This window comes from Furipterus horrens, unplaced genomic scaffold (genome assembly GCF_987537825.1).
Source record: "Furipterus horrens unplaced genomic scaffold, mFurHor1.1.pri manual_scaffold_1, whole genome shotgun sequence".
NCBI lineage: Eukaryota > Metazoa > Chordata > Mammalia > Chiroptera > Furipteridae > Furipterus > Furipterus horrens.
The window spans coordinates 178,014,144-178,086,232 of NW_028327171.1; positions in this window are offsets into that span (position 1 = coordinate 178,014,144).

Consider the following 72,089-nt stretch of genomic DNA (forward strand, 5'->3'; position numbering starts at 1 on the left):
CCCCAGAGTTTGCGGCTGGGGGATGGAGAAAAGGAAGCTGCTTTTAAGAGACCTTTGCATGCCTGGAGCTAGTTGCTAGTGTCTTTGTTATGCAATATGGCTTTAATACTCCCAAGGCCCACAAGATGGGAGGAGTCTTGAACTGTGGGATGGTACGGAAAGAGTCTGCAGAGCCTGCTTAGGGTTCTATGAATAGTTAGAACTGGTTGCAACACCCACTGTATCAGAGGACACAGTCAGGGATAGAGAAGCAGCTGCGGACATTTTAGCTGGGTCTCGGGTCTCAGGCTCTCTCTGGTTCTCTGGGTCTCCTGCTCTCTCTGGCTCTCAGTCTCATGCTCTCCCTCGCTTCCTCGCGCTCCCTCCATGGGGCTTGGTGAAGGGGCCTCCTCATGCGGATTAAAGAAGCTGAGTTCTCCATGCAGTTTTGAGAGGCCTCTCCAGGCCACTTTAAGAGGCTCTCGCCACGCAGTTTTGAAAAGGAGAGGAGGTCCACGCGGTTTACAGGAAAAAGGCAGTTTACAAGGAGGCTGAGAATCCAGGGGGTCCTGCATTGAGAGCTGGAGGGCACCACAGCACAGAAAGGACCTCCCCAATCAGATTGAATAATTGGCAGCTACTGGTAAAGCTGAACTGTGTTTAGGAAGTAGGGAAATGGTGATTCTGGCTTTTCTAAGGCTGGCCTGGTTTGGTAGGGAGAGGCAGAATTATGTGATTGTGGGTATTTTAAAGAACATAAGACTCAACAGCAGAAATCCGTAAATAATCTAAATCTATTTAACTGTTAAATAAACAATTCTTTTTCTTTTCACTAAACTCTAGTACTGAGAGTTGTAATTCTGGTGGCGGGCAATCAAGTCCCTAACTAAATAGCCTGTGAGTTCTGTTTCACTCAGAGCAGCCCAGAGGTTCTGTTACAGTCTCGTATCCGGTTCTTTCTATGGTACATTAGTGTCCACCATTTTTGTCAGCTCCCCAGTGTCTTTGGCCCTGTTTCAACTGCCATATTTCTTCAGGGCAACAGTTCCCACCGACACAAGGGCATTCGGGGTGGGCATCTGCCCCCTGCCTCTCACACAGACACTGTATGAGCTTCATCCCTATGTCACCAGTCACTGCATGTTCTCAGTCACTTACACAATTCTACAGCTTCCTGAGATCTTTTTAGAAAGGCATGGCTGTTAATCTCGCCTTTGTTATGTAATGTGTCTTAAATGCTGTACTTCCCACTCTGCAGGCACCTCTCATCTGCCGTGTGGTACCTGAAGGCAGTGTTGTGGGAGTGTCCTTTATTATCAGGGGACCCATGATCTGTACCACATTAAAATGGCACACATAAACTACTAAACTTCTGCGATACACCAAAAATATATGTTTTGCCAACCAAATCAAAAATAGATGTTAGTTTGATTCATTCACACCAGATGGCTATTGTCATTTTTGTTTTTATTTGACAATCTAAAAGAAAAGAGGTCAGTGCCCCTGACTAAATAAGTCAGGTATTGCATATGTAAGAAATTTGTGCAGCACACCAGTGTGCTTGCCATGGCACACAGGTTGAAATTTTTTTCTCTAGTTTATCACTTTTAGCGTTATACATTTTTCACATTTATTTTAGTCAAAATATAATAGCAAGGACCTTACAAGAGATGGTATCTTAAAATTACTCTCAATCTGGTAACATATATAAAAACTTTTTTATTGTCAAAAACAGTGATGTTAAACCTATCAAAATTTTAATATGTATGTGGAATTCAACGTTAAATATTCAGTAATACAATAAATAATAATGTGGATAAAATTAGAGGTTATCAGTGTTTATGAGACAAGTAAGTTCTAATGTTAATTGCACAAAATATATTTATTAAACTGAAATTATTTTAAGAAATTATTAACAGCTACAACTTATTTCAAATACTATATAGTTTCTGAACTGTATGTTTGAGTTTATTAAGTTGATTCATGAATTCTAGAAGATAATTTCATTATTGTTTTCTTATTAGACTGATCTTGGCCTTCAATTATGTGTTTAAAATGTTTTAATATTTAAATGCTCATTATAAATTAGAGTACTGAAGTATAACATAATGTCCTATTCCTGAGCAATTATTTTTTCCAGGGTTCCTACTGGAAAATTATCATGAGGACATTGTATTTTCCAAATTGTTTATACTTCACATTTATTGGGTTTGAGTACATTCTCTATGAGGAGGTTTAAGCATTTCATTCATCTTGCAATCTAAGGAGAAGCTACTTTATAGCAAAGCATTTAACTATATCTGTTTGAGGAGAGATGATGGATAGCTCAATTCTTTTGGATGTGTGCTTTGAATCAATCTCAGAGATGATTGTCTCTGGTATCTGCATGACATGTCTTTTGCAGATAAACAAATACCGGTAAAAAAATTCTAGGCACCCATTAGTTCATGCTTCATGAAATGAATACATTATTTCTTAGATTGAACCCTCATGCTCAAGTATCAAAATGAGTTTTCACCACCTCCCATCAGATGAAGGCTCCTTTTTCTTTTTATTAATATGAGCAGTTGATCTCTGACTATCTTTTGTCTATTTTCAAGCTGTGTACATATTATAAATTTTTAATATTGTTGTTTATATGTGGTATGTGTTCTCAAAACTAAATATTGGTATAGTTTGCTTAATTTAAAAAATTGAACAGACATTTAAAATAAATTAAAAAAAAAAAACTGAATCAAGGTAAGCTTTAACTTGTATAAGTTCCATTCTGATTCTCTTCAGATTATGACTGTAAAAAAATAAAATACAATCAATGCTGGGTTTATGAAGTATATAACTTTTATAAAAATTTTGTAAAAGATATAACAATGATTCTGAAACCAGAAATATAAAACTGCTGGACAAAGAGAATTATACTAATGATACAGGAACTGGCAATTATCACAAAAATGTTAGAATAAGTGATATTTAAATTTTATGGCATTGTATCTCAACTATTCCTTTAAATTTTTGATGGATGATTACTAGAGTTCCTATTAGGTTTGGAAGAGTGAGAGGAGAAATGACAGGAGAACAATCCATTAATTTAAGAGATTTATTTGCCCAGCTACAAACAGGCAGGTTGAGACCATGGAGGCATCAGCCTCAAACAGCAATAGGCAGGGATTTTCAAGGGGAGTGAGTGTTAAGAGGGGCAGGAGTTGGCTGGACCCACCGCTGATGGTTACAGTGAGGGAGTGGGAGTTGATTCTGAGAACAGAGAAGTTGCTAAATTCCTGTCTTCAGATAAGGATATCTTTGAAGGACATAGGCAGTCACTAGTGAGAGCAGTTACTGTGGGGAGCAGCAGATTTATTGGGGGGCTAGCTAAAATTTGAGCTGAATTCCCAGATCCCAGGTCTTATGCCCAAGTATCCAAATGCCTTTTCCCACTACAAACCGTTTGATATAGTATCGTCTAAAATAATGCTAATTACTCCATAGGGTTTTTCAGATGCTTAGTGGTTCTCTAATGACTGAAAACCAAAATTTAAAATACCAGTTAGGAAAAAAATGTATATCAATAACCTATATTTTTTAGCATATAGTTCTTTAATTTCCTTGAACTCAATGATTTTTTTTCCCCCTGCATTATTCAATGTCCACCAACATACTGTTCAATTTCCAGTATTGTTGCTTTTTTTCCAGCACACAATAATTTAATAAAATCCTTCACTGGCACACAGAAACCCATTTTGCCTTCACTTGCCATCTTACATGGCTTCTTCTATGCATACAAGCATTCATTCATCACATATGAGCACCAACTATGTATCATGCATCATTCTAAATATTTGGGATTTAGGTGTAATAGAGAGCAAAATTGCCAAAGATACTTGCATTTGAAGACCTCATGTTCAGGCTAAAGTAGTCAGAGAATGAACAATAAGCATAAAGTAGTCAGAGAATGAACAATAAGCATGATAAATAAGTAAATCATAGTTGTTAAACAGGTGGAAAATTCTTGAATTTTTTTAAAGGGAAAAGTGTAAGTAAGCAAAAGAGTTCTGGGAGATGGGGAATGCAAATTAAAATGTTAAATCTAGATGTTCAAAGTAGACCTCATTGAAAATAAAACATTTGAATAAAATACAGAAGCAAATGAGGGTGTTAGTCACAGGGAGAGCTAAGCAAGGGGCATGAAGAAGAAGAATTCCTGCCATGGGCAGAAATTACATGGAGATCAGTAAATCTGGAGTTGAGTAAGCCATTAGGATAATAAAGCAGGAAGCCAAAGAAGTGTGCCTGAAAGTCCTACAGGTCAATGAACAAAATGGGAGTAAATACACAGATCTGTACAAAGGAGTGAAGATACATGAATTATACATTTAAAGGATCATGCAGTTTTTAGTGTGATTCTTGGAGGAAAGGGAAGCAGGTTTGAGAAGTTAGAAAGTTATTGACATAATCAAGTTGTTTCCCTCACCCTGGAAAAAAAAGATCTCAGATAAGATGGGAACATTAACCTTGGTGGTGCTATATATATTTTGACAATAAAGCCAAGGATATTTCTTCTATGAAATTTTCAGAAATTCTTATAAAGTTACTATACTTGTCTCATATTGTTATAAAATATAACCTATATCTTATTTTTCTATATATTTTTGTTACAGTGTTTGTGTCTTATAAGGCCAAGAGAATAGCTAATGACATTGAATATCTCTGAATTAGCTGTTGATTTTTGAAGAAAATATTACTGTAAAATATCTTTCAAACAACTGAAATTAAATTTAAAAATCTTAAAAAAAAAACAAATGTTTCTTAAGACTAATGCAAAATCTTTTGATGACAAACCCTGACATGTATTTAACATGGGTATATTTATAGTTTTTCTGTCACTTGTGGATAATTGTATTTTTGCTGCACAAATTAATGTGTTTCAGCTGGCTTTGCAATTTGTCAACATGGCTTGACAGACCATTCCCCAGAGTTCCCTTCCTTCCATGCTTCTGGATGAACCACAGCAGGTATTTTTTCAGAGGATCTAAAGTCAGAAGTAAAGCAGCAGCCCTTCTGTTTTTATACTCAGGACATCAGGACAAATACTTTGTTGTTCACAAATCTCCATGATTATTTGTTGATTTTCCTCAAGCAGCTGCTTGACCTGCAATCAAATCCACTTTTCCCTTCATATTCCTTTAGCTTCTCTACTTCTGGCCCATGCATGTATTTAGCTACATGACAAAAGGTGTTGGTTAAAATACACTCTTTATCATTGATGAAGTCAGAGAGAATTTCCATTCTTTTCTCACGAGTTCTTCTCTGGTTTGTAGGTTCCAGTTCATTCTTGTTCTCACCAACATTATAACCATTTCAATTCCTGACTCCTTGCACTGTGTACTTTAAGGACATAAAATATGAAAGTATCAGACTGTTTAAATAGCTCTCCAAAATGTGTGAGATCAATTCCTAAAACAAGTTCCTGTAAACATGAATATATCTAAGTAGTAACATTAGTGGTTCTATTTCTCTGATAAAACCTTGATTGGAAAAGAATTTAGTATAAAAAGTGGTTCCAAAGAAACATAACCTCAAGGATCACTTCTTTGAATTAACACTATCTGTAATTGGGTCTCTGATCTTATTAAATCTAAAAGTATTAATATCCATGATTTTAGTTTTAATTTTAAAAGGAGCATTACTAGTTCACAGCTTGCAGAGACAACACAGTTATGTAAATTATCATATGTACATAACTATAATTAAATTTTCACAGAGGGCAAGGCTCTGGGTAATCAACCACTTGCTACCATACAAAAATTTTTGTGTGAAATAAAGAATATACAGGGGTGAGTTAGTAAATTCTACAGGCTCTGAGAACTTGGGGAATAAAAATGAGATCAAGGGTTTAAATTCCCATCTAAAGGTATGTATAAAAACATAAAAGCATAAATGACATCCCTAAAAGAAACTCATCTCCTTTAGCCACAGTGTCTGGATTTCTGGAAACTAAACCTAAAGTTTAAATATATTGGTTGCCAAATTACAACCCAGAATGAATTCTCAACATCACAATGTCTCTTTTATCACAATGAAGATATTGATTGAGGGGAAATGAAATTCTAAAAATTGGATTTGAGCATAAAATAGTTTCTGGTGACACTGAGGACAATTAAGGCCTAAATTTATTCTTTGCCATTAGAAACAGCTCTTTCACCCCTGTCTGAGTACTTGGTGCTCCTTTTCAAGAAAGACTTTAATGGCCTCTCTTGAGGTAGCTGGTTTACAGAGGATTGCTGGTCTTCCTCATGACCCATCTCTGCCTCCTTAATTTGTCCTTTTTTTTTTTTTTTTGCCTCTTTATTTTTAAATTTAACATAATGATTTGACATTGATTCATAGGGTCACATAGGTTTGACATGTACATTTCTCTGATACATGATCTGTATATTGCATTGTGTGCCTATCACCCAAAATCAAGTCATCTTCTGTCACCATATTTTGGCTCTCTTGACCCTTCTTTACCTATAACTAGACTCAAGACCCAACAAGTCTCAGAGAATAAAATATGAAGTATAAGCCATGAGGAAAGGTAATATATATCAAAGAAATACATGATTTTGTCAATGTAAACCAAGAGAAGCCTGGAGGATGTACAAGGAAACTAGATCATAAAGGTGTGAGTTAAAGGTGAAAGAAATTAAAATTGATCAAGCCAAATGTATCAATATAGCTCTCGAAAAGAGATTTCAAATTTATAGTGTTAACTCAAGGGACTGGGAATGGTTCTAATGCTTTGTATCTATATTTGACTGAAATACAGAATCAGTGCTGGTCCAGACAAAAGGCAACAGAAAAAATAAAATAAACAGAGTGTTCTTGATACATTATAGAGGGAGATATTCACAGTACTGGAAAAACTGGAAAGCTAGAGTGGATTTATCATGTAATACCTCAATGCTTATCCTCTGGGACAGTATAGAGGACATTCTGTCTCCAGAGCTATGAGAAATAAAGTACCTACGTAGTCTTATGGCACAAGAAGTTCTACAGAAAATTACATTCTTCTCCATAATCTATGAAGAAAAGCTAACTGTATTAGACATTCCCACTAACTTGCAGAGTATCTATTTTCATATAGAGTGTGCCTCCCCGGGACTCCACCATTATCTAGTATAACACAGCACATGTACTCCTGGACTACCACATGCAGCCTGAGGACAGTGTACCCCAGATCCTGAAGGAGAGAGCTGCTGCGAGAGGGTGGCGACTCTGAAACCCATAAGTGCACCTTCCAGAGAGGATGGAGATCTGTTTGTGTGACCAGCTTAAAGACAGATAAGGATAGAGGGAACTTCTGGTTGTAGTGGTTTTGGCTTTTAGCCTGGGAAGGAGCAACGGAAGTACTGGGTTTCATGGGAAAACAGAGCTCTAAGCAGGAGTGTTTCCAGGCACTCTCCCCTTAGGTTGGAATTCTGTAAATAAAAACTTGTGTCCCTCAACACTAATTGTTGAGTCATGCACCAAGGCACCACATGCATGGGCCCCAGTTTGCTCGGTTACAAAACGTTTCCCAGGTAAAGCATATTCCTATTCTGAATGTTCTGTACATGCAGTTTCCACTGTACATCTTAAGTTCTTGAGTGGGTGAACTGGCAATGTCAATAATATGACCAACTCCTCATTTACAACCTCAGAAAAGAATTCCAATAGAATTCCATGATTGACAATGAGGTCGCATAAACCCACAATAGTCCTAACTTAATTATTTTCTAATGTAACGGTCACTTAATTTTGAATATCATGTTTGAGACATCAGAAGTTCTTCCCATTCCACTTTCTTTTGATAGATGGCTCTGAATGAAAGGTCGTGTATTAACCTCTTTCCTGTAGTTTTTATGGTCTCAGTTTTAAATTTCCTGTGATCACGGGCTTGAAAAATAATATACATAGCCACACAATCCACACTTTGACATAACATGAACTAACACACAGAAAGTTTGGCTTCTGAAACAGAGGGTCCCTATGACTTTGATTACGTTTAGTTTTAAACCTTAGCTCTAGAAATCATATTTCTCTTTCTACATAACTGCATCTCAGAGACCTGGATAAAATGCACCCCTGAGGCAGCAGAAAACAGTAGCCAGGAACTAAGAGTCACAAGTTTCAGATATCTGGCAGTCTAAAGATAACATCTTGACTTAAATTATGTTTCAGCTCCTGAGCCCAAAATGGAAAGACAACTCCTCCTCCACTCCCCATTCCCTCTCTGGCTACTTTCCCATGAGACCAGATATAGAGGAGCTGGAAGGGACCTCAGAACTCTCCTCAAGACCTGAAGAAATGATTTATTACCCTTATCTCACCTTTGCCCAGTCAGCTCTCAGCATGAACCCTACCCCCTATTCCACACTGTCTTTTGATTTTGCCCTGTATAATCTGTAACATACATGCAATCTGGGAGTTGGAATTTAGCATAAGCTCCCTTTCTCGAAATTGGTCAATTGAGTGTTAAACTATTTTTTCTTTAAATACTACCAATACATGCTTGTGCATTTCTTCGGGTCAGTGTATGCAGGCAGGTGGACACAAGGAAAAAGTTGAGGTTCTGTTACTGAGCAAAGCGGGGCTCATTCTTGTGCCACCTTGGTATAAGACCCAATAATTAGTGTTGAGAAAAACAGGTCTTTATCTATAATATTCCAACCTTTGAGGGGCTGGTAGCACTTCAGCTCAGAGCACTTCCTTTGCTCCCCAAAAGGCTATAAACCAAAGCCAAGCCCAATAGTTACCCATCCCTTATCTGTCATCTGTCTCCTTCAGGATCTGGGGTATGATGTCATCAGCCTCCATATAACAGTCCAGGAGAACATGTGCTTTGCCCTTCCAAAGCCACATGGTATTGTCCCTTTCAAACTAGCATGGAGTTCTCTCTTTCCTTTCCAAGCCGCATGGAGTTCTCCTCTGCCCTCCTTGCAAACCGCATTGATCTCTCTTCCTCCCTCAAAGCCACATGGAGATTTTCTTTTTCTTTCAAACCATGTGGATCTCCTCTCCTCTCTCTCTTCTCTCAAAATTGCATGGAAATCTCCTCCTTCCTGCAAACCATGTGGATCTCCTCTCCTCTTCTCAAAAACGCATGGAGATCTTAGCTAAAATGTCTGCTGCCTATTTTTAAATCACTGACTGCATCCTGTGATGCAGTGGGTGTAGTAACCAGTTCTGACGATTCACAGAACCTTGGGCTGGCTATGTGTGTTCTTTATGCACCATTCCATGGTCAAAACCCCTCCCATCTTCTTGGGGCCTTGGAAGAATCAAAGCCATTTGCATAACTGAGAAACTAAGCTACTAGCCATAGTCATGCAAAGGCATCTTAAAAACTGTTCCCTTTTCCCCATCCCCCAACCCACAGGCTCTGGGGATTTTTGGAGACCCCCACTCTGTAACATTCTTAAGCATTTAGTCTTGATGCAAAATGTTAATTCCAAAAATACCTGCTTTCCTCTCAAAGATATCACAATATTCTATTTTTTATATTAAATAATAAAGTCTGATTAATTTATTTCATGGTTAAAAGAAGTGTTTTATAACTTTGAAACTTCCTTTTCAATGCAAGAAAAGTGTTCCTTTAAACTCCAATGAACTCAATGACTCTACAGGCAGGACAGGGAGATCTAAGCCAGAGAGGACTAAGGTAACTAAAACATTACAAATATTTTAGAATGTACTTTGAGCAAGAAGAATTTAATGTTTCTTTCAGTTTGACTAAATTTTAGACAGGCTTCTTCTGGACTCTAGTCCTTTGACCTAGAGCATATACTTAAGACCATTTACTTTAGAAAATGTATAATTGCAAATTCTTCCTCTGTTCTTTTGAGTTGTAAATCTTTTTAAAAGCTTCTTAACATTTTTACAATCCAGTAATGCCTTTCTCAATGACCTGAGAACTATCCCTTTGAAATGTAATCATCAAGGAATATAGCACCCTATTTTCTAGTTTCCTGTGGGAGGGTAGAGGCTTAATTTCCAGCAGCACCTTGCTCCCAGCCAAAAAACTACCTGCTGCCTTAAAGATGTGAGAAAGTTGACTCTTCCTTTGAGTAAAGGCAATTGCAAATACAGATGTTCTTCTATCCCCTCAGTCACCCCTGCGCAGAGTTGAGCTCATATTAAGTTCTGGTCTGTCTTTATTGGAATAGCTTTGGAGAAAGCCCCTTTTGCCTGTTTAGTTTTACTCAATGTAATTTTTGTTATGACAAATTCAAAATATTTTCCTGAAACCAAATGAGATAAATTACCCAAGGGAGGAGCAATAATACTCCAGGGAAAGCTGACCCCGACAGTACATATTATAGTATAATTTTGGATTTTTAAGACAAAGAAATCATACTTTGGGGCAACAAAATATAAGATCATATTTTTCAATTAGAAAAATAAAATCGGGCAATAGTGGAACTTATTTACTACATTAATGTAAATTTCAGTATTTTTCAAATTCTTCATCCATTCCTCTGTCCAGCTGGGGGTGAAATATATTACTAATATTTTTCCTCTCACTTTCTAAATTATTCTGGCTGGGCTAATAACAAAATAGACAGATTCAGATTAACAAGCAAAAAAATCAAAGTTTGATACATGTGCATGGGGAATTCACAGAGACATAATAAATCCACAAAAATTCCAAAGACACTGAGGCAAACTAGATATATAAGACATTTTGGACAAAGGAGAAAAGGTCGAGTGGGTGGTATCAGGGTATTAGATTTCAGCAGTGAGATGGGTGACTGCAGGTAGTAGAGGAAGAGCTGAACACATGGTAGGAAAAGCCTTGCCTGGAGATTCAGAACCAATGGGGCACCGAGAGTATCTAGCCAGCAGACACCTGTCTGAAGCCCTCTTGTTTACCATACCTAATTCAAATTAGCCTAAGGGGAATATTTTAAGATCTCCTTCCTGAAGCATGTTTCTCTGACTGAATCTCTTGGGCAGGAAAGGGAAGGAGGGCCCAAGTTCTCTCTGAGTGTTTTGTTTTCTAATAGACAACTTAAAATCAATGTCTTAATAAGAAGTTTCAGGGTGGCAGAATTTCAGTCGCTTTCCCAGATTTTTTTTTTTTTTTTGGTCATATGACTTAGCAATTTCTAAAAATAAAAGCCAGGCATATATTTCCCAACACTTGAACTTGGGGATAAGCTGTATGTCTTACTTTTACCAAAGGAATGTGCCTGCTGTGATGTGACTAAAAGCTTGTGAATGGGACCAACGGGTTGCCATCCCTAAAACTGTGCCTTTTGTGATATTGATTTTAAGCTGATTGTTAAGAAACAAGACTCAGAAAAGGACCTTTGAGTCTCCCTGTCCCGCCTCAGGGATTAAGATGGAAAGACCTGCTCCAGAAGGAGAATCTTAATAGTGTTAGGTTTGTGCCCAGAGGAAGGGAGGAGTCAGGTGGACCAGTTCAAAGCCTTTATTGAAGGATATTCAAGCAGGCAGCTGAGTCCGTGCAGACTGCAGCACCAAGGGAAGGGCTAGAGGGATTTTTAAGGGCTTGGAGCAAAACCTCAGGGGGATTTGTCACCCTGCTGGTCAGCTCCAGAGTCCAGGGTATTAATGTTTGTGAAAGGACAATGTCCCCTGATCAGGGATAGCTGTGAGGAGACTTATGGTCCTTATTTCTGGGAAATAATTAAAGGAGAGGGGAAGGGGAAATGGGAGTATAATTCTCATCAAGATGTGGCAGCTATGCCTTCGTCACCTCTGTTAATAGGGAACCTTGCGATCACGTGCATGGCCGGTGACGCAGACCCTCTTTGTATCAGCACAGGTGGTGGCTCAGGTCCTTCCTGCATGACTGCGGGCCACAGTTCCTGAGAACACAGTGACTGCTGGCCATAGCCTATTTCGCAAAGCCTGACTCAGGTGGCAAGTCACAGGGCAGGCAACATAGAGTCTCTGGCTATGACAAATATATTCACCTTAGCTTTAGATAGGAAGGCTTCACTCTAGGCAGAGGTAGAACCCCCTCCCAAATTGTGTGCCAATTTTTTTCGAGATGCGTAGCAAAAAAGAATTTGCCTGCAACATGTGTTCAGTTTTTTCTCAGCGACCTGTAAATTGCCAATTTTCTTTGAACTTTCAGACCTCTACCACCTTTTTCCTTTGTCCATATGGCATATAAATCTCAGCTCTCCAATGTAGTTACGGTATTATATCTTATGATACCCCTAGCATGTACATTCATACTAAACTTTGTAACACTTTCTCCTGTTAATCTGTTTCTGTTAATTTGATTACTAGCCCCACAAGGACTTGAAAAAGACAAGTGTTTACAGGCAAGGCTGAATGGCAGGTATGTGGCTCAGTTTCTGTGTCCTGAAGGGCAGACTGAAAGTCACCCTAAATGTTCCTTGCGTAAGTTCCAGCAAAGCAGACTTAAAGATCATATGTGATCATTTGCTACTTTTGTTGTGTTTATGCAAATGAACAGAATAAATAAAAAAGAGGAAGAAGAATTTAGAAAGTAGGAGGAAAAATAATGTTTTAGCCCCTACACTTAAAAAGTGTTCTGTTTCTATAATTATGTAACCAGATGGAGAAGGTTCTTTAAGGTGTCACAGGAAAGAATTCAAGGACACACAGGAGGAGCTAAAGCAGCAGTGGCAAGATTTATTAACATGAAAGTACACTCTTGGAAAGAGATCAGGCAGGCTCCATGCACTGATCTTTCAGAGTTATGCTGCTTCTATTTTCTTGGGCTGGGAAAAAAGAGCGGGTTTATTTTGAGCCATCCAATCTTATCCTCTGATTTCCTTTGGGTGGTTCCCTGACACTTTGGCTCCCACCCACAATTATCTAGGTTTTTCCACAACAAGGTCCAAATTACAATGCTAATTTATTATAATCAGGGGATAATTGAGGGTAGGTCACTTTGAAGTGACTTGTGTATGAGTCTGCACATGTGCTAATAATAATAGAAATTTCCCTCTACCCCTTTCAACCCCCTTCTCAGAATGTTTGTGGTTTTTCCCAGGTCTGATGAGCTGGTGGAACTATGTTAAGTTGCTTCCAAGGGTGATAGCAAAGATATTTACCTGCTTAGTCAGATGTTTTATTCTGTTTGCTCCCTCTTTCATTGTTAATGTCTAAGTTGCTGCCTACTGTAATAATTACACTCACTGGCTCTTGAACTTACACCCTCACCATGAAAAAAACATGCTTCGGTTAGTAGACTGGTCTCTCCTTGGACAAATGGATTCTCATTGGAGGATAGAGAAATGTGAAATGGAGCTACCATCCTCAAGGTCCAACTTAGATTAGGACCTGAGCCAGCCCGCAGGTACGCAAATAATCTCAACCAAAATCAGAGCTGCCCAACTGAGCTCAGACTAGATCACTGTGTTCTTGGCTGATCAGCACAGTTATGAAAAATGACTATTTAACGTTATATGCCTTTGAGATTTTGAGGCTATTTGTTATGAAGCAAAATCTAATGGCTCCAACAACATTTGATGAGCAAAATTAGTGCAATGACATTTACACATTCTCATGGGAATATATTTATATCCAAGCAAGTTGTCTTTTATGTGCAATCCTACAGACAAATCACTTACACATGCAGTAACATAGAGAATAATGTTAACGTGAACCCTTCTAAGAAAAGACAAGAGAAGTATCTCCAACCATTTGACTGAAACTGTGAAAATTTGAGAAAAAAAAATGCCAATGAATATCTCTTTATTATAAACATTAAATATTTTTTATTAAAGATCTTGTTTCTAAAACCATGATGGGGCAAGGATAAAAGAATGGATTGTACACACTACATACACTGACAATGTAGAAATGATAAATCTAAATGAAAGGGGGAGATAGAAATTATTTAGGAAAAAAAATGGTTAAGACATGTCTTTTCTATAGTAACAGTGAATCAAAGCTGATAAAACAAGTAGTAGAAATCTAAGCTTATTCAAGAAAACTCTAAGAAAGTTATTAGTAACAAAAATTAGAAGGTGAAGCTAATTGTATTGTTTCTATAGCAAGGATCTGATAACTACAGAAAATAAAAAAGAAAGAAGTAACATCTTGGCCATGTGGCTCAGTTGTTCAGAGTGTCATCCTCTACACCAAAACGTGGCTGGTTTGACTTTCAATTAGGGCACATATCTAGATTGCAGGTTTGATCCCCAGTTGGGGCACATATGGGAGGCAACCAATCAATGTTTCTCTCTCACATCAATGTTTTTCTCTCTCTCTCTCCCTTCCTTTCTTTCTAAAAGTAATGAAAAAAATATGTTCCTGGCTGCAAGAAGAATTTTAATAAGAAAGTAGATATATAAAATCCTGTCTAAAGTTAAGTCCTCTCTCTTGCCGTTTCATGACTACTGAGCCTACATTTTACTCTAGCCATTGCTATGGCAACTACTTTCATGCAGTTCTAATCAGATAGAGTCTTTCCTCATCTTTACAACTATTTCGTCCTATTCTAGCATTTTCTCTGAGAGCTATGGTTGTGTTGAGATTTTGGATAAGCTAACATTTGTTAAGTAGAGTGCAGGGATGTTGGATGATGAGCCAAAGGTCAACAAAAACCACAAGAGAAAGTGCAATAGAGAAGTATACTACTCACGGGACCCTGAGAAGGTACATGACAAGCCTCAGGGTCACGTAGAGAGGTCAAAGCAGGGTGCAGACAGAGAGCTAGCAGCAGGACTTGGGGCACATGCCTGTATGAGTGTCCCTGAATGGAGCGCTTTGGGAATTCTGGGGTAAGGGTGGATTGGACAGTTCAAACCAAAAAGACTGGAGTTTTGGTAAGTTCACTGGAGCTCTTGCCTAAAGGACACACAAAGGGAAAGAAAGGAGCTGGGGGCAGAGAGACTGTTTGTCACCAGGTACACTGGGGGATTCACATCAGAAACTTACATTTACTTGTGATCAACCAGCTGTTATCTAGGGCATGCTCTCTAGAGCACATGTGAGGTAGTGGTGTCAGTTCAAGGTCCCTACAGGCTTCGTGGCCACACAAAATAAACACTGAGGCAACAAATTATGGAGTATTTTAGTTAAAATCTCAACAGATCTGGGACCCCTGAGGAAATCTCAAGATCCTTACTCATGGAAAACCTTAAAGTGTTCAGTGGTTATTGGCTCACACACCATGAAGCAGCTGCTTAAACTACAGGGATGAGTGCTGCTAGATATAACTTCAGAACATCCCGGTGGAATTGAGTATGTTGCCCACAGCTGTGTGGTCTTCCCTTCATTCCTTGTTTCACTCTCCCATGCCCCCACTCTTGTTTCCTGGGATCATTTCCCAAAACAAACTTGCACAACAAGCCTTGGTCCTATATGTGTGTGTGTTTATATATATGTATATATGTATGTGTGTGTTTCAAAATTTCAAAAGAAGTACAGGAAAATATATGAAAATACCAGTGATTATATAGAAAAAAGTCATAGTTACTGTTTATTACCACTGTGGATTCTTGCCTACTTTTCATAATTGAAGTAAATGCTAAATTTAGGTTCAAGGTTAAGAAAAGCTAAAAATATTTTCATCCAATTTTATGGGTCATCTGAATTCTATCAGTGGACCACTAAGTTAAAAACTCTTAGTATAACAACTGTTTGATTTTCATCATAAAACTCACTCATGGGTTCACATAACCTTTAATCCTCTTGAGGAGCTAATACTATTTATCCCAAGGCATTTTTTAAAATGTAGGTAATCTTTTAAAGGAGTCTGATTGACCTTTTGAATGCCATTGATCATATATGCAAAGTATTTAGATATTTTCTTAAGTATATACAACTTTAAAATTTTTACATTATGGTTTTGTTGTCCGTTATTTGCAGAGGTAGAAAATAAATTTAATAGTTTCCTAAAGTGATTTGACTAAGTGCTGGAAGCTGGCATAAACCCACATTGTCAGAACGATTCCTTGCTATGGTGGGTTACGGTAAGCTATGCAGTTTTTGTATCTGGTATGATATCCTGATAACCCACTAATCCACTTAACTGTATACACTCTTTGAACCTTATTTGTACATTGAGAGTGCTATAACCCACTTACAAAATGCTGTGAAGTATAAGTGAAAAAAATAATTTATTAGAGTGTTTCTATTTATGGGAGATATTCTGTGCAAGAAGCAGAAGGAAAAGCATAGTCATTGTTTTAATTAAATTATTTTATTGCTCAGATGAAAAATCTTCTGTACATGAGGCAAATGGAGGACTTGGATATGTACAGAAACCAAATGTGAAAGATGCGACTACCTCATCAAATAGCCAATCTCAGTCAAGTCTAGACAAAGAAAACAATTCTTACCTTCCCTGAAAAGAATTGAAGTATCCTAGAGAATGCTCTTGCTGGAGATAGGTATAAACGCCTTCCCTCCCAACAGAGAAAAGGGTAAAAGGGGTTGACCAATGGAGGCTGAGTTCTCCCACATTCACCAGTCAGAAAAGTTGTTCCTTCTCCTTTAAGAAAGATGTCATAAATGGAGCACCTTCCACATGGAAGGAAAATAAAGTGGGGAATAAGTGCACCATTTATTAAAGCATGGGTCTTTTCATCTTACTTCACATCTATAATCAGTTTAGCATTCCAAAAAAATAGTAAAACATACTGATCATTTTTAAACAGCTGAGTAAGCCTTAAGGGAAATGATTAGTAGAATATTAGTGTCATAACCAAGATGACCAGAGCAAAGCCCAAGTTCATTACGTCAATCAAATCACAGGCAGAAGAGGGAGATGGGGAGGAATTAAATGATAGAAAAAGGTAAATTAGACATACAGCAGGCATGTGAACTGTTAGTGATGGTGAGTTCCTAAATAAAGGCAAAATAAATATCCTGATAGAATAGTAAATTTATTGTAGTCTGAGTGGATAGGCGATTTTAGCATGCAAGAGGAATTAGAAAACACAGAATCTGGGCAATACAGTGAGTGGACTAGGAGTTCAGACTGCAAATGTCACAAACCCAGGCTTGAGAGTTTCAATCACAAGAACCAGATGAGATGAACAGCAAAACCCAGTTGATTGAGAGTCAGGGAAGTATAAAGGAAAACTCCTTTCAAAGAGCTAGGATTTGAATAAGATTTTTGTTGTGTTGGGACTTTGTGTAAGTGTTAAATTGGTATCCTTTGTAAGATAAGCAAGTAGAAAAAAAATAACGCAGCCCTAACACTGAATAACACTACATTTATATTTTAAAATCAAAGAACTTCAAGTTTAGAAGTGGTTTTAAAGAGCATATTCAATTCCTGCATTATGCAGGACTGATTCCAAGTTAAAAGAGGACCATCATGAATGAAATCCAGGGGAAGTCTAGAAAAGATTTCTAAAAAATAAAAACCTTCGGCTACCTTAAAATAGCTTTTGAGTTATTTTTATATCCTGCCTTAGCCAAAGAATTCCCAACATCAATAAATATAAAAATGTCGGGTTACCATCTAACCTTTTTATCAATTGAATATGCTCTGAAAAATTGCCTATTGATAAAAAGTTAAGACATTTTCTTAGATACGTCTCATTAGTCAAGTATAACTTAGTAATCACCTAATTACCACAACATTTTCATTAATCCATTCCATTTGCAAAAATGAATTACATTAGCTGCTCTCCATAAAAATGACATTTTACTCAAATTTGTATTTTTATATTAAGGCAAATAACATGAACAAGCTTCAAATATACCTATGTAGTCCATTTTCTTCAAAAGGGAGGATTATGAAGGAGATATATGACTAGTCAGAAAATAGTTTTGTGGTCTATATACAGTACAGTAGATCAAAGACTTAATAGCATGATAGTGGTTGATTGACATTTCTGACATTTTTATACAAGTATTAGTCAAAAGAAGAGTAAAAAGGAAACCTAGAATTTCTTAGGTTATCATATTATTCATTGTGATATAGTAAAGAATATATGTGCTTTTTGTCCTTGGTTCCTGGCATAGAGCTTCAAAATCTTTTCGGAAGTTCTAAGTGATAAATAAGAGTTTTCTCTTACTTTTTATGAGCCCCTTTAGATAATGACAGTGAACTAGTACAAGGTGACACATGGTTGGCCCTTAGAGTATCAGGAGGGGCTGGCAATGCTAGAAAGACTAAGCACTTGATTAGAAGATTGGAATATTTAGCCTTATCAATCACACTCTGAAAAGGGATATAGGCTTGGAGATTAAGATCAAGTCACATGGCTGATTAGTTCATCAATCATTTCTACTTAATAAACCCAGATAAAATCTCTGTACACTGAAGCTCAGTGGAGGTTCTGGGTTGCTGAACAGATTGATGTACTGGGCAGATGACATGCCTGGAATCTGCAAGGAGAGAGTATGGAAGTTCTTTGCCACCCTTCTCCCCTGAGATTTGGCCTCTGAATGTCTTCCATCTGGCTGTTCCTGAGTTGTATCCCTTATAATAAAACTATAATCAGAGGTTTAGGACTTTCAGTGAGTTCTGGGAGTTTTCCTAGCAAATCATAACCTGAAAAGGGGGAAGGGGTAATGAAAAACCAAGAATTTTTAGCCAACTTGGAGAAAAGTGGAAGCAGCCTGGAAACCTGATGCTAACATAGGGTGTTTAGCGACAGAACACCCAGTTGATATATTAAAAAAATATGGTGTCAGAATGCATTCACAAGAGTTAAAGAATAAATTGATATTTTATTTTTGACAAATAGTATATCTTTGTAGGCATGCTGGCCCTTAACAATTAATTTTGTTATAAAAATAAAGTTGCAGGTAAAGAAATGAACACTGCTTGGCATATCATAAGACCACTAAATGTTGCTAAGGGGTTATGACTAGGGAGGGTTAAAGTTCTCAGTTATCTGTCCAAGTGACATGAATTCTACTTTTAAAATTAATAATGAAAGCCAAATCATGTCCATGTTTTCATTTACTGTAGCATTCATAACCATGTGAAAAAATATATAAATATGATAACCATCTTTCAAAGTGATCCCAAGGAGCCTCACCTTTTGGCATTTACCCTCTCATACAGGATCATTTCTGTGACCAATAGAATGTGGCAGAAATGATGAGTGACTTCTAAAGTATTGTAGCTTCTGCCTTGGTCTCATGGATTGCTCGTTCTAGAGAATAGTAACTTCCACAGCATGAACCTGTTTAAGCATTCCTGTGGAGAGGCCCCTGTGTGAGGAACTGAGTTCCCTCTAACAACATATCAGCCCACCAGCCATGTGAGTGATTGATGCCAGTCACCTGGAAGGCAGATGCTCCAGTCCCAGTCGATCTTAAGAAGATTGAAACTCGGCCAATAATTTGACAAATGTCCTGAGAGATCACAGGCCAGAACCATTCATTTAAGCCAATTAGTGAAGAACTCTGAGGAGAGGGCTCATCAGATTTAAGGAGTTTTGAGACTAATGCTGGTAGCACCCTTATGAAATGGGAAGTGCTCACAGAGAGGATCTAAAGAATCTGAGGGCAACTGTGGAAAACAGTTTAAAGTCAAGGGGAATTTTGTGATGTAGATATAGCAAGATTGTTGCTGAAGTGATACTAAAAGTGAATAATACAACTGTCAGGGCAGCCTTGCTCTGAAAAATCACCCAGAGACCACTGTAGGATCAGGCAATGAGTTTATTGGGGGGAAATGGAGCAGGGGGTGGAGGGGAGAGGCAACTCCTGGACCAACTCAAGGGCCCATAGGAGCAAGGAGGATGAGGAGCAAGGGAACAGGGAATGGGTAACGGAGAACAGGGAATGGGGGATGGGGTCTCCCAGTCTTCCTCGTGGGCTCATAGGAGTACCAACCACACCTTTGCAGGCAACTTTTCTATACTTGTCAACCACACATTTCACTGAGGGTGAGTTTGCTTATAAACATATTCAGCAGGTCATTTGCATCTCATTGCCCCCCCACCTCCTACCCCCTGTCCCCTGACACACACACACACACACACACACACACACACACACTCAGTTAACATATTGAGCTAGGTCTATTACCATTTCCCATTTCCCCCGGGAATGGGTTCAGTCTACCAACATATCTTTTGGGAACAGTTAAATCCAGGTCCAGGTTGATTAGCATATACCAAAAGTCCAGGTGTGCATTCTAGCTGCCTTCATGTTCTGACAATAACTAATAAACTGTGTGGTCAAGTTAAGTAGATTATCATACAGTAGAGATTAGCTAAAAATGGGGTGGGGGTGGGAATCAAACATAAAAAAAAAAACAAAACCCAGAATGTGTTTAGTTTGAGAATTTCAGTTACCCGTGCAGCAAGTAAGTCTAACATTAAGGAAAAGCCCTCAGGCAAAGATCAAGAGGAAACCGAGTGTGACAGTATCTACGGGAGCTTTAGCCTAAAAGAAGAAAAGGAATAAACGAAAGCATAGTGATATTTGCAGAAATAGAGGCACTTCGATAGGTCTGAGGAAAGTCCAAAGACCTCCCATGAAAGAGCACAAAATGAGATTATTAGGCTACATAAGCAAACAAGAACACAACCCGTGTATGAAGCAGAAACAACATTAATGGTTCCTATGCATTGTTTTACATGTATGGCTTTATATCAGAAACACCTAGGAAATTTTAGAAATACTGTTTCAATGGATACACTGAAAGTTATATGCATTAGATTCTCTGAGGTGGGGCCTAAATATATTAAAAATGCTTCTAGTGATCATTCTAAAAATTCAAGCTAAAAGTTAACTGTTCTAGAGGCCAAATACATATTTTACAAAAATCAAGAATTCTATTCCATCAACCATCTCTCTAAAATACTGGATGAAAAGAGATAATTATTCAATACACCAAATGTTGAAGAAAAAATAACAATTCCCCTAAGAGATACAAACTATGTACAATTATCTTGGACACATAGATTATTAACATTGCCGTTAAAAGTAAAAACATTGTATAAGAAACAAAGAAAGTCTTCATAAATCCCAGAGAATTGTTATATTCAATGATTATAAGAAATTAAACCCATAAACTAAAAGATAATAGCTTCTCCTATATATTAATGTATAAATATGCTAAATTCATATTATTAAATAATTCAAGTTTTATACAGAAAAATGAGAAAGTACAAAATATTTAAAGCAAAATATATTAAAAGTAATACAGTTCAAATTTACAAACTGAATCCAAAGTACCCATTGAGGGGATATTGAAACAGGGAGAGATTGATTTCAATTCTTTTATCAGAAAAAAATATATAAATAAAGGCAGTAAAAATTTTTGTAAAATCTAGAAAATAATTAAATGTTAAATCTAAATGAATATGGAGAAATAAAATAATAAAAACAAAATCTATTTGAAAAATTAAAAATAGAATTGCTTAATAAAAGTCTTTAAAATGTAATAAATCTTTGGCAAGACTGAATGAAATGAAGAGAAAGTATAGTAATCATGTATCAATTATAGCTGGCTTTTTTGAGACAGGATCAGAAATAAACAATGGCTGAATTAAATCTAAAATGTATATTGAAAAATGATAGGAAACTTCACAGAATTTACTTGAAGAGCAAAGAAAAAAGCTTGAAAATGGTTGGGATAAAGAAAGCTTGGTAGCAGGCAGGTTCACAAATATATTAAGGATTCTGCGGCTATCAACACAAAATTGACAGCTAGTGCTTGTGCCATTCTTGCCAACCCAGGATACTGGGCACAGTTGCTGAAGCCCTAATACCTTTGTACCCAAAACCTGGGAATTAATCCTTCGCTGTCTCTACTTCTTTGCCTTTCTGGCTCCTACAGTTAGTACTTTTGTTTGGATGAGGCTTCACTTGGTCATGTTCTCACACATGAAAGCCAAGCTAGACAGAAAAAGAAGTATCAGTACACGAAATTTTCATTTTCAATTGTAAATGTAGTTTCTGCCTCTCACTTCATCAAAGTTTTTTATTTTTTTCCTAAACCTCACATCTAACCTTCATTGTTTCCCACCAAAAATCAATTCAAAATCTCCTCAGTTACTGTCTCGAAACAAATTTTGGATGTCTATGTAAAGTAAAATCCTTTTCTCATTCTACCATGATTTCATCTGCATTCCTTGGTCCTTGTCCCCTTTATTGGCACAAAGCCCTCTAAAGCCTTACGACTTCCTAAGAGTTGACAGTGACAAAGGTGTCTTTTGTTATATTAATGGGTTTAGTTTTGCCTATGGTTGGGAGTTGGTTGGCAATTGAAACAACCATGTTATTAGAATAGGGGAACTTTCAGTACCAACACCCCTAACCTCTGAGGAGGGAAGAGCGGCTAGAGTTTGAATCAATCCCTAATGTCCAGTGATTTAATCAACCATGCCTCCCTAATGAAGCCTCCATAAAAGCCCAGAGGATTCAGGGAGCTTCTGGGTTGGCGAACAAGTGGGGATGTGGGGAGAGTAGCGCACATCTTTTCCAATTGGCTAAGCCTGTGTTACATCTTTGTAAGTAAAATGGTAATCTATTAACTAAAATGTTTCTCTGAGTTCTGTGAGTCACTCAAACAAATTAAGCAAACTCCAGGAGGGGATCCTTAAGCCTTCCATTTATAGCTAGTGGGTCAGAAGACCAGGTAACAATCTGGCCTTGTGCTTGTGGTCTAAATTGTGTGTTGGGGGTGCGGGCGTAGTTTTGTGGGATGAGCCTTTGGACTGTGAAACCTGATATATTTACAAGTAATTAATATCAGAAGTAAGTGGAATCGTAGGACACCCAACTAATGTTGGAGAATTGCTTAGTGGTGTCTGGTGTCAGGGAAGAAAACTGCACATTGGAATTGGAATCAAATAGGATTCCATAGATACTTATAGAAGCCTTAACATGAAATTTGTAACTCGCATTAGTTATAATTTCTTATATCTATGTTATCTCTCTCCATAATAATAACAACAGCAATAGCAATTATAATAATACATAAAACCTTAAATTAGAGTACACTGTAAATCATTTTTGAAGATTTTACTCATAATTTTTAGAGTGAGAAGAAGGAGGAGAAATAGAGAGAGAGGAACATCAGTTGGTTGCCTCTCACAGGCACCCCAACCGGGGACCAGGCCCACAACACAGGCATGTGTCCTTGTTACAGAGGCCCTGGGCTGCTCCAATTGAAAACAAATCCACGGGCTCTTTACTTAGGGGTCTGATTGTCCGCCACCAGAATTACAACTCTTAATACTTCAGTTGAGTGAAAAGAAAATTGTTTATTTAACAGTTACACATATCCTTGCCTTCCCCCTACTAAACCTAGCCAGTTTTAGGAAGGTCAGAAACACCGTTTCCCTACTTCCCAAACACAGTTCAGCTTTCCCAGCGGCTGCCAATTATTCAATCTGATTGGGGAGGTCCTTTCTGTGCTGTGGTGCCCTTCAGCTCTCAATACAAAACCACCGGGATTCTCAGCCTCCTTGCAAACTGTCTTCTTTCTGTAAACTGTGTGGATCTCCTCTCTTTCTCCAGAGCACCACTGAGAACACCCGCCAGCAAGGGAGACAGCCCCAGAGCGCGCCGCTGCTAAAGTGTCCGCAGCTGCCTATATATCCCTGACTGTGTCCTCTGATGCAGTGGGTGTTGCAAACAGTTCTGACCATTCACAGAACCCCACACAGGCTCTGTGTGCTTTCCGAACCGTCCCCTGGTTCAAGACTCCTCCCATCCACCTGAAGCCTTGGAAGCATCCAAGCAATTTTGCATAATGAAAGACACCAGCCACCAGCCTCAGGCGTGTGGAGGCATTCTTGAAAGCTGCTTCCTTCTCCCCATCCCCCAGCCACAAACTCCGGGGATTTTTGGACTCCCCTGTTTCTGTAACACCCTGACCAGGAATTGAACCAGTAACCTTTTGCTTTGTGGGACAGTGCTCAACCATCTGAGCCATGCTTGTCAGGGCTGTAAATCATTTTTAATTGCATGAACTAAAGAATACATTTAAGGGAATTTAACTGATGCTTGATTCATCTCTTCATTTATATATTTGTCTATACTGGTTTCAGGTACCAGGACATACAATATGTATAAGAAAACCAATACTGTATAAATTGAATCTATATATATTTTGAAATGCCACCTTCTGGCTTGTATGTATGTGCATGTGCATGTGTAGTGTATGTCTGCATGCATAGAAACACATAGAAAGTAGTGGTCCTCGAGGCAGAAGGCATTTTAAATCCAGAGGAGAGGTAGGTGGCTTTTTTATTCTATTGTATTGTGTTTTCTCTTGGGGAATTTCTCTTAACAAAACCAATTTGGAATCCAATTAACCTGGAAGTCTAAATAATATTCCATAGGTTTTTATCAATTGCACAGTCCCATTCATTCATGAAAGTGCATATCTCCCATAAAGCAGTTTTATCATAATCCTTTTGTTGTAGTAAGTTTTGCCTTTAGTAGGAAAAAACAAATCTACAAAAACAAAAATTTCAAACTAAACAAGAAAAATGACAACTCTCAACAAGGTATTATTTATAACTAGGCTTGGTGCTAAACAGTTAACAATAGTGTCATTATGACAATAAATGAGATGGTAAATGTGTTACTTCTATTTATTTAGGTTTTAAAGATGAGGAAATTGAAGCTGTAGAAAGGTTGAGAAACTTTCCACAGATCACCCTTGTAGAAGGCAGTTGAGCCAGGCTTCTAACCCAGACAATTTATCTTCAAAACCTGCAAAGCTGCTGACAGTATTATGTTGCCTCCTATAAGACAAGACTGTTGCCTACTATAATTGCAAATGTTGGGATCAAGCCTGGACAACCTCTGCGAACAGTGAGCATTTAACAAAGTGAAAGAGGCATTTTCAGTGGTGTTTCCAATTGAATGAGTGCCATACAATGATTGTCATGGTCCATTTGATCTTACATCCTAGCTGATTTAATTATCTCTTCCTTGATCATTAATTTTTTTCCATCATGTTTTCACCAGAAGAGAATATATTTGATCTTGGATGAATGAACCATTTATCAATAGGATATACCAAAGGCAAAAAATTTAGTTGATCTAGAAGTAGTGCATTTATCAGGATGTTAACTTTTATCTAAGCTTGTTTTCAGTTAAATGCATGCAAATTGGATCTGTATTCTTTGTAAGCATTTCATTTGTGAGTTAGTGAATCTATCAAAAACATCTATTAATACAGTGTTTGTTCACTTAATTGTTATATTTTACCCAATGTGTCATAATCTACTAGAGGAAGCAGAAGAGCAATAGCTTCTAGTCTATTTAGAGGAATTAGAAATGTTAATATAAAATTATAATGTAGTGTAAGAACCATAAAAGAATAAACACAAATAAAGCCATAAAAGAATAAATACAAACAAATGAGTAATTAAATATATCTGATGGAGAACAGAATGTAGGTCAATAATCTTTTGTCAAATAAATTGACATGAATTTTCAAAAAAAAAAACAAAACATACCGCACACCCACCAGTTCCCTCATTGCCTCCCAGCTGACCAGGAATTGAACTGATTAAAGCAAAATACCTGACAAAAATAGGAAATGTTCAAGAACCATAGGCCAAATATTAAGAGTTTACCAAAAAATTGCATTTGATATTTATTGACTTTTTTTCCCGTAAATTACTTATAATGCTCAGCAACATACATTAAACTTAATTTTTTGTCTATCCCTTAAATCCAGGTGGAAAGTAGACTGGGAAGGAAAGTAAGCTCGAATAACTTAACGTGTGAATTTTTAAGTCCAACAGGAAAGGACATTTTAAAGTGATTGATAATTTTGGATTCTTTATAAAATGAGAATGTCAAGACACTGTTGTTTTATTGAAACTAAATATTCTTTTGGCAAAAGCCAAGTAAGGTAATTAGTGTAAGTTCTCTTTAAACTTAGAATGTTATAAGATAATGGTCTTTTTGTAAAAGAAGTACCTTGAAGATATCATAATATATTTGACTGAAAATATGTACAATAGTCCCCCCTTATCCATGGGGGAGAGAGTCCAGGACGCTATATATACATTGTTTTTTGTTTGTTTGTTCATTTTGTTTTGTTTTTTCTATACATATACTCGTTTCACTTAAGGGAAACACTTTACAAATTCTCTTTGGCATCTCAGAATTTCCAACATCGTTCCTCTTGCACTTTGGGGTCATTGTTAAGTAAAACAAGGGTTAGTTGAGCACAACTGTTGCAATACTGTCACAATCTATCTGAAACAGAGACAGCTACTAAGTGACTAACAGGAGGGTACACTGAACAACAGAATTATTCATTCTGGGCGGGCTGGAGTTATCAACAAGCTGCTCAGAATGGCATAAAATTTAAAATTTTGATTTGTTTCTCTCTGGAATTTTTCTTTTAATATTTTCAGAATGAGGTTGATTGTGGGTAACTGAAACCATGGAAAGCAAAACCATGAATCAGGGGTGAATATTGTACTATGCAACTTACCAATTTATGTTAAATTCATCATATATTAAATATAAAGGTTGTTTCGGATTAATTTGCATTATAATTGCAACTTTTGATTTGTACAGACTTTTTTATTTTTTTAGTTTTTTCTTTATAAGATTTTAGTATTTTTAAAAAGAGCAGATGGGAGGGAGAAAGAGAGGGAGAGAAACATTAATGTTTGGTTGCCCCTAGTGCTCCCTTAACTGGACCCACAACCCAAGCATGTGCTCTGACTAGGAATCGAACCAGTGACTTTTTGGTTCTCAGTCCAGTGCTCAGTCCACTGAGCCACGCCAGCCAGAGCTGATTTGTACAAACTTTAGAAGTTTGTGTAAATAACTTTCTGATTGAACATTCTGATATATATGGAAAGAAGTTGCAGTTTACATTTTTTAATGCAGTTTGTTAAAAAATATAACTTTGTTAGTAGTTCCTCTTTTTCCTGGGACTACTGGATAGTACAGTAAGATATTTTTAAAAAGAGAGAGATAATTTCATTCACATAACTTTTATTAAAGTATAAAGTTACAATTGCTCTATTTGATTATCAGTTACTGTGCCTAACTTATAAATTAAACTTTCTCATAAGTATGTATGTATCAGAAAAAAACATAGTATGTATAGAGTTTGGTACTATATGTTATCCCCTCCAGAATCCACTGGAACATATCTCCCACAGACACAGGGGACTACTATATGTGAATATTACTAAATAAAGATTAAATAAAACTTACTTGAAGATACATATATAATGTCATATCACAAAATTATATTTTAAAAATATGACAGACTAAGAGTTTTAGGAATATATATTAAAATATTTTGTTTGGATAGTTGAAGGGTAATTGCTTTAGCATATCTCTTTTAATACTAATATCATTAATGATAGTTTTTTCAGTAATTGTTATAAATATTTCTATGTAGTTTTGCAACTTTACTATTTGCCATTTACCATTGAAACTATCTATGTGATGCTTAAGCTAGAAATGTTTTTACTTTACCTAGTTAGCTCATTTTTTTAAATTTGAAGTGTTTTTAAATACTTAAAAAGTAATTACGTATTCTATAGTTGTAACTGAGCAAACTGAGGACTGGTTATGTGGTGCCTTGATACATGACCCAGCAATTGATGTTGAAGCAAACAGGTTTTTATTTACAGGATTTCAACCTTGGGGGAGCTTGGAGCACTCCCGCTCAGAACCCTGTTCTCCCACAAGGCCCAGCACTCCCTGTGTTCCCCACCAGGCTATAAGCCAAAACCATGCCCAGAAGTTCCCCATATTCTTATCTGTTCTTAAGCTGGTTGCACAAACAAATCTCTATCCTTCCCAGAAGTGCCCTTGTGGGTTTTGGAGTCGCCATCCTCTCGCAGCAGCTCTCTCCTTCAGGATTTGGGGCACATGGTCCTCAGACTCCATGTACTAGTTCAGGGAAACATGTACCATGTTACGCTGGGTGATGGTGGACTCCAGGGAGGCACACATCCCAAGAGCATAACTTCTCTGTACATCCTTCAGAGAAGCAGAAGCCTGCATTCCCATCACTGTTCAGTGTTCCAGGCATCTCCCATGAATCCGTGCTTAGTTAGGCAGGTCCCCACACAGGTCCATCAGCTCTGCCAGGTCCTGCACAGCTTCATCAGCTCTCTCTTTACACCCTTTCTCCCTGTGTAGCTTCTTCCTTCACTACAGACCACATGGCATCTGCCTCACTACGGACTGGATGCCTCCTTCCTTACTATACCAGGCCACATGGTGGAATTCTTCAGAGAAGCAGAAGTAGCTCCCCTTTCAATACAGACAGCATGACAAATACCCTTTTCTACACCCTTCCAAATTGTATGACTGCTCCCTACACAACAGCCCTCATGGCAGACATGGTACCCTCCTACACCCTTTCAGACCATGTAGTTACTCTCCTTTCTGTCTCAGCCTGCCCTTATTTAAAATGCTCAGCCCGGAACTTCCTACATGACCTCATATGTGGCCCCTCCTATGATGTGCTACCTTTGCCAGTTCCCTGTATCTTTTACCTTCTTTTGACTGTCATCTTTAGTCAGGGCAAGAGTTCTCAGTGACACAGACATCTATGTCCCCGGCCTATGTCACAAGTCACTATACATTCTTAAAGTCACCTATGCCTTTTGCCTGAGATGGCAGCACAACTATTAATTCGCCATAGTAATGCCAAGTATCTTAAATGCTGTATCATCTGCTTCCCCCTTCCCCCAATCCTGGACTGTGGAGATTTCCTCTTATCTTGGGTGACCCCACTCTGCCCCCTATTATATAGTTAGGGAAAATTTTACTAACAGTAATTTCTATTTTCAAAAGGTAATTTAATTTTATATTTTACATTAAATAGTTAATTAATTTTAATATTTTAGTAAAAAGGCATAGTGAGGACATCAATGTGTCAGTTTTCAAGCTCTTTAATTTTGATACTTTGCACATATCTCTTATATTTTTCTCTCTTTTCTCTAATACACTGTCTGTACAGTAACTCTTCTCATATAATTTCCCATTGTTAAATGCTAACTGCTCTCTTGCTACAAATTTGTTTATGCATGCATTCCATTTTTCACTTTGTCAGAGGTGTTAACTTCTGGGGAAAAAAAAGCAAATCAAATCGCTTAATTCCTCTGAAAATGTAACACCACTATTGGCTCTGCATGAGCTAAGGCATAAACATCTGAAGTGCAAACCCCTTAAGATGGAATGTACAGCACTTGACAATATGACCACTTGATTACTTTTCTGAAGTTTATTATTTAATTTTGTACCTAACAATCATGCCATATATCATTACAAAATGTACAATGCCATTTCATTTTTAGAACACAGTCTTCCCTCTACTCGAAACAAATCCCTACTTTATGTATAGCTTTCTCTTCTGCTTGACAAGACTATTCATTTTTCAAAACGTAACATCAACCCTTTTGTTAAAACCAATAGCAACATTTATTTCTAAATCTCCAAGTAGTTTCTATTTTCACTTTAAGATAGCAACTAATTAATATGTATTTAGCACTCGTGCATGCTATGTGTCCAGCATTTTGCTAAAAAGATAAGAAAAACTGGAAATAATTATAATATTGACAATGGCATACATGATGCATACTAATTTCTAGAATCAGTTGACCCTTACTTTTCTTAAAAGGTAGTCTTTTCAAAGTACAAGTAAGCTTAATATATCTCTGGCCTCCTTAGCTGACACATTTTTGTCATGAATATAGATACTGGTTAAACTAACTGATCTTACAGAAAAATTGGGTTGCTATTAACCTATTTTTGAAACCTAAGTTTCTCAGAAATAAAGATTGCGATTTCTCATGAAAATTTTATGCCTTAAGAATGTACTTAGGCCTGTGTTCCCGTGCAATTTCTCTTTACATGTTACAGACAGCCACCATTCCTTTCTCATATGTTTATTTGCATCATAGTGTCTTATTTGCCTGGGTATTCTTAAAGACACTGCAAATTCAACAATTCATTTTCAGTCTCCAACCACTTCTCTTCTCTTTTGTACTTGACCTCATGAATGATAAAACCATTTACTCTTAGACACCCAGTCTTGAAACCATGAAAGTTAGTTATATTTTACTCATTTTTCCTCCCATTTACTTATACAACACAATCAGTTAATCACCAAGTCTTGAGAGTTTCTCCAACAATACCCTCCTAATTCCTTTTCCTACTTTTAATCCTGCTCCCTTACATAATTTTCTTCTGAGTAACCAGAACAGCTTTCCTAGATAACTTCCTCTACCAGTTTTTGTTAATCCTTCAGTGGCTGTGGGAACGAGGTTTTCCCCACCTGTGTACTCTCTGCCCAGTACAACACCTGGGACATAGGAATAGTTAAGAAGGGGCATTCGAGTTATATTTAGTTATCAGAAAAGTACACATTAAGAGTACAATCTAATAACACATTTTATGAAGATCAAGAACTAGCATGGACTGTAGAAACCTCTGAAAAATCTTGGCTATTAAAAAAGATAAAACTCACAATACGCAATCATCTAAAAGGAGTATCTCATTGTTATATTTGGTGAAAATTTAGAATCACATTTCCAGCCAGTTGTCAAGGCTATACTAATTGCATATCAATGAAACACAGTTTCTCTTTAATTCTAGATCCAAATTAATATTTGTTTAATAATGTTACTATCTCTTGACAAATATGGCATTATTTAAAATATCCCCTCTCACTATATTTTAAATAGGATGCTAAACTAATACAATAGTTTGTAGGGTGGACTTTTTAAAATTTATAACTTATTAAATAATTAATGTAGCCTTTATTACACAGCTATTTTTACAGAAAATACATCCTTAAATTTTGATAGCTTTCTTTTTAAAAATGTTCTATATTTTATTTCATTTGTGCCATTTAACCATATTCATAGGCCTCTCATAGAAATATTAAATTAAATATGAAGTCTCCATGGGAGACTTATTATCTTAAAATGCTGCTTGGGAATTAATTTAAATACCCTTTGTTTCTCCCTCTATTTCTTTTATATTTAAAAATATGAGAATAGCTAATGGATGAAAATTGTAGCTTTGTTTATGATTCCCAACTGCTCACAGTGATCTCTTTCATTACTCTTTGATATTTAAGAGTGGAAAATTTATTTAAATTGCTCTTTTGGAAATTTGTTTTAACCTTTATACTTTTCTTTTTTGACATACAGTTATTGTTTGTATATGTAAATATATTCTAAAGTTTAGATTCCAGATAAAGCTTGCAGTATTGTATTTTGATTTTAATTATGAATGCATATGATTTTAGAATATGTAAAATAAACATAATTAAATTATTGAAAATCTTTTTTTCTAGATTTATGTTATGGTTTGCATTTTATTTTCTTCAACTGTAATAGATTTTTGGCCAGGAAACTTCAAGCTTAGAGAAAAAGAATGCTAAGGCAAAGTTCAAAGTTTATGATATATTTTTTTCCTTTTTGCAAATACCTACTTTACTCTGAAGACATACCCATAGAAGCAAAGCTGCCTTCTCAGTAAGAAAATCCTTAATGGGTTGACCTTTACCTTGTAGATAGACAAAACTGAAAACCATCAGGTTAGTTTTAATTAGTTAAGATGTCATTTAAAAAAAAATAGTGAAATAAAGTCATAATTCTGGTAGACATTTTGTTCAATTGGGATTTGGAAAAAGCTGACAGGAGGCAATGCTGTCAAGCTTTAATGACTTCCAGAGCCAGAGTGACACCACATTTCATTATAAGTAGGTCAAGGTTAGCTTACCAGTTAGTGGCAACACAAATCTATAACACAAACCCTAACACATGTACCAGAATAAAATCAAAACAGCTGAAGAAAAAGGATTAATGTTATAGATTTATCTCTGTTTCATGTCAATAATTTATAAAATTGTCAACAGTAGTTGTAAACTGAAAAAAATTAAATCAAAATAAGATATTTATAATTTATGTATTTTTATAAATGATAAGCACTTGATTAAATTGACAGACTCAGATAATGCATAGATTATTTTGTTTCTCAACTTTGGGAGATATCTGAATAAGTTTACAGTTATCAGTAAATTTATTATTTTGACAATAAATATATTTGTTAACGTTAATGCAGGAAGAAAGTTTACAACTTTGGGATTTGAAATTTTCAATTTAAAAAGTTAGTTTGTTTTTGTTGCTCTAATAATTGAAGACAAAGAAGTAAATAATTAAATTTCTTTTTATCTTGCTACTACCCAAATTTACACCCCTAGCTCATTCTTGTTCAGCTTTGTTTTCTCCAAAGCAATTTTCTTCCAGTAACTACAAGAAAATAACATCAAATAACAAAAAATAAACAAATGTAATCAAATGTTTTATAAATATATACACACATGCTCAAATATCTATATGTAATAAATAATCCAAGAAAGCTGAAATAGAAATAAATCAACCTAGAATATGTTCAGTTTTTATTTCTGTAACTGTAGTGGTGTTTACTCTATTTTCAGCTTCTCCTTGTCCCTTTATTTTATAATTATAAAAGTAAATGTTAAAGAATCTACAGAAAACTAGAGATATGGAGAGAAAACTAATCATTCACAATTGCACCACTGTAAATTTTATCTATCATATTTCTGTCCAGTATTTATCACACACTTTCATTGGAACCTTTGAAAAATCTCTTTGGAGTCAGTTTGCCCATACATGGGTAACAACCTTATGGGTAAATTCAACTTTCTGTAAAAATTCATAGAGTTTAGTTTTCTTTGTTTGGATTTGAGTATACTATCGTCGTCGTCGTCGTCGGCAGCCGTCCGTCTCGAGAGACGATGGTGTAGCTTCTTAAGAGTCTATCTGCACCGCCGAGAATGGCTGTGCAGTCCGACTCGGGAGTGACACGGTATCTGTCTCCTCCTGTGTTGAATCGACATCTTACGATGACGCTGGAGTGTCCTCTCCAGTGAAGCTGAAGCTACAGAGCCTGGGCAGGGTGATATGGAGGGTCTGCTGTTGCCCATGCAGCAGACCCCCCCTCTCTTCGCAGCTGAAGGGTCCAAGGGAAAGACGGAGTCAATACAGCTTGGCTTCAGGTGCGCCGCAGGAGTTGCCGGTGTTGACTACAACGTCAAACCGCCTTAGGGACTCCGGCTCCGGATTTTCTGTCGGGGTTTACTCCCTTAGCCTTTCCCCTGAAGAGGTATGCCGCAAGGCAGCGGAGGTTTTTTGGAGTCAGAGTTTTCCTTCTCTGTCTGTACATAGTAGGTCTTCAATAAATACTTGTTTAATAAATGTCCAGAGGAAGCCCAAACTGCCAGTTTTAAGGGAAGGGGGTATGACAGGTACAGGGACTCAGGATGTAAACTCCGTTTAGCTAAGTGAAGTGAGAATGAGCTGGGCACAATGTGATTTCCCAGCCGTGATGAGCTGATAATTCCCCTCCTTCCCTTCTCCTCAGCCGTTATTGTGAGGGATACTATAGCCCCAACAATATTAAGAAATGAAATACTCAAATTGCATTGGCTTTAGATGTGTGCTAAGAAATAATGTATTCCCACTGATTTTATTTCTAGCTTCAGGCAGACACTGTCTGTGCTTAATTAATAGGCAATTAGTGCATTATTTGAGTACACTATAAAAGAGATGCTTCCCCAAAATAGAATGTTTTAGTGTCTCCTAAGTGCAATCCTAACTTTTGGCCACTCCTTAGCCAGTAGGATATTTTCTTCCAGCTGTTACAAAAAGACCTCAATGATGCCTATAGTTTCACCACCATAAACAGAGATACCAAATTTATCTTGCTGTTTTGTTTGCTACTATACATCAACACAGATTAGTGATCTACAATTGGTGGGAATAGAATATAACATGCTCTTTTATTACAAAATTATCTAGACAGTTTATGTTATATCCAATATCAATGTAGTAATTTCTATTCTTTATGAGCATCAATAAGTTATTAAAAAATCCCATTTGGTTCAGTTAAAAGTATACATATTCACAGAGAGAAAAATAAAATGTATCTTGAAGATAGTTTTAACAGTGTGCTTGTACAAAGTCAATAGGAATAGATGGCTGCCCTCTTTAAGGACAAATTGCCATCCATTCTTTTAAAGCATCAATGAACATTTGTGTATTATAAATATGAATTAATTTAATATTTCTTAAAACTCTGTGGTAATTATTCTTATAATTATGAAACAAGAATACGTACAATAAAGTAGAAAAAATGTATTATTATAATTACCAGCTACTTTTCCATCCTCTCCCATTTTGGAACTGACTCCTTTCTATACTATACCAGGACCATGCAAACCTTAATATTGGTTATTAGGGAGAAAGAGGGAAACCCATAAGTGTTTTTTCTCTTATGCTTAGAAGCAAAGAGCAATGAAAGGAAAACATGGATACACTGGATTTCAAGGTTTTTATCTAAAATTGTTCTACAGCTTTTTATTTATGTCAAAATATAGTCTTAATTTTTCTGATATGCCCTGTTTGAACAAATCATTTTCATTTCTTGTGGTGTTCATGTGTCAGCCTGCCAGGAAGGAGCTGAAACTCACTCTTTTTCTTACATTTGATTTCCTGTAGGTGTTTTCCACTGACCAAACACAATCCAAAAAGCACCGGAATACATGTCAGCTACCTTGGCAAAGTGCAGAGTGAATAAAGGCATGGAATGGATCTGGAGAATCAATGGAAGATGTCTGGCATAAGTGGCTTATCTACATCATCAATTGAAGTGTCCAATAATGCAGATCTAGGAATGATATTCTTGGGCACAACTAAAAAACATTCTAACTAGGTATTGATGTATTATACAGAAAGATGAAGTCAATATAATCAGGATATTATTAATCAGGGAAATTTCTCTCTACCCCTTGATGCCTTCTTTTTATGGCACTGTTTTCAAGCTATTTTTACTCTGTTTCCTGTACTGTGCATTGAGTTAGATATTGTTCTGATTTCTCTTTTCTTACCCAAATTATTTAGGATAAGAGTAGCTATTATTAACTGAGCCTAGGTAATTTGGACATTTTGGGGCTAGTAAGGAGCTGTCCCAGTTTTTTTCCAGAGCCTAAGACAGAATATTTGCATCCCTGATGCCACAATTAAAGTTTATCTCTAACAAGACTGCACCTCTGTATTGGTTATAATGGTCTAGATTTTTATAGTGTATATAATTTCTTTGGAAGATTGATGTTCTGTGGGAATAAAATCCACTCCGTAGTTTCCCTTCACACAAAGTTAACAGTTCTCAATGTTAAAATAGTCCAACAGTCAAGTCAATCAAGCATGATAAAATGGAGCAGAATGCAATCAAAGACAAGCCAGAACAGCTTCTCAGTTCTGCCTTTCAATTTGACAATATTGATGATTAGACTTTTATTTTATTTTGTTGTCATCTAATTGATGAGCCTCTCTCCATAATTTTAGGTCAAGGCAGAAAGTTTAACATCATTCAAACATCACAACTATATAATATGGCTGTGTGTGAGTGTGGATGTGTAGATGTGCATTCAGCCTCTGGTGCTATGGCCTCTCGGTGCAGTGATATACAAAGACAAAGGGTAATCAAGAAACTTTACTATATTTCCATAAGTTTTATATTGAGAAAATAAGAACTCCTTGAATTTGTAGTATAATGTAGAATAATTCACAGTTTCAGGATTGATGGATGAGCCCCTAACAAATGTCGGCAGCCGTCCGTCTCGAGAGACGATGGTGTAGCTTCTTAAGAGTCTATCTGCACCGCCGAGAATGGCTGTGCAGTCCAACTCGGGAGTGACACGGTATCTGTCTCCTCCCGTGTTGAATCGACATCTTGCGATGACGCTGGAGTGTCCTCTCCAGTGAAGCTGAAGCTACAGAGCCTGGGCAGGGTGATATGGAGGGTCTGCTGTTGCCCATGCAGCAGACCCCCCCTCTCTTCGCAGCTGAAGGGTCCAAGGGAAAGACGGAGTCAATACAGCTTGGCTACTAAAAATGAACACACACGCACACACACTGGGTTATTTCTTATGAGGGGTATTTAAACATTTATTCTCACATTGGAAACATTAAATGTTTTTAAAGCCAGCCAAGAAAATGTTCACAAAAATATAAACAAGTCTTATGAACTAAGCACCAGATTTTACTAAAGTTTTGGACACCTATAGTCAATGCATAAATGTCACAGAATAGCCACAGTGGTTTGGAAGAAAATTCAAACAAATAAATTTAACAGAAATGATTTCTTTTAACCTCAAGACTATAGGACTATGGAGTCTAATAATGATTTTATATTGTAAACAAAAAAACATGGGTTTTTAGAGCTACAACAGCAATAGATAACACCATAGGCACCTCAGAAACTTCTTTTCAGCATCCTGTCTTGTTTAGATTATTAAATAACTTTTTGAATTATATAGAATCAAAATTTTTATATATTCAGACATCTCTCATAAAACCTGACCATAAAACCCAAAATAGACTAGCCTCTGATTGCAAGGAAGGCCTTACATATATTTAAACTTGATGAACTCTCTTCTTTAGTAGGTGACCAATTTTATAAAACAATATGTTGCAGCAGTAATCAGGACCTTCTATTCCCCAGGGAAATAAATTTTGCTTTTGTGTGGTTAATTTTATGTGTCAACTCAGCAAGGTTATTGGTGAGTGTCCACAATTTTAATCAAGTACCAGTCTAGTTTGTAAAATTACTTCCTGTGAAAGTATTTTTAGATTTGATTAACATTTAAGTCAGATACAGTCACATTGGGGAGTCAAGTCTTCAACATATGACTTTTGAGGGGGACACAATTTAGTCCATAGCAGCTGGTATGTCTAAGATGGCTTAATTACATATCTGCAACCTTATTGGGAACAGCTAGCAGACTGCTCATCTGGGACATTGAGATGACTATGGTTCTGTAGCTCTCTGTGTAGTCTTAGGGCTTCTCCCTTTCTACATGTTATTTCCATATCGTCTGGATAGAAAATCTTTTACATGGTAGTTCAGAGCTCCCAAAGTAGAAAATAAGCAGTGTTAGGTCTTCTTGCTACAACTAGGATGGCATCCCTTCTACTTCCTTTTATTGTTTAAATTAATTAATAAGGCCAGACCAGATACAATTAGGAGAGAAATACATGAGGCCATGAATACCAAGAGACAGCATTTATTGGGGTCATAAAAATTATTATATATGTAGATTAATTATAGATTTATTTCAGTAATATGAAAGAAAAATGCCATTGTGATGAAAATATAAGAAGAGTCCTACTGTGGATAGTTGTGTAAGGACAGTGGCTGGAAGAAAAACCTTTTAAACTAGGACACAAGAATACAAAAAACTAGTCATATCAAGAACGGAAGAAGACTTCCAGACAGAGAAATAAGTAAGGGCAAGGTTCCTGTGCTGAGAAATAACTATTTATGGGATGTTCTAATGGCCCTGAAATCCAGTAGTAGATAAGAAAGGCTAGCTTCTGTCTGAGCTTATGGATTTAAATCTAGTGGTCATGACAGACAATAAACAACTAATCATACAATTAGTGTTTTCATTACATTTATGAGATAATTAGGTGTTGTTAAAGCTCATCTTGTTTGGCAGTACATCATTCAGTGTAAGGAATATTCGATCAATGATGAGGTATATCAGCCACATCTCAAGAACTGAAAAGTTCTGGATGAAGGAGTTTCCACAAATTCCAAAGTTTTTAGGCAGTTCGTTTGGCTGCAAAATTTTATCTGAAATGAAGTGAATCTTGTATAGCCTTTATTTGTCTAGCTTAGTGTAAATATTTATACAAATTACTGGAAAAACACCGTTTTGAATATGTATGTTGACTCTAACTCCGATGGGAGTGTTATATAAATTAATAGCTATAACCTCCTAATATATATATTACCCTAAGGTTGTCAGATAATGAAATTTTAACATATATTTGCAGATTTTCCTGAAAGAGCCACTTAACGGTATGCTAGGGCTGAACCAGGAGGAAAAGTGTTATATAAAAGGAGCAATAAAAGAATGGAAAAAAAATCATTAAAAAAGACCAATAAAATTAAAGGACTCACATTTCTTCATTTCAAAGTTACAACAAAGGTGCAATCTTCAAGACAATGTGGTACTGACATAGGTAAAAATGCAGATCAATGAAAAAATTTGAAAGTCCATAAATGCACTGTTACATTTATAGTCATTTTTTCACAAGACATTTTATTGCGATTTTGGGCAAAGACTTCAAGACAATTCACAATTTAATAAGTGAGAAAATAGACTTTTCAATACATGATGTTGGGAAAACAATATATCAATATGCAAAAGAAATGAACTTGACCTTTCCTTTACAGTATACATGAAAAATAAGCCACATTTGGCCATAAACCTAAATATAAGAGCTAAAGTGTAAAAAAATCTTTTATAAAAACACAGAATACATCTGTATCATTGACTAGGTAAGTTCTCTTATATATAACACCAAAAGCAAAAGCAACAAAAGAAAAAAAAAGATAAACTGAACTTCATCAAATTGAAACCCTATGCTTCAAAGGGCACCAAACTGTCCTTCAAAGGGCATGAATTGTCATGTAGATAATGCCTAATTAAGTTTTTTATACTCTTTTATAAGCAGGTTTTTTAGTAGATTTTCTGATATTAAAATTTTTATATGTGATTTACTTTATGTTTTCAGTATGAAATATAGAATGGTCTGAAAACACATGACAGTGTATCTGGCTTTATGATAAGAGATTTAAAATGTTTATTTAAATCTTTACAATCGAGAAAAGCAGGATCAATAGGCTCATTGATGTTCCTTCATTATTAATTAAATTGTGAACAGATTTTCCTAGAAAGAGCTAATAATATACTCTGTTTGTTCTAACTGTTAAGAGAATCTAAAAGACTGATCTCAGCTTATTTTCCCAATACTTTCTTGCCCTTTAGGCTACTTCCTATGAACTGATTCCCTTGGCTTAATCTATTCATGCATCAGAAATCCATAATTGCAAATATAGCTATTTTCTAAAGAATTAGTGCATATGCATGTGTATTTTTTATATTAGGTTAACTTCTTGTTATTGGTTGAATTTCTCCCTCTATTCAAAAAGTTTGTTGAGTCCTAACTCCTCGTACCTCAGAATATTACTTTATTTGGAGATTGGGGTCTTTACAGGAAAACACAAGTTAAAATGAAGTCATTAGGGTGGTCCATAATGCAATATGACTGGTATCCTTATATAAGAAGGAAGAACTTGAACAGAGACAAACACACATAGAGTGAAGATGATGTGAAGAGATACAGGGAGAGGGCAACTAACCACAAGCCAAGGAGACAGGACAGACTAGCACAGGTCCTTTCCCCACAGCCCTCAGAAGAAACCATACCTGTCAACACCTTTGTTATGGACTGTGAGCCTCCGGGATTGTGAGATAAATAATACATTTCTATTGTTCAAGCAACCTAGTTTGTGATATTTGTTATAGCAGTCCTAGAAAACTAGCGTACTTCCAAAAAGGGATCAAATATTTCCACTATGTCAGTCTCTAAGTTGTTAAGTAGGCAAAACAAAAAAGGAACATACAAGGTCACACATCAAACATTGTGTTAGAAAACAGATAAGAATACTGCAGATTTTTTCAGTCATTGTATTCCAGGCTGATTTTTAACAGTCATATTAAAATAAAACAACATTGATAAAGTCTTCATAGTGGGAATTACAAGAATTATTTTATAGAAACAGTTTATTATTATCAAAGGCCATTTTTCTGTGTCTGCTAACAGAAAAATAGCTTGTTGCTATTCTTGCTTGTTTTCACTAAGATCACTTTAAAACTCTGGAGGCATTCCAAGTAAACATTTGTTTGAAGATATTACAGAATTGTCACAGAACCTAACATTTCAGAAACAAATATCCTGGGGTAAAGGAAAACAAGCCTGATCCCAACATTGCTTTTCTCCTTGAGACATTTGCTGATTGGTAGGTGGCACATGATAGAGAGTCCACGAACTTGAGCAGAAAGAAGCAGAAGTCAGTGTTTAAAAAAATGGACTTCAGGGTCTGCAAAAAGAAAAGAAAAACAATAACTACTTTCTGGATGCTAAGATATTCAATGCCTATATTGTTAATTTGATTAGTTTTTTTTTGGTCCACGTTTTCAAGACTGAGTTAATAATATGGTAATGACTATTTAGTCTGCACATAAAGTCTCTCTCTTGTTTAATTTAAAGTTTTAGAAACCCAGAAATGCTAGAAGACATATAGAAAACATATACATAAGAAGAAAATACTCCTAAGACCCTTTAGAGTTCCATAGCATCTAATCATATTGAAAGACAGCAAAAAAGAAACAAACACAAAACAACATTATTACAAAAAAGAAAAATTGTGTTTTCAATATCTTGTGTTTTCAATATTTTGATCTTAGAGTATTTATACTTGTATTTTTAATGTTCTTTTATGTTCACTGCAGTAAATTCACCAAATATTCCTATTAATTTACTTCCAATTTTTGCTAAGTTGCCAGTTCTGTTTTGTTTTTATATGAAACATCTTCAATTTAATTTATCTGTGCTTTTGTAAGAAATAACTAATTTCCATATACAACCAATGTAATGTAAATGACCATATTAATTAGAAAACAGTATTCATATCTATTTGGTTGTAAATCAATGTGGTAAATAACATAAACTTTCTTAACTTCCATTCACACTAGTCATATAAAATAATCTACAAAATATCAGAATTGATAATAGGTATCATTTCAAAACTGATCATAAAACATTATTAAAAACAGGTGCATAACTTCATTTCTGGTATTCAAGTAAAAATCCCAGATTTCAAAGCTTGTTTAGGAGGTGTTTGGCACATTGTTAGGATAATATTATTACAGCACTCTTTGCAATCTGCCAGTACCCTCTAGTGTATATCATCAATAAAACCTTCAAGTAAAATGAATCACATTGCCTTTCTCTTTAATGATTACCATTTCTCTATATTCTCCTTGTTTGTTTTAATATTTCCAAGCATGCGATCAAACAATGGTTACCTGGGTGAAATAATATAACATGCTGATTATATATATTTCTTAGTCATGATGCAATCCATAGAAACCTATTTCTTGGTACAGGGTTGTAATTCTTATTCATGTTCATGTCAGTTGAAAATTTATATTGATGAAAGAATTAGACCTCAAAGTGGTTCTTATTCTAAAATTCTGTCACAGTTGTTCATTTGACTGACATTTAAACTATCATAGTATATTGCAAACATACACAAATCCTTACATATCTTTGTCAAAGTCAGTGAAAGTGCAGATAGAGAATAGAATTTTTTAGTGAAGTGTAATTACATTAAGTTAGTTGGTTTCAGGAATCATCTGGATTAACCAGAATTCCTATTATTTCTGGCACAAAGCCTAGAAGCCTAATTGTGTACCTTGGGAATCCTCAGCACTTCCCAGATGCTGCAGCTGGTACACAATGAAGTATTTTTCTACTTCAATATTAAGCTATTGCTCTTGAGTTCACTCTGGCTCTCTCATACATACTAAAGCAAGGAAAATAAAACAATAAACATTATATGCACATCTGGGGACAGAAAATAGACATAATCCAAGAAAACTCACTTTCCTAATTTATTGTGAGAGTCAAAGAGCTTTGGTCTTGAAATCATTATTTTGGAAAACAAAATCCCAACAGTGTCAAAGTAGTTTCCCAGTTAATATGCTCAGCTATTTCTATTTTACTGTAACAATTACATTTTGTAATTATTATGCACAGTAATATTTCAAAAGCAAATTGGTTGTCAGAGAAAATTAAGCATTCCCAAGAATGTAGATATATCACCTGAAGGAAATGGCTATTTATTTCTTGCATATAAACAGCCATACAACAGAGTGATTTCATACAAGAAAGCTTATAGCCAGTTTTCATTTTTAGACTAATAAACGTATTTTTAAAGAAAAAATCTGATAAGCTAGAAACCATTATTTAAAGGCTCTAAATATACAGCTTAAAGAGAGGAAAATAAGAAAATACTTGGATGATAAAAATACAGTGCAGATTCTGGAAATTGAAAACAAAAAAGCTAAAATAAAATATTAAGATAATATTGCTGTCCTTAGTTAAGCAAATTTCCTATATAACATGAGGACTTTGGTAAAAAGAAGAATATCAAATTTTAACAGAAGTCAGAATGTGTGGTCAAAGCTGAAACAAACACATACATACACACATGCACACACATGCATGCCTGGGAGCAAATACACAAGCATATACACATACACAACTCAAACTTTTCATCCTCATCCTAGCCAGGAACGACTGAAGGAGAATCAGAAAAAAGAAAATTGAAAGATGAAAAATCTCTATGATACATCATCTATATATAGAAATGATTATGTATTATAGAAATTTACACTTGAAACCTATATACTCTTATTAACCAATGTGACCCCAATAAATTTAATTTTAAAAAGTCTAAGTAGTTTTCTAGTAATCAGGTCCCAGTGGCTCCTGGGAAAACTAGGGGAATGAAAAACAAAATTAAATTACTTTTCATGATTAGAGAAGATATTTTTTAAAGAACTTATCGAACAATTATAAATATATAATAATCAGAATAATCATATCACTTTATGTAATAAAGGGATATTTTCATATCAGTTGTTTCTTATTTAGACTTCCTTGTAATTCTTATTAAAGGTTACATACCTCTCCAGAATCATTTTAAGGAAACAACATTATGTGAATATTAAATATAAAATAGTGGATGTACAAGGATAAATATACATTTCTGTTAGAAGTAATTAGTGATTTTCACAATTTTTGTAATCACAGAACCCTGCAACATGATTTATTTGATAGCTTGGGGAAATTTTATTTCTTAGATTATGCCAAAAAAAATCAATTTAAATAATTTTTTGGAAAAAAGTGATAATACCTTCAAGTGCTAAAATTACAATATTGAAAAAGAGATTTAAATTAATCTCTGTGATGCTTAAAGATTAGTCTATTAATTTATTGTTCTAATTTTACTGATTATTATTTGACTCAATGTAGAAAATGGGTCAGGGCAGAACTTTTCTTAAAAAGTCCTCAGGACTCTGATTTCAGTTTACAAAAATGTATATAAAGTTTAATTCCCTTATATTGGGTTTGCCAAAAAGCCCATTTAATTTTTTCAATCAAATGAAAAACACATTTTCCATTTTCACCAATAACTTTATTGATTTGGTTATTTTGAGTATGTCAGCTGTCTCCCATGTGGTAGGACATTGATTGTTCTCAATTAATGTCTCAATTTGATTGCTATCAACTTCAACTGGTCTACCCAACCGTGGGGCATTGTCCAGCGAGCAATCTCCAGCATGAAACTTTGCTAATCACCTATAGGACATGTTCGATCAGTCACAGCACCTTCTCCATACACTGCATGAATCTTTTCTTGTGTTTCAGTTGCATTATTACCTTTCTTGAAATAATAAAGCATAATGAGCCAAAAATGCTGTGTTTTGTTCCATCTTCCATTTTGAAATGGCTACACAAAAATTCACCAATTTTGATGTTTTTTATAAATGCATGCTGATATGACAGCTGTCACAATACAGTCTAACAAAATTGTTTCAAAAGAAGTTAAAGACAACTAAGTGCTATTAGAGCCATCTTGTGAAAGAAACAGATGAAATTTTTGGCCAACCCAATATTTATTTGAATTATATTAAGTTGTTAGTGTTCAACATTTTTGACACTAAAAATAGAAATATTACATGCCTTTATCTGATAATTATTATATCAAATAAATATGTAAAATGACTAAAAAGCTACTTATCTAGTACTCTGATAATATATTTATCAACTAAACTCAAAATTTCTAGAAATTTTATTAACTTATTGCTAAAACATTTGTGTATAGGGCACATCTGTCTTAAACCTTGTCTACTGGAAGATAAAACTGCTTGGCTTCCTGCGGTTACTTCAGCAGAAATCACAACCTCTGCCCTTTCCCAGACACAGGTCTTCACAACCACAGCTTAAGTTGAACTGAATTGGCCTTTGAGAGTCAAGAGGTGAAGAAATATCTTATTAAGACAGTTCTTCCTTCCTAGTGTTAGGTAAGATGACAGTTCAAGAGCAAATATAAATTATTTCAAAAAACTTATGATATGGATTCTTTATAGCTATGTACTCTATCTTTTTTCTTTAAATAGCTCTCCTAAAATGACATTTGAAATCTTGAACTAAGACTAATTATAAATGTTATATAAATATAAATATTTCTTCTTATCACCTTAGATTATACTTTAATTTCTAAACAATTAAGATGATTACGAACATCTTTTTATCCTGAGGAAAGTTTATTGTAGCTGTCAGAACTCTACATGCTGCTTTACAAAGGCTTTAAACATTTTATAATATAGTTCTTCTAAAACATGGAAATAATTTTTACTCTAAAACATCACAGAACAAAGAGAATGACAATGTAAGGTGAAGATTATTAATAATACTAAAATGAAGTAAATCTATTAAAGATAAAATGTGGATGTCTATATCTAAAATATTAACATAAAAGAATATAAATATTATTCAATGATATTCATAGTTCTAAAATATATTAAAACTATTAATTAAACAAATAAAAATTTTGCAGTATTATATTACTACTAATAAAAATATTGACTCAAGTTACAAAACAAAATATCACAAGAGGTTATTTGCATAAGAAAATATTTTAACATATAGTTTCCCTTAAATTTATAGATTTTTTTACTTAGACCCACATAGTATCTTACTTCAAATTAGGTAACATTGGTAGAAAATTTCATGTAGAACTCATAATCAGTTATACAGTACATTTTGCTATCATCATCAATTTAGTGGTAAGAAAAGAGTATGAAGTTTGATATATTATATCTAACAACATTTAAATTTTTTGTTTAGGACAATTTACACTTTACACCAACTTAAATGATGAAAGCCCACTTTTCAAAACATTAGCACTATATAAAATAAATATATTAAGATAGGTTAAGGAAAGGGAAAAATAAACTCAGCAATTAACTATTTTAGAGAAATAGTCCATAGATATATGAAAGATATGAACAAGAGTGTTTATTTGTTTTAAAATAGCACCAGTATAGAAATAAAATTATTGTCCTATCAAGAAAATAATATATAAAATATAATTTTATTGATACTATGTAATATTATGCAGACATTAAGTTAATGGAGCAACTCTATATGCGCTATTGTGAAATCTTAGAATTAATGTCCAATAAGAAAAGCTAGTGGTAAATAATAGATATTTATCCAATAAGTATCTATGGCACCTATACTATGTCCCATGTACAGTTATGGGCTTTAGAACAGAAATAAAAAATATTTTAAATTATTTTACACGTTTTAAATTTACTAAAAATGATCTGTGAGGAAGCAAAGAGAAGCAGAGAGAGTGAGATTGTGGTGAGCAAGGCCGAATGAAATTGTTTACCTGTACTGTTTAATTTTTTTCAACTTCAATTTTCAAAGTTCAGCTCCCATGTTTAATAAAATATCAACATCCCAACAACACAATTTAAATATGAAGTATGAGTTCTTGCCTAAAGTTTAAACTTCCCTGACAGCTCTTCAGTCCACAAATCATTATGTAAATAACAGATGCATATCATGATCAGTGACCAATCCCATTACTGCTTTCAAAGTCTGTCAGTAGTTGCTCACTGTGCACGTCATTCAGACAGCAAAGCTTGTAGTTCTGCTGACTCCTTGACTCACAGTGATAAGCCCATGTACCAGTAACAAAAATCAATGATAAAATGAGGCAACTAAAAATGCAGCGGATAAATGAAAAATGATAATACTGAAAAAGAGAAATATGAATTAAATGTAAATGGAAATATAGACCAAATATAAGGATATTTACGCTGCCGCTATTTTCAAGACCCTTTATTTGCAGCCAGAATGTCGTGGTGAATGAAAATTTAGAGACATAATGAGAAAAGTGGTTGCAATGAAAAAGATCAAGATGTCCCAGCACAAGTAATACCTGCAAAAACCTTCACCTTAAATGAACAGATGAGGATACTTCACAATGTTGACAAGGCCAAATTTAGCCCTTTGTCTGTTTTTGTATGACTTGTGAGCTAAGAATCTTTCTTTTTTATTTCCACATTTTTCATAGATTGGAATAGAAAGAGGAGGATTAAGAGGAGGCTAAGAAGAAGGGGAGAAGAGGGGAAAAGTGCTTGTAGCCTGCAAATCCTAACAGATTTATTATCTGGCCCTTTACAGAAAAAGGTTTTAGGTCTCTGCTCCAGAATATTGGACATCAATAGTAATGCAGTAGGGGAAAGACTGGTTAATAATTATGTTATGAAAAAACTTGGATGGCAATGCAAATAATTTGCACACTTCTTATGCAGCAAGTGATTGTTGAGTAGACCCTTGAAGGAAATGTTATGGAAGGAATTCAGGAGGGCCTGCTGGATTTGCATGCTTAGTGTGACCACTTAGAACTCACATGTATGTATACCTGTTCTCTCCTTCCAGCTCTTAATGTTCTGTGTGGTGGTCAGAAACAGTAATCAAAAGTTGAAGTTCTCCTGTCTCTCTGCCTAAATCCAGGTGTCTGTCTCAATTTGAAAATCCTTGATTATATAAGGTGAGTATATTGTTAAGATGATCTATTATTTTCAAGGATATAAAGACTGTATTTGGCAGGGGCACTGCCAAAGGTCCAGACACATAAAATCTGGAATGATTAGTTGTCACTTCCCCAAGAGTATCTGTAAGCTTCAGAAAAAACAAGATATTTAAAGTGGACTACTGAATAAGCCACACAGAAATGTTTTATGTGCATGATATTTCATAAGATTATTTTATCTTGAGATCATATTGATTATATCAACTTCAGGGGAAGACTAAAGATTATCTTTTAGAACAAACATTGTAGATTCTGGGGTACACATTTTTACAGTTAAGCTGCTCGTTGAAAGTAAAAACTCAGAATATTATTTGCATCAGCATTTTAGCCTTGAGATATTTTTTCTGTTTTATATGAACAGCCTTATTATATAGATATACTTATTATTATATAGATATATTTTATATAGATATATTTAATCTCTTTCTACAAAAGATGAAGAACTTAAAAGTGTGACAAATGTCTAACATGGACTACAGAATAACTTAAATCCCATCCTGAGGGGTATGTTTTAAGCACTGACAAAATACTGGTCTGTTTAATCTCTTCACTGGGGAACACAATTTTCATTGAGTTAAATCTGACACTTGTTTTTGACTAACTTTTGGCATCTAAATTGATAAATGACCCAGTTTTTCTCTATCACATCAACTTTTTAAGGTACAGGATACCCTCCCTTTGTCCACAAAATCATACAACATGTACATATGAAGAAAAAATAAAGAAAAAATTACCTGAATATGTTTATTTAGAGTTACTTTATTCATTTAAAGGCTATATATTGTTACTCTAAGTCAAACTGTGTACAAGTAGTAAAGTTCTGCTACCAAACATACATATTAAGGTATTTTATCTTTTCAAATAACAGATTAGAAAATGCAAAAATGAGATACTTGAGACAGTCTCCTTCAGTTGGCAAAGCTTTAACAAATTGCTTCATGAGACAGTTTTATGTGCAGAGGTGAGAATATAATGTTATTTCTGTCAACAAGTGGCTCATGTAAAATGTGTGGACCACCAGGTTTGAGGTCAGATCTTGGAGGCCAATTCAACTCCATCCAATGCTTCTCATGAGCTCTGCTGTCCCGCATATACAGAAAACAGGGATACTTGGTGTATCCACATAGCTGACCAAGAAGGAAGCAGACCATTTGAAGGTCAACACAGATGATCCAATTGTGCTTGTGATATTGCAATAGATCAATGACTCTCTTGATGTCTTCATATTCTTCATGAAAACAAACTGAATGGCCAATTGGGACTGCACCAGATAAATTGCCATTGTGGAGGAGGACACACTTCAAGCTCTGCTTTGAGCTATCGATGAACAGTCACTATTCAGTTGCATTCTAGATTGGAATTCTCAATTCCTCCATTAAACCATTTATGTTATGGCAATACACAAAGCCACCATCACTTCAAAAGTACTGTAGAAATGCACTTTGTCTTGATTGAAAGTAAGATAACTTTGCTCCTTTTTCAAGCAAGTTTTTCTCATGCAGTCTTGATGCTAGGAGTTCTGAAGCCTCTTTGGATAGTCCCAAATCTCACGCCAAATCATTCAACTCATACTGATCAAATCCCTTATGAACTGAGTCATCTTCAGTTTCAAAATCTTCATCATTGCTGTCACTTAGTTTTTCACCATACTCCTGCTTTTCGAAAGACTAACCTCTGCAATGAAAACTGACACTGGGATTTTAGCTGAATGAGGCACTGGGAGTATAGCTGATGGTAGAGTAGGATGCTCTATTTTACATTTATTTTTCATGTTATATCCTGATGTTTTCACTGTACAAAAGTAACAGTCACTCGAATGATCTCTGGGCTCTTCCCAAACCATAGGTATACCAAATGGCAATTTATCACATGTTCCCTTCATTCACATTCGTAAACTCTCAACACACTACTTGCACACCTTGTGAGGGGCCCAACACTTACCTTGATCACCAAGCTTTACTTTAAAATATGCAAAATCAGCTTGCCTGACAAATGCACTGATGTTTGTCCTTTGACAGGTAATAGTGAAACTGCCACAGATAGAACAAAATGAATCGGGGTTGTTTAGGCACTTACGATGAGAAATAGCAGAGGCAGACACGACCTGAAGGAAAGGAAATAAGTACATATGTAAATAAAAAAATAAATTTTGCTAACTCCTTGTATACAGACAAGAACTCAGACTACACTTTGGAATACAATTCACTATACAGAGCAGCACACAACCTCTCACCACACTGTCTCATGTGTAACTGAATAGCCTAGACAAGTATGAACCTGTTGCTCATCTCCAGTGTCATCCCCCACTCCTCCTCACTTGAGGGAGGTTTGCTCTCAGTCAATAGGAGAACACTAGTGCCTGCCTCCATCCAGGCTTGATCTAGGCTCAATCCAGCATAGGGTGGTTGCATTAAGCTAAGCTGTACAGAAAAAAACTTGATGTGATAGAAGAAAACTAACTGCTGTTTTGAAATCAGCATGCCTATTTAAGTCAAGAACAGCTTGAAAAATCTAACTCAACAGAGAGTATGCTAAAAATTGTTCTTGTATTATTACTTCCTTCTCATTAGACTAAATGTGTAGATTTTTATGTCTTTAATGCTTACATTTTACTTTTCTGAAACAGACAAATAAAATTTTAACATTGATATCCCTGCATAAGCCTTTGGATGACAATACTGGACTGCAACTCACAATTTTAAACTGACAGCAGATTAGAGGATAGAAAGAAAGGTGTATGCAGGAGACCAGAAACGCAGATAGAGGCAGGCCGAAGCAGCAGTTATCTTTGAAATATAAGGTCTTAACATTGTGATAATTTTGAAGATGAAAGAGAAGTTGTGAACCATAATAAAAACAGCAGGCATTTTTCTGCCAGAGATAGTGTGGATATTAAATAAATAGAGCTTTTAATCAACTAATGTAAAATACACCATGCACACACACAGAGAGAGACACCTACACACACATAAAGAAAAAAAATGTTTTAAAGTATTTAAATAATTGATACTTTTTAGTGAGAATTTTGTATTATATTTATAACGACACATTACCACAGTGTTTTATTTCTAAGAGTATTTTTATTCAAACTTTTAAAAATTTTTAAATTTTTTGACTTGAGTTTGTTTACCTTAGAAATTTAATCAAGACTTCCGTCCAAGATGGAGGCACAGACAGACATGTGCGACAACTAAGAAGGAATACAACTACCTCAAAACTAGAAGCAACCAGAAGTTCCAGTAAATCAAACTGCATGGGAGTCCAGCAAACAAAGATATAAAGAAGAAATGCTCATCCAGACAGGTAGGAGGGGTGGAGCTGGGGCAAAGAGGACGTGGTGTGGTGGCAGCAGCAGTGGCAGCAGCAGCAAGTGCAGTCACACATTTTTAAAAGTCAGGAGGGACACCTGGGGAGTGTTCCCAGCTCCTCACCGGACCTCACAACTCATAGTCCCAGAACCGGGGAAAATCAAGTCTCATTGCTTCTGACTGTGCAGACCAGTGGGGCTTGGGGTGGAGGAAAAAACTGACGGTCTCTCAGCAGAGTCCGCTTGTTTAAAGGGCCCCATTGTCCTAGAATGTCCGCAGACCCACCCACTCTGGGATCGACAACCAGGGCAGCAGCCAGAGAGGCCCAGTCCAGTGCAGAAGTGGGAGAGGTGCCTGGAAAAGGGGCGAATGCTGGGCAGATGGTATTGTTCCCTTTCAGACCCTTCCCCCACACACAGCGCCACAACATGGTGAAACAGGTCACCCTGTACTGAAAAATAACTAAGGGTCTGCCCCTTACAATGTAGCAAGAGTGACAGCTCCACCTGGGATGCAGAGGCAAACAAACACTGGAGCCTGTCAGAATGAGAAGACAGAGAAGTATGGCCCAAAAGGGGGAACAAATCAAGGTTCCAGTGGGAGAACTAAGCGATGAGGAGATAGCAAATCTAACAGATGAGGATGTAGCCAACCCAACAGATGCAGAATTCAAAACACTGGTGATAAAGATGCTCACAGGCTTGACAGATATGCTTGAGTATGGCAGATGCATAAGGGAAGAAGTGAAGGCTATGTTAAGTGAAACAAAGAAAGATCCACACAAAACCAATGGTGAAGGGAAGAAAATTGCGGTTCAAATCAATAATTTGGAACATAAGGAAGAAAAAAACAGTCAACCAGTGCAGAATGAGGAAGCAAGAATTGAAAAAATGGGGAAAACTTCCCAAATTTTGCGAAGGACATGGACAAACAGGTCTGGAAAATATGGACGGCTCCGGGCGAGCTGAACCCAGAGCAGACCACACCAGGATGCATCATGATTGAGATGCCAAAGGTGAAAGATAAAGAGAGAGTCCTGGGGGCAGCAAGAGAAAAGTGGAGAGTTGCCTATAGGGTGGTGCCTATAGGACTATCAGCTAATTTCTCAGAGGACACTTTGCAGGTAGGAAGGGACTGGCAAGCAGTATTCAATGTGATGAAAGGCAACCTACAACCAGAATTGCTCTATCCAGCAAGGCTATCATTTGGAATGGAAGGGCAGATAAAGTGCTGCCCAGACAAGATAAAGCTAAAGGAGTTCATCATCACCAGGCCATTATTATGTGAAATGTCAAAGAGACTTACTTAATAAAAACAAGATCAAAACTATGAACACTAAAATGACAACAAACTCACAACTATCAACAACGGAATCTAAAAAATAAAAACAAAATCAAACTAAGCAAACCAGAATAGGAACAGAAAATAGGTATAAGGATCATTTGGAGGGTTATCAGCTGGGAGGAGGGAGAAGTGAGGGGGAGAAATGGGGATATAGTGCAGGGATTGAGAAGCATAATTGGTTGGTACAAAATAGACAGGGGTAAGTTTAGAATAACATAGTAATGGGTGAAGCCAAAGAACTTATATGCACAACCCATGGACATGAATTCATGGGGGTGGGACTGCTGGAGGGAAGAGGGGTACTGGGTGGAGGGGAGCAAAGGGGGAAAAAATGGAACTACTGCGACAACATAATCAATAAAATATACTTAAAAAATTTTTAATCAAAAACAAATCCCCCCTTTTAATGATCTAATTTTATATATTACACAGTCTAAAATAACATCTTATTATAATTAATATGATAGAATTTCTATGTTCTTTATATTGTTGAAGGTGTACCACACTTGCTATTTCCTCAAACTAGGAGTACTTTAACTGAAATGATCAATTTTCAATCTTATAAGAGAACAAAAAAAGTCAAAATACTGTAGGTTCAGAGAGCAGATAGAAGAAAATCAGTAAAATATTTGTTATTCTATAGGTAAAATAACTCATCTGGAAATTTTTAACCAACAAAAATTGACACTGACTGATACATTCTTAATAATAATATCCTGACATTCAAGATTCAAGGTGACCCAAGCTGAGAGTTAGACAATTTTAGCTTAGTGGAAATTTTAAGTTTAAACAGAAGCTCAGGTCTGATCTCTGACCTCAGCTGGAATTTCAGAATTGTTATGTCCAAGTCTGCAAAAGGGTGAGAGCATTTTGAAACAAGTGAAAAAATAGTTTCCTGAAAGTTAGGCAAAACAAAACACGTAAAAGGAAGAAATGAAAGTCTGGGTCAAACTGTAAAGGGATAAGACAAACCAGAATGAAGTAATGAAACATATAAAAATCAGGGAGAAGTAAGTCTTTGTTGGGCAGGAAATAGTATCTTTTGATACTATCTTGGCAATATCTCCAAACAAAAAAAGATCATAAGAGAGTAGCGATTTGTCTCATCTCCTGGACTCATATATACACTACACATGAATAGATGCTTGTCACATACAGTACAGTCTGGTTTATATTTCAGGGTTGGAATTAGTGTTACTGAAGGGTTAACTTAAAATCAAATGCTCTCATTTCAGGCATCTGTTATATTGGAATATTATATATTAAAATTAACATATTAATTTAGAAGCAAATGACAAAGCCCTCAACAAAATTAATTTAATCAAATAGATTGTTAAATTGCGTAATAAAAATTTCATGGAAAGAAAATAATAAAAACAAAACTATAGCTGATACAGACACCCAGACAATGTGGCTACTTGCTTCCTGGCTCATAGGCTCTCTCTTAGCAAAATGCTTGCAAGACCTCCAGCTCTTACTTGTCCTCAAGTTCATATATAATGAGATAAAATATCTTACTCTGTTTCAGAAGTCCAAGATAAATCTCATAACTCTTTATTGGCTCCACTGAAAAATTGGCCCAGTATAGAGATGATATACAGATGGACTTAAGCTTGGGTCAATGCTTTATTTCTGGGCCAGGCCTGTGTGATCTGACACGCATTGACTTGGAGTTGAACAGATAAGTAGAGGTGGTCTTAAAATGAAACATACATGTCTTTTTCCATGAAACAAAAATAGATTTATTGTTGGAGAGGCAGATGTAAAAACCAATGCAGTGTCTCACTGGTAAGCCTAGGAATGGGAAATTAATATCAACTCCAATTTTATTTCTCAAATTTTCCCTAAGTTAGCTGTAGTTAATAGAGTTTACTTTGACAGAAGTATTATATGGCAGTTAATTGCTCAGGCTCGAGAGTTCAACACAAATATTACAACCTCTTATTTCTAATAATTTGATTTTTGCAAGTTATTAAATCAAGATTTCTATTCTATTAAATTGGGATCTCAGTAGTACCTATTAAATGGAACTTGCGATAAATAAATAAGAAATGCATGAAAGCACTTCATGGAAAAATTAGCTCACACTTAGCATTTTACCAATAGGAGACTAAATGTAGAAAGTATGATTTAAATGAAAATATAGTAGAAAACCCTTGTAAGAAGTAAGAAAAATATAAGTAGTTGGAAAAAGCATATAAAATAGAAGAATCAGATACAAAATTCTATTCATAAATGTCCTCAGCAGAGGGAATTAACTTTTTAAAGACAAAACACTAAGTGGCTTGTTTATGTGAAAACATAGTAGTAAGGAGACAAATTGCAGAATCAGAACTTGGGTGAACAACATAGTAAATTATTTAATTATGTTTATTCTTTTTCCTGTATGCCTATCCATTCAACAATTAAAAACATCATTCCTTAGTTTCGTTGGTTATTTTGAGACTTACTAAATCAATTCAGGATTTAAACTTTATCTATTGAAGATTCAGTTTTTCACCCCCTACTTGCTTGAAATAACATCTGTGTTCACTGAGGAGAGTTGCTTACATATGTCATACCGCCATCTGATGCTCAGCTGTACTTTGTCCATGTTGGATTTCTCCTACTGTGGTGTATTATCCTCATTGGCCCTCAGTTGGCATCAATCCCTGAGAACTGAGATACTGGTCCTGATATTGAATATGCTTAGTACATCTTCGAACCTTGAGTGCTTTCCACCAGAAGTTCAAAGACCTTTTTAGTTTATGTAAATTTGATTAAGCCTTTTAAAATTTCTTTGAAACACTGAAAATCTTAGTTCACTTCCCCATGCAACCCTGTGGTGCACAGGCCAGTGCGCCTTCTCAGATCCCTCTTCCCATGCACACGGGCAGCCATCACTGCTGCTCTGCTGCTTTAGCGCCAGGATTATGGTCTCTGACAGGAAGCTCTGGTGAGAGTTTGAACTCTGACCCATTTTCAGAATCTTATCACTTCTACATGGTAGAATATTCTGACAAAAGACCAATCAAAGCAAAAAGCATAGATCTTATGTTTTTGTTGTCATACTTTCTTTATTTAACCACATCTTTCGTCATCTAAATTTTTCCAAAGTGTACTACTATGTGATATAATTTAGTTCACCTAACTCCTGTGAGCTGATTAAATTGTGATCAATTGTCATGACTTTTTCAAGCAAGAGTATTTGGGCCACACACATATACTTGACAGTTAGAGTTTTTTAATAAAAATTCATTGATTTCCGAGAAAGAGAGGTGAAGGGGAGTGGGGGGGTGGAGAAAGAGAGGTGCATCAATCCATTCTTCCATTTATGCATACATTGATTATTTTTGGTATGCGCCCTGACTGGGGATTGAACCCACAACCTTGGCATATCAGGACAACACTCTAATCAACTGAGCTACATGGCCAGGGCCAACAATTAGAATTCTTTCTTGAATAACTGCAGTAAATATTTTTAGAGTTTTCTCTGTGTCCTCAGCCCACAGAAGTCATACAATAGAGGAGACATCAATACAATAATATTCATCTGCAATTTAAAGTACCTTTTTTAAAATATCAAGCTCAAGTGGGGAAAAGATGTGGTATATTTTAAGATCAGATATTTATCACATGTAACAGATATTCTTGATCTAACTGGCCTAACAGAACTCAGAACATTATCAGAAAAGCTGTCTTTTTTGTTTTGTTGGAAGTTGAGACCACTTCAAATTTCATCTAAATTCTTTAGCTGTTGACAAGGAATGTTAATCTCATAACATGTACCTATTCTTTTTCCTGCTCCCTGTCACTTTGACTAACTCTAGAAGCTTTAAATCCTCACAATTCAAAGTTTGATCTATAGACTAGTAGCATCAATATCATGTGGAAACATTTTTCAAATGCAGAATGTCAAGCCCCATCTTAGACCTACTGAACCAGAATCTTCTATTTTAATAATGTTCCTGGGTGATTTATTTGCATTTTAAAGTTTGCAAAGAACTAGATTAGATGACAAAAGTGGAATCTATTTAGCCAATTACTACTGTAATGCCATAGGGCTAGTGCATGCCACTAGTAGCACACGGACTGCCTCTTGTCCATGTCCATACAGAAGCTGCTTGTGTTCAGTGTCAAAAGTGCTGATGTTTGATCCCAGGGCCTAGTCTACCACTGTTAAGGCAACTGTAGCCTCATCCCCTATCACACTTTAGATACTACTTACATCAACTTTGTTAAATGAAATGTGTTAATGTCTGTGTGTTTGATTATTCTTGGCCTCTTATTGAAGCTACTCTACCTTAGATCTGAAAACCATGCATCCAAAATGGATAATCAGAACACAGAGGAACAGAAATTATATTTTATTTAGAATTATTCCCTATCTCAGAGACAGGCCAGCTGTCTCTAATTCAATTAAATGTACTCTCTCTATTCTATGGATAATTCTTTTTTTTTTTTTTTCCTAGAAAACTCCTGGTGTTAAAAACAATTTCAGTCCTACTGATATGCCTAGTCTTACCTACATCCTAAATTGACTCATCTTTCTCAAAATATAAGCTCTTTGAACATCTTAAATATGTGGACTGTTTTGAAATAGAACTGAAGATTTTCAGTCCCCAAATTAATTTAATTTTTATTTGATTTTAAGATTATTTTCACAGATTGATGTAATACTATAAGTTTCAGAATAATGGCACATACTTTTCTATAACATAGACAGATTTAAATAGAATTCTTAATTGACAATTACATAAAAATTAAGTGATAGATATTTTATATCTCAGGGTCTAACAAGAAGCTTCTTAAATAATTCAGTCTTTCAGGAATATAGGTTGAATCAGAATACATGTTTACATTCTAAAAAGAATGATGTGCCTTATAACGGCAAGTGATATGCTTTATAGTGACAGAAATCTTGAACAAGAAAGGAAGTGATATAAATTACAAGAGAAATATTGGCCAGTTTTTCAAAGGCAGTTTCAATGCAATAATTAGGGAAGTGCAAACGTATTTAGAATGCCAAGGAGATTTATGTCTTGCTTTGGTGTTAGTCTTCTAAAGACTTCCTTTATGCAAGGATATTTCTTCTTCATAGTCTCAACTTGTTTAGATCCTCTCTTTGTTGACACTCTGACACAGTAGCAGCTAATAACAGTTATGAAAACATGTTCAAATTCTAGACTATCTGGTATGGTAATATAATTTTAAAGGATTTTTAATAATTGAAGAGAAATCAGCTTTCTTGAGATCTTCATATTGTCTGGCTAAATTTCAAATGTAAAATTTCATTTTTTCTATATTTCTTAATATTTTCATCTATTTGGCAGGTTCTTTAAAAACAAATTAAAAAGATATGGAATAAAAACAAAGCACAAACTGCAAATTTGTCATGGAATAGAAGTGCATGCAATACTCTCATATTCTTTGGCCCACAACTGATGTGCAAACCTCTCTGAATATGTGCATCTTAGTGAAAGGTATATGAAAAGTTTATTTTGATCAACTGCAAACATATTTTATCCAAATAGGGAAATTGGGGTTCTCCATGAGTAAATTTATCAATAACTATCATTGTACATTCTTCTGCTAAGATGATGAAAAAGAAAAAAATCACAGAATGAATTAGGCATTATATAAAATCATCACTCCTCTGTACCCAAAGGCCTTGTCGTTTGGTCCTGGAAGCAGGCCCTCTGCCACCAATGTTATTCTCTTGCCTCCCTCCCTGCACAGCTTATGTGTATTTTAGAAACGTTCTATGAACAAAGGAGCAAAGGTAACTTTTACTGAGAAAACACTGAGGTAGCGTTTCTTTCTGATACTTGATCTCATATATTTAATTTTTACTTTTTTGTTTTGAGCAGGCCCTCAATAAAAAGCTAGGATCGCAGGCAAAGCTAAGGTTTTAATAGGAGGCAAAAACAAAATACAGTCATTCTATGTCTGTGTCAACATGCTACAGAATTCAAATGCACTGTTCCCTTGTGTTCACTCCTAGTAAGAAATTATCTTCAAATATTAAGGACAGTTAAACAGATTCTATATATACCCATAAAATAAAAATAAATAAATCTAGTTTTATATAATAGTGCCTCCATGATTTGGTAGTTGATGAAATGTCAGCAAATAATAAAGGGTTATTTGGGAAACCTCAAGACATGGTGTAGGAGTATTTCTATATTAGGAAATACTGGCTCTAATGGTTTCACATCATGTGGAAAAAGCAGGAAGTGGATCTGTTTTTCCTTTCTGACAATATAGTAGAGCAACTTTTTTACTGTATTTGGGGTACTCTTTAAGAGATACCTCACCACGCTGTGAGAAGTAAGCTATATTACCTTCCTGTTGAAAAGATGAAGGATAGTATAATTGGAAGGTTAAATGGTTTGCTCATCATCTCGTGCTAAGTTATTGGCAGAGGAAATATAGGAGTATAGCCTCTGGACTTTTAAATCTGTTGCTTAGCTACCAATCCACAACAGGTCTCAACTGACTAGAGCTACTGAGTACTAGAAAACTGGAAAATTCACAAAAGGTCATGCCTTCACTGAAATGAAAAGTGGAAAATTCTATCAACAGATTGTTCTATACACAAACCAATTGATTACTCTCATCAAACAGATTCCTGTATTTGTATATTCAATTTATTTTTTAGTTTTCATATTGTCATAAATTCCTAGGTGATACAGTGCTGTAGATATTCATTGGAAATAACTACCTTAGCTCAATTCAAATAATCTTTTTGAAATACATGTCAGTAGGATAAATTGCTTAAAGTAATTCTCTTATTTACTTAACTCCAGTATATAGTAAGAAAAGGTATTGTGACCATCAGACAATATATGTTGTTATAGACCCCACTCCACTACAAAGGAAAAAATAAGATAGAATTGATACTTTATTTCACAATTCAAATAGTACCTATATTTTAATTTAAAATATGCAAGAAGTCGGGTAAATTTCAGTTTTGATTAGAACAGTCGAGCCAGAATAAAATATCTTGATCTCTAGTATCCTCTTACCTAAAATAAACATGGTTTTATTTGATTCATAATAGTTGCTTTTTAAAATTTGCTTTCCACATCTTAAAGAAAAGTAATGTCTCCATCCCTTTCCATGTTGTACAGATGAGTAAGAGTTAAGGCAAAGAGGAGAGAGGAGATTTCTTCCTTTTCTGTGTGCACACTTTGCTTTATACAGTTGATATTTTTGTTCTCTATTATGACCCTCTTGACCTCCTCTATCGATTCCTACTCAATTTCTTCCATTTGGAAATGCACAAACCTCCTGGGTGACGGCAGAAAGAAGAAGAGTCCTTTAAGCTGCAGACTGCGGGACTGCTCAGCTATAAGACTGAGTTACACAGGTACGGGCGAAGGGAGATATAGGGAAGTCCCCCCTTATCCTCAGGAGGTAGTTCCGAGAGACCCCAGAGGAGGCCTGACACTATGGAGAGTACTAAACCCTATACAGAGTGGGGCAAAAGTAGCTTTACGGTTGTTTATATGGAAACTATCAATAATATAATAATGAATAAGCAATAATACAAGAAGAAATTCTGTTTGTGTACTCGCAACTGTAAACCTACTTTTGCCCTACTCTCTACACTTTTTTCCCAATACAAACATTATAATAAAGTTTGATTAATACATTGGCACAGTAAAAAATTAACTACTACTAATAAAATAGGATATGACAATATACTGTAACAGAAGTTACATGAATGTGTTTTATCTCTCAGTGTTAATACCTAGAATTTTCCAATTAATATTTTTGAACTGTAGTTGACTGAGGGAAACTGAAACTTCAGAAAATATAACTACAGATAAGGGGAAACTACTGTAATTTTTAGGAGACCCCTCCCTCTTTCAGCCAGAAATAGCAGCCAGCAGAACACGTAAGGAACATGAATATGCAACTCTACAATTTATTACTGACACTGAAATGAGTATACGTAGCTAATGACTGAAGAAATCATCAGGGCTCAGAAGCCCTGTGGAGGTTGCAGACTTCAAACAATATTTTTATACCTAAATTAAAAGCTCTTCCTCATGATCCAAATCTTATTCTATAATGAGGAAACATTTCCTTTCTAGGACTATTTCTAGGATCAAAATTGGTTATATGTTTACTTCATTTGCAAGTGTGTTTCTTAGTATAACATCAGTTAAGTGATATGAAAGCTCGATTTCCCTCCTTAGAAAGAACCTCCACTTTGTATTAAGTGGTTCTCATCTCACAGTGGTATTTGCAAATATGTTAATATTCTGTAATTTTTCCTTTATCTGTTTCAGTTTCTCACCAGGTCTTGATGTGATCTCTGTATTTTATAAGAATTCCCTGATTTTTATAATAACTTAGCCTGATGATTTATAATGTCATATACATATACTCCACTCATTTTTCCTAGCATAAATATTGCCCTGTCAATACACCCCAATGAAAATAAACCAAGCAACTAGAAATAAGGGCCTATTATTATACTCATACAATCAAAATAACCATAAGGGAAAATATCTACAGTAAGCATCTTCTATGTCAGAAACAAGTTTAATTGGAGTAGTGATTGGTGTCATTTCTATAATTTTTTATTGGACTAAGTAAATCGACCTTTCTCTCTATTTAAATTACCTACATTAATTATATAAAATGCTGACTTATCTACACTTATGATATTTAGCAAAATATCGATAACACTGCAAATCGTCGTCGTCGTCGGCGGCGGCAGCCGTCCGTCTCGAGAGACGATGGCGTAGCTTCTTGAGAGTCTATCTGCACCGCCGAGAATGGCTGTGCAGTCCAATTCGGGAGTGACAATCCCTGCCGCACTTGGTACAGGTGAAGGCAGATGGCTGTTGTTGCTGCTGTTGACGCTGCTTCCGCCTCGATCTTTTCTGGACCGCCTCCTCGTTGCGCGCAGCCTCCGCGCGTGACGTACCTTGCCTGACCGCGAGCCTCCAGGCTAGGCGGTCGTCTGCTTGAACTTCCCATGTGTTGAGATTGATGGAGCATTGTGTCATGTCCTTTTTGCAGATGTCTTTGAACCGCAGTTTTGGGCGCCCTGTCATCCTCTTGCCTTCTGCTAGCTCGCCGTAGAGGAGGTCTTTGGGGATACGGCCTGCATCCATTCTTTTGACATGGCCGAGCCACCTGAGGCGTCTCTCACTAAGAACTGCATGCAAACTGCTCATATTGGCTCGCTTCAGCACCTCGGTGTTGGGGACCTTATCCTGCCAGGCGACATGCAGGACGCGTCGCAGGCACCTCATGTGGAAGCTGTTGAGTTTCCTTTCGTGCCTTGCGTAGGTGGTCCACGTCTCGCTGCCATAGAGGAGAGTGCTGAGTACGCAGGCTTGGTAGATGCGCAGTCTGGTTTTCTCAGTGAGGCTGGAATTGTTCCACGCTCGCCGGTTCAGTCTGGCCATAACTGTGGCTACCCTGGCGATTCTCCGGTTGACCTCCAAGTCGACTGACAGAGAGCTCGAGATGGTGGACCCGAGGTAAGTGAAGTCGTTGACAACCTCCAGGGTGTATCCGTCGATGGTGATGCATGGGGGAGTCCCCGTGCCTTGAGCCATAACATTCGTCTTCGTCAGGCTGATGGCTAGTCCGAACTCCTTGCATGCGTGGGAAAGGCAAGTGACTAGCTGCTGGAGTCCCTCTTCGGAGTGTGATGTCAAAGCTGCGTCGTCGGCGAAGAGCATCTCACGGATGAGCACCTCTTTGACTTTGGTCTTGGCTCGTAGATGGGCCAGGTTGTAGAGCTTGCCATCGGATCTGGTGTGAATGAAGACACCCTCGCTGCAGTCCTTAAAGGCGTATTGGAGGAGCATGGAGAAGAAACACTGCAAATCAGCACACATTAAATTCTAAGAATATATGCAAAATTTTAATAATACAGATGATTTAATTGCAAAATTAAAATCATTTATACAATCTCATGCACATTTACAATTTTTATTTTTAACTTTCTTATAATTATGGGAAACCCAGTGGATTTTCTTTTTTTAACATGTCTTTATACATTTATTCAAAAAGCATAAATATTTGAAATAAATGGAATAGTAAAGGCAGGTTGCCAAGATTATGACAACATATGGAAGCAACTAAAAGCTTATTAAAATATGTCAAGGGCTGATGTATTGTCAATCAAAAGGTAAAGTAGGCCAAAAGAAATAAAATGTGTGTCACTTTTTAAATGAAATCATCTTATTCACTTGTATTAACAATTAGAGGAAAGGTATCTTTGTGTACCTCTATCCCTTGTACTGTTTATGACACCCAGACCTCAGAGGTCTTTGTCTAAAACGGGGATACTGTTCTTTTTTGTTTGGTTTGTTTTAGTTCTAAGAAACAAACAGTTCTCAATTGCTCTGTCCATTAATACTTTCCAAAACTTAGTCACTCTCTAAAACACCATAGCTCTTGAGAAATGGCCTAAATACAAAGTTTATTTTGTATATAACTAGGAGTCATGGTATGTGAAATAAAGATTCTAGAGAAATAAAAGCACAGTAAAATGTATAAGCCAAACTATAAGTGCAAGTAATCAAAACCTGTATCTTAAATAGTTCATAAAATGTTAATAAAAATCATGTTATGGCCTTACTTTAAAAATCATTTGTTCAGCCCTGGCTGATGTGGCTCAGTGGATTGAGTGCCAGCCTGTGAACCAAAGGGTCGCCAGTTCGATTCCCATTCAGGGCACATGCCTAGTTGCAGCCGAATACCCAGGTTGGGGAGCACAAGAGGCAACCACACATTGATGTTTCTTTCCCTCCCTCTCTCCATTCCCCTCTCTCTAAAAATGAATAAATAAATCTTTTTAAAAAATCATTTGTTTAGCTCTAGTTGGTGTGGCTGTCTGTTGGGTGCTGTCCCACAAACTAAAAGGTCACAGGTTCAGGTCCCTGTCAAGGCACATGCCTAGGTTGCAGGTTCTGTCCCCCATTGGGACACTTGCGAAAGACAACCAAATGATGTTTCTCTCTCACGTTGATGTTTTTCTCCCTTCCCTTTCCCTCTCCCCTTCCCTTTTCTCTAAAATTAACAGGCATGTCTTCTAATGAAGATAATAAACATTACTGTTCATAGGTTTAGAGTATTTCTAAAAATAGCATTAAAAAAAGGCTCACACAATATTTTGGGTTTCAATATATAAAAATCACCAGTCATTTTATTGAAACTTTTTACAAAGAATGTTGCTGTGTTTTAATTATCCTTTCCAAAAACTATGCTATTATTTACCTAAATAACATACTTCCTTCAGTAAAATGAAAAAAAGAAATAAAGAAACTGACGATATTTAGTGAAATCATATGGAATCTTAGCTCATCTCAGCTAATATGGACAGATATGACTATCCTGGCTGAAAGAGTATTGATATAATTATCTGCAGACTGTTAGACAACTGAGACTCTGAGTGAACTGAATGTCTGTCTCCCTTTCTTGAGACATCTCCCTCTAAGTTTCTTCCATTCAATCCAACAATGAATAAGGATAAAGATTGGCACTGAATAGGGCTCCTGGAACTAAGCAACTCCAGGGCAAGGTTAGCATCATTTTGACTTTTTGTCATGCCACTTGATAAATATTATCACTCTGTAGTTAAGCAATTTAAAATCTGTGACAACGAAACTTTCCATATGGACAAGTTATGAGGAATCATACCTTTGTCTCTAATAAGTTTATTTCATATCAACAATATTCCTAGGCCAGGACATTCAAATCTTTACAACTTGGAGGAGTATGGAGTACAATAATAAGTTAAGCCAAATGTCAGACAGAAGGTGAAGATACTTATGAAAAGCATTATTGGCAGCTCTGTATATCTGATATGTGGGGTATCATTGACCCTTCAACCAGCTTCCCTAGAAAGCATGTCTTCTATAAATGTAATATAGCATCAAACTAGGGACATGGCATTATAAATGGTATTGTTTTTCATGTCAGTTTCCACATATTTATGGCTGGAATATAGAATAAAATATTTTTGCTGGTTTTTGATTTTGTGTCCTGTGACTTTGAAATCTTTTTTTTTTTTTTTTTTGGATATTTTATTGATTATGTTGTTACAGTAGTGACACGGGAGGAGACAGATACCGTGTCACTCCCGAGTCGGACTGCACAGCCATTCTCGGCGGTGCAGATAGACTCTTAAGAAGCTACACCATCGTCTCTCGAGACGGACGGCTGCCGACGACGATGTTACAGTAGTTCCAATTTTTCCCCCTTTGCTCCCCTCTTCCCAGTACCCCCCTTCCCCAGCAATCCCATGCCCCTTAGTTCATATCCATGGGTCATGCATACAAGTTCTTTGGCTTCACCCTTTCCTATATTCTTTTTTTAAATTAATTATTTTTTTATAACAATAAAAAATAACAATTCCCCCCTCTCAGACTTAAGATCCTTTATAATCTTATAAAGGACAATGGTCGAAGGTCTCGTGCTCCTCTAGCTGCTTCAAGCTGGACATGGTCATCGTCCTACCTACCCTTAGGTCCAGAAACCCCTAAGAAGAGTGGGGGTATAGAGGGGAGGGTGGTCTTCCGACATGGGGAAGGATCTTACAGACTCCAGATTAGTTGGCTATCCCCAGACCTTGGCGTGCTTGGTTTAACAGGCTGGCATCCTTGTTGTATTTCGGGGGCAACAGATTTGGCAACAGGATTAAAAGGTATCATTCAATCCATAACCACTAGATGACGAAAAGCAGGGATTAATTTTTCAATGTCCCATATTAAGGGGAAAAAAAAGGCTCTTTGGAAGAAGGTGTGCAAGGCATGTCATACATGTCCAAAACACTTTTGCCCACTATACTTAGTTTGGGCTGAAGGGGATATTTTAGGTTTCCCCCTCTCTCAGACCTCTGAGCCTTGTCCGTCCAAGCCTTTAGGATAGAAAAGAGAAACCACTTTTAAAATGAAGCCCACAGACCACCCCATGCTTCACCAACCTAGCCACTTAGTTCAGCCAAACTGTTCAGTCTCAGGAGGCATCAATGCAGACAGGATTAAGTGAGGCCTATATGTATGGACAATCAGTTAGATAATGAGATCATAGGCTTATGCCCTATGAAAACAGAACACACATGTTGATTTACACAATGCAACCCACAAACCACAGTCTCTATATCTGCAAGACTCTCTTATTGGAAAGACATCAAGTTGCAAGGCATTTGACATTCTTCTTGCCTATAAATTAAGCATCTTTGATGATGTCACAGACCTAGTTTAACTTTCAAATGAAAACAAACTTTAAATGAAAAGAAACTTTGAAGACGATGAGCTGCACTACTTTATAGTCTACCACTGAGCATTCTGGTTTTCCCTGAATCACGATTTTTCTCCTTAAGATTACCCTCCTTGTCATTAAAGGGACCACATTAAGTTCAGTTTGAATTTATCCTGTTCAAACGAACAGGATAAATTAAACAGAACAAGGGCAGCAAATGATCACATATGATCTTTACATCTGCTTTGCTGGAACTTACACAAAGAACCTTTAGAGTGACTTTCAGACTGCCCTTCAGGGCACAGAAGTTAAACCACATACCTGGCATTCAGCCTTGGCTGTAAACACCTGTCTTTTCCAAGTCCTTCGGGTTTTCAATTGTGCTTTAAGGTCCCTTCTAGCCATCTTTCAAGAAAGCAACCTTCGTTTCTTCCCTGGAAAGATCACCATGGACCACACAACCAACCAAGGTACCAGACCTTTTTTCTCATGGGCTTTTATTACCTTTGAAAGTCAATCCCAGTTCCCAGAGCCCAAGCATGTCTCCTTTAGGCATGACATTTCAGTCAAAGTCATGGTCAACAAAACCTCTATTCACAACTGGTCTTATTAGTTTTATGCAAAGAATCTTATGTCATTGCTTACTTCTTCAGAATGCCAAATTCTGGAGGTATCAGATAGGGAGAAAAATATACAGTGTGGGACATGACATTATAAATGTTATTGTTTTTCATGTCAGTTTCCACATGTTTATGACTGGAATATAGAATATGATTTTTTTGCTTGTTTTTGATCTTGTGTCCTGAGACTTTGAAATCTTATTAGTTCTACATAATTAGTTCTATATTTTGCAGATTCCTTAGAAATTTCTATATAGATAAGCATGTCATCTGTTAATTGGAATTTTATTTCTTCCTTCCTAATTATATGGGTTTTTTTTCTTGCCCTATTATACTGGCTAAAAATTCCAGCACTAGTTAAACAAAACTGAGAGTAAGCCTCCTTGTCTTGATTCCCATCCTAGAGGGAAATAATTCAGTCTTTTATCATTAAGTACAATGGTAGAGGAACAAGCTAGTTTTAAGATGAATAAACGTAAGTGAACTTTAGGTTTTATAGGGATGTTATTTATCAAAATAAATTTTTCTCTATTTCTAGTTTTTTGAGAACTTTTATTATTAATATTGTTGGATTTTTTCAAAGGTTTTTGCATCAATTGATATATTGTGCTTTTTTCCTTTTTTATTCTATTGATATCATGGGTTACATTGATTAGTTTTTAAATATCAAAGCACCTTTGAAGTATTAGAATAAACTGCACTTACTCATGTTGTATAATAATATTTACATATTGCTGAATGTGCTTTCCTAGTATTTTGTTGAGAGTTTTTACATATAAATTTATTGGAGATATTGGTCTGTAGTTTAGTTTTTTTTTTTCTGTGACGTCTTTATCTGGTTCTGTTATCAGGGTTATTATGGCTTTCATAAAATAAATTATGGAGTATTTCTTTTTTTTTATTTGCTGAAAGAGATCATGTAGAATAGGTGCTAATTTTGCTTTTAAGTGTTTTGTATATAATCTTACAATGAAATCACATGGGTCTGTTTTTCAATAAAACCATCTGTGCCTTTCAAAAACTTTTAAATTATGGGTTAAAAATCTATTTCATATTGGATCAGTTGGTAGGGTTTTTTTGAAGAATTGGTTTGTGTCATCTAAGATTTTGAATTTAGATGAGTAGAGTTGTTCATAGCTTTCTTTTATCTTTTAGTGGCTTTTGGAATCTGTAGCTATATCTCTTATTGTATTTCTGATTTTGATAAGTTGTGTCTCTCTTTTTATCTTAGTCTGTCTTTTTAGATATTTATCAATTTTATTGGCCAAGGAACCATTTTTTTGTTACAATGAGTCTCCATGGTTTTTCACTTGAGGCATATTTAAAAATAAAGTATATCTTTTGGTTAAGTCTGTGTTGACAAGACAATGTTGTCAGCTGCTGAAGTCTTCAGTGTTCTTCTTTAATACTGAATAGCTAATTTCTAATGGCCTAAGTTAATTTAGTCATATGTTATTGCATTGTGCAGGAATTTAAATATTCTGACACTATAAGATACTTAAACTTAAGTGTTACTGTTGTCAATCCCAGATCTTAATTTTTGGATAATTAGATGTTTTTGTTATAAAAGGTTAACCATTACAGAAAGGGAAAGAAGCCCCAATAAAACATTTTCAGCCGAAAGTAATTTCAGTTTTATTTACCTGGCCAGTTCTGTCATTGATAGTATTTTATTAACTAACTGAAAAATATTTATCACATATACAAACATACTTATTATGATGTGACTATTGGCAATATAGAGCCACATGAGGAAAACACACTCACCTTAGTTTTCAGGCTTCTTAGAGAAATATAACTGGCATTAATTCATTAAAATATATTATTTCAGTGTTTACAATGTGACAGGCTCTTTGGTAATTATATGATACTATCAGAGGATAATTTACTTACTTATATTAACATAACAATTTGTATGAGTACAAGATCAATGGAGCATGGATGTTGCTCTTTCTTGGAGAAAGATTATCGAATTATCAAAAAAAAATGCCTAGCAGTTGTGGAAGATGGCTAAACAAATATAAAATTCAAAGAGTAAATGGTCAGGAAGAGAAGACTATGAGCAGGCTGTTAACCCATGGGCACAAGCTATAAGTGTCTCTGAATACAAGAAAGGCCTAAGGTCCTCCCTTCAACAATTCTCAAATGATTAGATCATGACCACCCAAGATAGCTTTCTGTTTGATTCACTTAAAATTGACTGAGAGGGAGTTTAATCACATTTGCAGAATCCCTTCATACAGGTTCCTAGATTGCTGTTCATTTAAGTAACTGGGGAGCCTAAGATGGCTCAGCCACACAGACATGCCACAAAACTGTCACAGTATCACGGGCTTTCCTTGCCAGTTAGGAATTTGAGAAGTATCCCACAAAAATGTAGTTATTCTGAAGTAAATTGGGCATTTTAGAAAATGTGTTATTTACTTTAAAGATTTACTGGCAATTTTATTTTATTAAAATTTTTTTAATTTATTGATTTTAGAGAGAGGTAAAGAGAGAAAGAGAGACATCAGTTTGTTTTTCCACTTATTTATGCAACCTTGGCATTTGGGGACAATGCTCCAACCAACTGAGCTACCCTGTCAGGGCAGTTTTACTGACAATTTTAGAAGTTAATATTTATTGAGATGTCTGGCAGTTTTGTCACAAATACCTTTGCTGTAAGCATGTTTTCTGCAAGCATTTTCACTGCATAACCAATTAATCACAAATAATTTTACTGTGAAAGATAAAAGAATGAAAAATAAAAGAGGGGCATTAAAATGACATGATAAAAAATAAAAAATAATAACAGTTATCAGTGTCTAACTAAAGAATCAATAATTAATGCTCTTGAAAACCGTTGTGAATTAGTACCACCTCTTTTATATCTGCCATTAGTTTGGTAAACTTTTGGTTTTCACATGTGGGAGGAATGACTGTTCACTGAAGGATTTGCAAAAACTAATATGTTATCATATTCTAGTATAGTATGCAATTTGGGTTTACCTGTAGCTTTACAATATGGTTTTATATGTAATTATCATTGTCCACTATTATTATAAAACCACCAAGTTATTTGTCACTGTATACACCATTATGAGGGCTAAGATTTATATAATATAAAAAGTGGGAGAACTTTGCCAATGGAGAAACGAAACCACTGACAAATAGCTTAAATACTTTAGGTCTGCTGAACTGGGGAGTTGATTTGTCAATGGAGAAATGAAACCCAACTGTCAACCAGTTATTTTATCCTTTATAACAAAACTGTCTTACAGACAATTATTTATACAGTGAGTATGTTTGTAGCAAAAATTCATGCAGTAAAAATAGATTGTAGCAAAGATATATGTGGCAAAACTACCTAGAACCATTTACTGAATACTTCATATATATTAGGCAATTTCCAAAGTATTTTATGTATATTGATTATTTAATACAAAAATGACTTTATGAGGTAGGTATGTTTATTATTTATATTTTACAAATGAAAACTCAAAAATGTTAAGCAAATTATTTATGTTTAAGTAGCATAGCAATGTTTGCTAACCAGTATCTTAAATCATAACACATAGAAAAACATCCAGTCAGCAGGTGTAATTTGAATAAGGTCTCAAATAGCACTTAGATAGTGATGTAAACAGAATTATATCTAGGCATGGATATGAGAAAAGTTACATTTGGATAAATATACTGGATAAATTAGAGGAAATTCATCAAAGTCACTTCAACATAGAGAAACTGGAAAACTATCGTCGTCGGCAGCCGTCCGTCTCGAGAGACGATGGTGTAGCTTCTTAAGAGTCTATCTGCACCGCTGAGAATGGTTGTGCAGTCCGACTCGGGAGTGACACGGTATCTGTCTCCTCCCGTGTTGAATCGACATCTTGCGATGACGCTGGAGTGTCCTCTCCAATGAAGCTGAAGCTACAGAGCCTGGGCAGGGTGATATGGAGGGTCTGCTGTTGCCCATGCAGCAGACCCCCCCTCTCTTCGCAGCTGAAGGGTCTAAGGGAAAGACGGAGTCAATACAGCTTGGCTTCAGGTGCGCCGCAGGAGTTGCCGGTGTTGACTACAACGTCAAACCGCCTTAGGGACTCCGGCTCCGGATTTTCTGTCGGGGTTTACTCCCTTAGCCTTTCCCCTGAAGAGGTATGCCGCAAGGCAGCGGAGGTTTTTTGGAATCAGAGTTTTCCTTCTCTGATGTACCCTGACTGGAAGATCGAACCAGCGACACTTAGCTCGCAGGCCGACGCTCAATCCACTGAGCCAAACCAGCCAGGGCTATGGAAAACTATATTGTGTTAGTATTGATATATGTTAAAAGATTTTCAAAAGGAAACAGGAAATTATGAGTGCACAGGGAGAATTGGTGATTGTCTGCAATTAAAGGAGTAATGCAAATAGACAAGGAAACATAAGACATGAGATAGGAATTTAGGAAGACAAAATCCAAAGTATAATGAAAAAGGGATGACTGATCATGTTAGATACGTTTGAGAGTTTGAATAACACTTCTTTGGATTTAGCTAATAGAAATCCATAGAAATGTTTAACAGAGGAGCTCAATAGTGTACATTAGTATGCTAGCTACAGAAAACAAAGAAGGGGTTAGGGATGAAAATATTAGATGAATCAATTATTCATCTGAGGATCATTGATGTAAGAAAAGAGACATGATCAAGTTATATCCAGGGGACTGCTGGATCAATTGAATGTCTGTCTGAAGTGTAATTTAAAGAAGTAAGTAAAAGAAGGTTTTGATGTAGAGTGTACTGATAGAGCAATATAGGAGAGCAAACCATATATAATATTAAATATATTTATGGGTTATATCTCTAAACACTAGCCTGATGTCAGACTCTTAGGAAGGCTTAAATATTAATTAATTCAATATTATATTTAATCTGGCATATTTAAATTTCAAAATAAACTAAGACTGAAGAACATTTTATGAAAATGATTTTGAGATACAGAGGAATCTAAAGAAAGCATTTGGAGAAAGTCCCAGGAAATTAAAAAATATATCAAACAGTGCTAAAAGTACTTAAAGTTAAAGAAAAAACACAATTTATTTTACAAATGCAGAGAAAAAAAGAAATGACTTTTTCAAGTATGCACTTAATCTGACCCCTCTCTCTTCTAAGTGTTGGGTCATTGGAGCTTGCATACTAACACTGAAATGATGGGTTTATGCTGTTAATTTTTGTTTTTAAATGACTCTTTTCTTAACCAATTACTAACTCTCAGCTTTAACTGTATTGTTATATCATGCATGTCTTTCAGTAACTTGAAGTTCAGACCTTTCCCCTTCATAACAAAAATCCTACAAAATAGATAACACACATTTTTCTACACTGAAGTTTTCAGACATTTAAATATGTATAGCCCCAATTTGAATTAAGAAAATGATGTTCACATGGAAATATAAAATTAGTTTATAATTCACAAAAGCCTCAAAAAATGTACTTTCCAGAGACAGGCAAATCATTTTCAAGACAGTTCCCTTTATTTTCTCTAGTCTTATATTCAGTGACATTTCTTTTGATTTAGTGACAGTTTACTTGGTAGACAGCTATGTCTTTTCATTCAAGTTACCTTAACATGGAATCCTCATACATCAATAGACATCACTGAGCATGAACCTAGATCAAAGATAAGACTAGAAAAAATAATACATAATATAAAATAAGAAACATGGACCTGAGATATAATAAATCCATGTGAAGTTATACCACTTAATCTGAGAGTGAAAAATGGAAAAAAATAATGATATAAGTTTTGGTTAGTGACCTCTTCTCTCAGTTTTAATATTACCTTGTCATTTGTTTTTGCAAAATGATAAAATCATTAAAGATATAAAAACTAAGCATTATGAATTCCCATTAAACAATGGCAATTCATACAGTTACATCACTGAAATAATACAATGCTAATTAGTTCTTTTTTAATATGATATGCGTAGTCACAATAGTGGTAACCTCATGATCCAATTTTCAAATCTTTCATTTTAAGACAATTGTGAATTATTTCATAGGTTAAATATGTGTATATTTTTTTTAAATAAAATTAGTAAATATGTGAATGTATTTAGAATATTGAAAGTAATGTATGTGGAGTGTGGCAAACAACCCTATGACCTAGATGAATGTTTTAGTTTTAGACAAAATAGAGTATATTTAGAAAGCAGAGATCTGGTGATACCTTACTAATCAAATCAGGTGGGATTCTACCTATACACAGACAACTACGCCTGCCAACTCCTTTTATCTTATTGGAACTGAGGTCTACAGACATGACAGAAATCATCCTTTAGGCTTTTCTTTTTGAACTGAAACTTGTATTGAGGTAAACCTTTAAAGGTATCCATCATGAGCCAAAGTTAGAGAAAGGACTGACAGCCATCCAATCCAGCTCTAACTGGATATTACAGCAGAGTTAATCTCACTTATTCCCTAATAATGTTTTCTCCTCTGGTTGCAGTTTATTTTTAATTCCTCATTAACCTCTCTATATTACTCCAGTGTACTGTAGAAAAATCATGTTTCCCACGCTGCGTTATATAATTTGATCTGAAATAAACCCATACCTGTCACACTCAGAAATAAATGACACTCCCAAACCACAAACAACCAATACAAATATTAAAAGTCTACTCTAGTCTCTCTCTCTCAACCTCACAAGAGAAACATTCCCGTAAACTTCATCTTTGCTGCCTCACCTTTGTATAATCATCACATATATGTTCATACACTGCCAGTCTTACACTAACATACTCTCAAAGAAACCTGATTTTATCTTTGATATGGAAATTGGAGACCATATGGAAATAAAATTTTTGTGTTCTTTGCTGTGAGAATTAATTCAGTATTTGGTAATTTTGGAGATTCTCTTACTAAGTCACTTTATTCACTTTCAAAATTTAGGAAAAGGCATTAAACCCACAATATCAATATAATAAAATCCTTTGAATAACATCAGTTACCATCAATCTATCTTAACTCTTGCTGGGTTGTTTATAAATTACATTATATTTTAATATATTGATTTCTATTAGTTATCACTTTATGTTATAGGGAAAACTAATGAAGTACAAAAATGGGAGTGC